We start from the raw sequence: 72,089 nt of genomic DNA, 5'->3' as shown, positions 1-72,089 counted from the left end.
GTGAGTGAAGGAAGAAGGTATGTAATGCAGCCAGGAAGAACCAACACAACGGATGAGGTAAGGGAAGGATCTCCGCCAACGCCACCACCTCCACCAAGAAAGTGATTTAAGAACAAGGTAAGAGAACAATTGAAATGCATGACGAAACATGGAGGAAGCGGAAGAAGAAAAGGACGAATAATATACCTAAAGGAAAATCAAAAGGAAGAAGAGAAAAAGGAAATATAATTGATAAGATTGGGAGGAACAGCAAGAATAAGACAAGGAAAAACAAGAATAAGAGAAAAAGAAGAGCATGGAAAAAATAAAAATAAAATAAATGGCGGGGAGGATGAAGATGGAGGAGGAGGAGGAAGAGGAGAAAGGCAAAATCAAAGGAGGAAGGAAAGGAACGAAGGAGCAAGGAAGATAAATATTACTAACGTTGAAATGGATGGAGGGAGAGGAAAGCAGGAAATTAGTGTGTGTGTGTGTGTGTGTGTGTGTGTGTGTGTGTGTGTGTGTGTGTGTGTGTGTGTGTGTGTGTAGAGAGCGAGTGGAACGCAAAAGTTAAAAATGTGGATGAATGGAGGGCAGACAGGTATTCAGAGAGCCATGGGCCTGATGAAACAGGATACAGGTAATGAGCATGAAGAAGGTTAATGAACTGGGACGATGAGGAGGAGGAGGACGAGGAGGAGGAGGAGGACGAGGAGGAGAGAGAGGAGGAAGAGCACCGAATCTGTAGGACCAACAAGCCTCAAATCCCTGCCTCTTCCTCATCGAATTCCCCCATCCTCGTCATCATCATCCCCCCTCCTCCTCCTTCTCCCCTTACCACCCTCCATATGGGTTCGTCGTCAATGGGTAGGGTCGCAGGGATCCGCCATACAGGCAGCTCGAGGCCTCCCTGATTAACTATAAAAAACATCTAAGGTGGAAGACGGAGGGAGGGAGTTCAATGATGAGAGGGGAGATGAGGGGAGGATGCCGCTTTCTTTGGAAGAGGCACCGCGGGGAGGTCTCGTTTGATACAGAGGAAGACGAGAGGAGAAGGAAAGGAGTATAGAGGTATAGAGGGTAAGGAAGATGACTTACCCTACACAAACACACACTATGATGGAGAAGAAAAGAGAAGGAGCGTGGGGTAAGGAAGCCGAGGTGACGTACCCCTCCTTGCCTCAATCCTCCTCACATTAGGCGAGGTAGAGGATGTAAGGTAAGGGGAGGAAGGTAGGGCCGAGGTGACAATTATCCCCTCCATCCCCTCATTTCCTCCACAAGTAAACTGCTTATAGATTTTCAATACTTGGATGATACAGAAACGTGACGAGGTTCAGTGGGCCAAGACAACCTTCCCCCAGCCCCCGTACACCCCCAACACCCACACCTGTCTCCTCTCTCCAGCCACTCTACTTTTTATCACTCCTCCGAACCCAAACAAACCTCTCAGGACCAAGAAATCCTTAAGAAGAGCTCCGCAGAATGAGAGAGAGGGGGACGGACAGCGGGGAGGGGTGAGAGGGAGGGAGACGCCAAGCAAACACTGCAGCATTCCTTAGCGGCCAGCGGCAACGGGCCGCACAAAAGCAACTCCCGCATGAATAATTACGAGCTCATCCCTTAACAACACACGGCATGGACACGGTGATTACGGAAGCCATTCAAACACGACGGAACCAAAAGAAGTGAAGCAAAAGAAGTTAAAGAACGACCATGGTGCGCTCGCTATATTCCACAACTCCTCCTCCTCCTCTTCCTCCATCATTCTTCCTTCTCCCTAGTTCTTCTCTTCCTCTCCCCCTCCTCAGTCTCTACTTCGCCGAGGCAACGCCCCACTCCATCCCACTCTACGCCACTCCGCTCGTCTGTGCACGCCGGTGGCCGCTTCCCTCCCCATCCTAGGTTTTCAGAAGAGGCAAATCCAATAAATCAACGGTTCGCCCGACATCAACATCCTCTCAATTAACGGTCGGCCAGGTGGTGGAGGTACAGGTGGTGCTGGAGCCGGGGTATTACAGGTGTGGGAGGGGTGAGCAGAAACAGGTGGTGGTGGTGGTGAGAAAGGGAGTGAGGAAGAGTTAAAAGGAGTACTAAAAGAAAGAAAAGAAGGAAAGCATGCAACAGAGAGAGAGAGAGAGAGAGAGAGAGAGAGAGAGAGAGAGAGAGAGAGAGAGAGAGAGAGACCCCCTGATTATTGTTATTACGACTGCGTACAAAGACGGGACAATTTAGTGAATGTTTTAAGCCATGATGTATACGAGTCACAAACTAGAGAATTTATCAACGTGCTGCACTGACGGGGCCGCACTGTCGAAGCACGCTATTTCTCTCTCTCTCTCTCTCTCTCTCTCTCTCTCTCAATGCCGATAACAAGAAAATACCACGCACGGTAGGCACGCCTCAAAGAGATTTACCGAGAACGAAAAGAAAAGAAAAAATCCCTCCCATCATGGCATTCTTTATCGCGTTATTTTCTTAAAGTTTTCCCTTTGAGGCCGCCCCGACACAACCAAGTACTGTGCCACTCGCCTCGCTCGGGTATTGTGTAAGACGGTTATCAAATTGGACGCCCCGAGGCTGAACGACGCTCAATCGGCGCGTGCTGAATGGAGTGGCAAGATAAAAACGGCAGTGCTCGGCGTCGCAAGTTGAATCTGACATGACGGTGCTTCGGCCGAGTTTCCCCTGAAAAGACTAGCGCCAGATTTTTTAAACTTCGAATTAGTATATAATGGTTGTGGCTAGTTCTTAGAAGTTAGAAGTGCTGGCTTTTCACGAAGTCGACATATCACAAACTCAGTCGTAGTGATACAAAAACCTCAACAAAGCCAAATAACTACGCCTTGAAAAACGGGTCGAAAAGGACAAATCAGCCACAACATTGTAAAGACTAATACAACTTTCAAAAATCTGTCGTGGCTTCTGACTACCCGAAAATATAATAGAACCTACGAAAAGACACCCGACCCAAGGCAGTGTGAATTTAGAGATCATTGGAAAGTCAACTAATCGCCAGTACCAGAGGGAATGAACTCGGAAAGGCGTCAGGGTCCCAGCACGCCCCCTGTTGGTAAACGAGGAACGGTCGGTTGATTGGTTGGTCGGTCGGCGGTCCTCGGTCTCGGTCGCTCACAGTGGAGGTCGAGCACGCCACAGAAGCACAAGACGCCCCCGCAACACCGTAGCATTACGTCGCTAGCGGTAGTGGCGTGTCGTGCTGCGGGTAATTCTGTCACGGCAAAAGCGGCAACTCGACGCACCGCCGGCCTGGGTGATTACCGTCGGCAGCCATGACGACCGCGGCCCCGATGGTGGTGGTGGTGGAACAGGAAGAGGCGGAGAGGGAGGGTGAGAAGTGGAAAGGGACTGACTCAGGTTCCGAAAGGAGATGGAAGGAGAAATGGGAAAGGTACCGTGTTTCTGGGATGGATGGAAACAGAAAAGAGGGAGGGGGTAGAAGTGGGAAAGATGTACTGAGCTTCCACAGATGGAAAGGCAAGGGACGGGAGGGAGAGTAGGGGAAGAGCGAGGCGGGTGAGGGAGCATAAAGACTAATTCCCATGGCGCCCCTTTCTGAGGAACGTCACCTGAACGTCAGCCCTCCCTCCCTTCCACCCCTGCCTCCCTCCCTCCCTGAGCCCCTACAGCTACCCCCAATACAATTACTCGCCCCTCCCACCGCCTCTCCTATTCATCCTCTCCCTCCTCTCCTCCTTCCATGTCCCTCTCTCCTCAGAGACTGTTTGTATCCCGCCTTGGTCTTTTCTCTCTCTCTCTCTCTCTCTCTCTCTCTCTCTCTCTCTCCTGTCCCTATCAACGGCTTCCTTGTCCTCGCTAAGACAAACAGCATGTCCCCTCCAGTACTCTTGTCCCTAGCGTGGCGCCCAGCCTTCGAAGCCTAACGAACAACGAAGCAGGGAGCAAAAATATATACGGAGAACAAAATATCAATAACCGGCACCACCACAACCACCATTCGTCCGAGGAGGAGGAATGAGTCAGGAGGATGTGGGTTCTTCCTTCCCCCCCTCCCTCCCCCTCCACCCCTCACACACTCCGACCCTCCTCCATGCCCCCCGGTGTATATTCCCCTAAGGGCTCTCTACTCTCCCTCACTCCCTCCTTCCTTCCTTCCCTCGCCCATCACACCAACCTCCCCCCCACCCCACCCCCTTCCACCTCATTCCCCGGCAGCCAACCATGACTCGCTCGAAGTCTCCCTCACCTCCAGCACTCCATAGCGACGGTAATGCGCCACGCCGCTTTAAGAAGCACCATACACCAAGGCTGCCCAGGCCACGCACCCACCACTACCCCTGTCAATGTTGCAGCTGTTTGCTAAGGTTCACTATAGCGGGACACAGTGCGGCCGGAAACATATGGCAGGGCTAAGAACACACACACACGAGACAGCACAGTACTCATGACATTCCCGCCTCTCCTTGGCTGGAGGTGACGCCACGCCACTCAGGTGTTGCAAAACGCTGGAATGAACACGTGGCGCCTCCAAGCCTCCTGAGAGCACCAAGCAATCCGTCAGCCAGCTGATGCAAGCAAGGCACACGCTGATCAACAGGTGCCCCAGCCTTCATCCCAGGGCCATGAGTACCCCAGGAAAGCACATGTAGTGGGTGATGCTGCTACATGAATTGCTTTCTTTCATTAGGGTTGTTAGTGGTGTAGGTGATCACTGGGGTGCGGGGTGGCGGTGGTGGTGGTGGCGGGACACACATGCGCGGAGGAAGCATACCTGCGCACGCTTCACACAGAGCACACTACTTCACTACACAGCACTGATCCACTTACTCGAGTCTCGGTGACGTCACTGATGTAGGTAAATCCACACGCGTGATTTTGTAGGAAAAATAGGATGGTGATGTTGACGTGAGGGTTGGCCGGTGGTGTGTGTGAGTGTGCGGCGCGGGCGAGAGAGACGCGGCGAGTGTGCGACGCACACACACCTCGCGGCCTCGCCGCTCCTCGCGGCCTCCCCTCCTCCTCCCTCCTCCCCTCCCGCCCCGTCCTCCGCCACCAACCACCATCACCACTCCACCACCGCCACCACCACCAAACTGTACACACACACGCCCCCTGACCCTACAGTAGTACACCGATGACCTAAGTCTTCGTTGTGATGGCACGGGAAAATAAAGAACACACGGTTGGCAAGACTCCTTCCTTCCATCCTCACCGCCCTCCCGTCCGTTCCTTCCCGCGTCTTTGTCACGCCACCACCACCACCGACACCACCACTTGCGGCCTCGTCCCCGCCACGTTTCTCTGAACAAATGTTTGCCCCGCACAGCCAGTAGTTGCTTTGGTAAACTCACACACAAGCTGCCTTGCACGTGAGGTTTCTCCAGTCTAAACTCCCAACATTCACCCGGCCACGGAGAGGGAGAAGGAAAGCGACCACACACATTCCCCCCACCCCCCACCCCACCCCGGCTGTCCTGGACCGTCAAGGGCCCGCAGAGTTCACTCACTCAGGACAAGAATTCGCGAACGGTTTGATCAATTCTTAAATAGTTTAGTGAAGCATAGACTTGTAATGACTCTACCATAGACACGGGAGGACACAAGTGCAGGGCACTCACACTCACTCTGCCTGTGACATGCCATGGTCCCCCCTATAGGCCCTGATTTTAATCCCCAGTCGAGGGCGAGTCGACTATGGAGGCTCCGGTGGGCTGGAGTGTTTTACCGCCACGATTTATCCCGAATATTCAATGTGGCGTTGTGAGCGACATCTGACCGCTCTTAGGTGCCCAAATTCCCCGCCCAAACACTTCAACGCCCGTCAAGAGCAGCATTTCACGAGCCGAAAGACTAAGCACACGGCCGGCTGCTTCCCCTCATAAATCTACGGCAAGACTACCACTCCATCTACACCACCAGTACCCCCAAACGCCACCAACACCGCCGCCTCCTTCCCAAACAAACAACGCCCAACCAACCACAGCCAAGACCGACAGAAGGAAACAGAATAAGGCAGTGGTCGGGACAACTTTGATGCGCTGGCCTCGTGGTTCAAAAGTTCTCAACATACTGCCATTAAAACTTCCCAGGGGGTTGGTGGGTGGGTTGTCACCTGTCGGGAAGAAGCGCGAGGGCCCAGGTGTGTGCGTCCCATATGGGAGCAAGAGGTCGATAGTGATGAGGCGGAGGGCAGGGGGGTAAGGAGGACTGGCCGGCGTGTCACGTGACCTCCGGTAGGAAGAGGAGGGAGGGGAGGACTAGGGCGCTGAGAGGAGTAGGAGGGCCACCAGGGATGCGGGAGAGGAACGGGGGTTCAGGAGGGGCGCGGGAGGGGGGAAACTGCCTCCTCAGTGCTTGGGGGGAACACGGGACAGCGCCGCGCCAAGCCAAGCAACACAACCTCACTAACATGGAGCATACGTCTGGGGGAGCGTAGCTTCACTCATCGTCACCAACGCCTGATTATTTAAACGTCGTATTAGACTTCAACAATAATGTGGCTGATGTAATTTTTTGTCCGTTTTACAAGGCGTGGTTCGTTGGTGTCAATGATTTTTTTTCGTATCACTTTTTACGACGGAAGGGTTGGTACTGTGTCGAAACTGAGAACCCAACACTTCTTACTCCGTCCCGAGAGTGGAATTACAACAGCCTAACAAAGCACGTAACTTCGTAAATACTAATGCGACATTTCAAAAATCTAGGGGAAGTACGTTATGCCTCACCTGGTTGGTCTTTCCTGGACAAGTGATCATTATTATAGTTTGATAAAACCTTTCTATGCATTCAATTCACAAAATAAAAAGCAAAACTAAATCAATAAGACAATAGCATAAGAAACCCACAATCAAAATCATCTCTATCATAAACGCACTGCCCGCAGACAAAAACACCTCCCGGCAGTGTTTTCATCAGCAGCGCCTCGCGTCATCACAACAACAGGGCCAACACAACCCTCGGGACATGACTCGGGGCCTCCACAACCCTCCCTCCTAATAAGACGTCCTGCATCGTTCAGTTGACTTCAGCGAATTACAATACGGAAAAACGGTTATCCTTGCTCACAATACCTGACAACCCATAAAAGCTAGGAATGCGAGCCCCCGCCTCCGGCTACGTTCCATGCCCTGACCTCATATGAAGGGCAAGAGGTCACTGTATCTGGCTGACTCCCCCCACCCAAACCCCAGCGGCCTAGACCTTGGCCCAAGGCACGCTCACGCTCTGGCCGTCGGGAATGTAGGCGACCTCACGATCTACTTATGTTCATCGGTGGCTGTTATGACTGCCAGCCACGACCACCACGGCCACCATGTCCCTTACTGCCTGGCTCTAGGGTTTGGCACTGCCTGATCTGGGATGTTTCGGGTTCAAGAAATGATCAAATACTTTATGTTGTGGTGCCAGGCTCTTGGGTTTGGCATTGCCTGATTTTGGATATTTCAGGTTCTAGAAACAAAGTTATAATCCATCTACTGACTATATTATTCCTATTGTTTTAAAATACTGAAAACAAAATTGATTAATCTAACCAAACAATCTCATCTACCATAGCCCGCCCTGACTTTATAAACTAAGTCTTATAATCCATCTACTGACTATATTATTCCTATTGTTTTAGAATATTGAAAACAAAATTGATTAATCTAACCAAACAATCTCATCTACCATAGCCCGCCCTGACTTTATAAACTAAGTCTAAATTTAACCTAGACTCGCTTCGCGTAACCCCAAAGCCTCAATAATCCATTTTCACTTATCACTGGGATAATTCCAGCACAAGAAACGAACGGGTACTTTATCTGTTGATTATTATTATTATCATTTTAGAAGGACTTGCTTTGTGCAGTTACTAGTTTAATGATGAAGCCACGAAAGCAGGAACTCGTTCTGACCTGGGCTAACCTAAAACATGAAACCCATTTCACCCATCAATGTGGCCTTGTTTAAAGCTAATCTTACACTCATCTCTGAATGATGAAACACAGAATGAAAATCAGGGAAGAGCAACTCTGGAACCAATTTGACCCATCGCTGTGACCTTGTTTAAATCTCACAATGATCTCTCAAAGACGAAAGACAATGAATATCAGCAAATAATAAAATACAACGAAGGAAGAAGAGTATCATTTCACGTGCGACTCTTCCTGCCCGGGGCGAGTCAACATTGCGTCACGCAGACCAATGGCGCAACACAATATCATATTCCAACTTCGGAAGAGGAACGTGGCAATGGGGTTTATTAACTTGCCGTCAAAAGGCCCCGGCAGGGCAGCACAGGACATGGCAACATCCCTACCACTGTCGATTCCCTTCAGGAGAGATATGTGACAATGGAGTTTCTTAATTTGCCGTCAAAAGTTCCCGGTCGGACAGCACAGTACATGGCAACATCCCTACCCCGCCGACGCCAACTTCAGGAGAGAAATTACAATGATGTTAGGTAAATTGCCGTCGCAAGTTCCCGGACAGGATAGCACAGGACAAGGCAGTAGCATCCCCATCCTCATCATCGCCGCCACCGCTACCCCCATGACGACACCCTCCTGCGGCGTCACGCACAACGCCTAACAAGGTCGCCAAATGACGCCCCGCCATGACAAAGGTGAGGACACACCCATCCCCTGACTCACGCTGACGCATATGCCGCTGCCAGGATAATAACCGTGCGTGGAAGACGAACTTACTCGACGTGTTTGAGTGTGTGAAGTATCAATTGTTACGTACCGAGGGAGACAGAGCGCGAAAAAACAAGACCCTTTGTGTGTACGAAAAGAAAAAAATAAGGGGAGTTCATTCTTGCCTGAACTAAACTATGGAGTAATAAAAACTAAGCACTATACTCCCCTCCCTCATCCCCCCTACCCCGCCACACCCACACACACAAGAAGCAAATTTAAGTGAGGGGGAGGGAGAGGTGAGGCGAAGTGGCGTGCCTGTGTGTGTGCGTGGCGGAGCGGGGCACTGCAGGAGAGGTCAATATCGGGGCCGTGCGTGTACAAGGGCCCCGCTCCAGGCCTCCTTGCCCCCGCCGCGGCACGCACGCCCGCCGTCTTGGCACAGACTTTGTCATTTCCGATAACGTCCCAACACTCCACCTTTTCTCAAGTCCCTCCGCTAACTGCCACTACCTCGAACCTTTCCTGCCACCAACTTTCCACGCCCGCATTGAAAAAAAAGAATGGTGAGGGAGGGAAACGGAGGCGAGGGCAAGATTGTATGCCTGTACCCGCTCCACACACACACACACACACACACACACACACACACACCGCTGCCGCCGCCCGCCCAATGCAGACGTTAACAACCACCGCCACTAGCGAGCCTTGGGCGAGAAAGTGTGCCGGAACAAAAAGTGGATAATAATTCAAATTATACCAACGGCGAAAACTGGGGGCGCCGTGCGTGGGAAGGGGGGAGGAAATGCCAGGTGCGCGGGCTGTTGGGGAGGGGAGCGGAGAGAGATGGCGGCGCGGGGCAGGGAGGGGAGCACTTCCTGGCGAGAGGAGGAAGAGGAGGAGTGGGTGAACGTCAATCCTTCACCTCACCTTTTCTTAGCCATTCGCCTCACCTGGGAGACGCAAAGGTGTGTACGGTAAAGGTAAAGTTGGGGGCATACGCTAAAGCTGCGCGTGGCCTCAGTGCTTATCTCCGTCGCACTGGTGTGTGCTGACGAAATATTTGGCCTGTTACGTAAGGCTAAGTTAAGTGAGCCAGGGGACTACTGCGCCGCTACCTCCCTTCGAGATACTGCTGCGTGAGGCGCCGAGGGTTAGTGCTGCCGCTTCGAGGAACTCAGGAACGAAAAAAAGGAGTGCCTAAGGGAAAGAACCCGAGGCAGCCTGCCTGTCCACTGGGAGGAAGGGGCCGCGCAGGGAGCTGGGATGCACTTATGGCCGCGCAGGGAGCTGGGATGCACTTATATTCTCATACTGTTGAGGATTCTGACTGATCCTGCAAGTGAAAGAACCAATATAGTAACAATGATTTTTTTACAATCTTCCTCCTTATTATATACCTACTAATGAGTATACAATATTGACGGTTGATTATAAAGGGATGTAGTAGATAGAGCAAATTGCACTACGACGGCTTAAAGACCATTCCTGGCATAACTAAGAGGCATAAATGCTGGAGTGGTTCTGTGCATGTTTAGAGTGGCTCAGTTTCCAAGCATGCATGGATGAGTGTGGCGTGCCTGACACATCACGTCGGAGGAATCTGACTGCCCAGCATATTACTCCCTTACCGTTCGTCCCTGCGTGTTAGGCGTGACTATGATCTAGGAGTATAAGCGATGCAAAGATAAAATGGTGTTGAGCCCTTTGAAAATGCACAAGCCCAGCGTTAGATTGTACTAAAACGGTCCGTCCTTGCGTGCTGGGTGTGGCTATTATCTAAGACTTAGTGAGGTTAAGTTGGGGGCTATACGCTACAGCTGCGCGTGGCCTGGGTGCAAAGTAAGTGGTGGAGAGATAAAAGGTGTTGTGAGTCCTTCAAGAATACACAAGCCGGCGTTTGGTTGCATTTGAGACACTTCAAGGCAGCGGGAACAAGGAATAATTAGACGAGGCAAAAACGAAGGCTTCTTTTGGCAGCCGGTTTGTTTGTCTACTGCCGAGAAGGAGGGAGGAGGAAATGGGGGTTAGGGGGTTTCTGTTTTCTTCCCAAGACTTAACCCTGCGTGCCCTCAACCCAGGTGTTTCTTCCGGAGTCATCGCCCCGCGCTATTCATAAGAAGCGAGAGGAAGACGCGCTGGAAAATATCCTCCTCCTCCTCTCCCCTCCTTGTAACCCTCTCTCTCTTCTCTATTCCCACCATCTTACTCTCTCCCTTCCCTCTTCTCATCAGCTTGTAATCCTCTCGTTCCACCTTATAACCCCTTCTCTCTTACCTCACATTTCCTCCTTCTCTCCTCATCCACCTCTATTTCGCACTACCTCTCCTACTGTCCATATAACCACCCTTCTCCCTCACCTCTCTACATCCACCACCTCACACCGCTACCTTATCCTTACCTCCCCTCATAATTACCTCCAACCCCCCCACCCCTTCCACCTTAGTCATACCTGCCTCCTCCCCTCTCTCCGTCAGCCACCGCCACCACCTGAGGCTCTGACGCTGACTGACAAAGGACATCCGTCGGAAACACAATTCTACGGAAATACACCTTCGTTTTTGGTTCACCTGAGTAACTACCTGTGTATCCCTTCAAGAGATTACGTTTGATCTTCCTCTGTATCTATACATAATGGTGGATACGTTTTTCCTTTTAACTCTCTTTCCTGCCGTCAATATTCTACAGGTAAGAAAATAATACGAACACCCCCTCCCCATCCCTTCTGTCCTCCTCATTCAATATACACGAACATGAAGTGGAGGAGGAAAGAAAAATATACACACACCAAAAGATCTGAGAGCGGGAACAGCTGAAGGAAAAAAAAGGGTAACAACGTGATTGGCCAATTTTCACCCCTCATTACTGGCACTAACACCCCTCTCCCCCCTCCCTAAGTACCCCAAAACAACCCCTTCCCGCTTGTTACACGCCCACTCATTCCCTTTCCCCTCCCATCAAACATCTCACCCATTACCTCCCCTTTTTTCTCCATTACCAATCCATATATCATCCTCCCCCTTCTCTCTGCAGCCCACTACCTCCCTTTCCCCTTGCCCATCACACCCAAGCCCCCTTCTAATGACCTACCTTCCCCCTTTCCCTCCCTTAGTACTCCGCCTACCCACCTAACCCTCCCCATTAACACTTCAATCACCCATCACCCACACACACTAACACCATACGTACCCATACCCTTAAGAGACTGCATTTACCGTACCCATTTCCCTCTTACCTTCAGCACCTCTACCTAACCTTTTCCCCCTCCGCCAAGCCCACCAAGCCACCTTCCCCTACACAGACCATTTCATCCACACTATATCCCCTTCCTCCACCGCCACCACCACCAGGGTAGCGGCGGCGGCCCTAATCAACACCTCCGCCCGGGTTATAAATTCGGCGGGATTCATAACGCGCCAAGCTGTGATGGCGGGTTGGATCCTCTCCCTCCACATTACCGCTGCGCTATCCACACCAGCGGCGCGTAATGTGGCTATGTGGATGCACCGGCTACTCACTCACTCACTCACTCACTCACTCCACCTTTTACTCCTCTTTCCTTCCTGTCGGTGAGTGTTTTTTGCCTACCTGTGTCTGAATGTCTGTTGGTCTGTCAGAATTCATTATCTAAGTAGTTAGCAGAGTAATTTAACATTCACCTTTACTTCCTGTTCCCTTTGACTTTGTTTTTGCCTACCTAACCTAAGCTACCCTCCCCTACCCTAAACCTAACCTACCACCTACTTGCCTACTTACCTACGTGATCGTCTGTATGTTAACTAGGCGTCTAAGTAACCAACCTTTCAAATAGATCAATACCGCAAAAAAAGAGTGAGGTATAAGGTACGAAAGCGAGATGCGAAAATGAGAAAGGAGAGAAAGGGTCCCAGAATGAGGTGTTGAGGAAGACGGGGAAAGAGAGTAAGGGAGATGGAGGGGGAGCTCTTCTAAATTGGAAAGGGAAGGAAGTAATAATAAGAGATGTTGAGTTACGATGCTGTGTGATAAAAGGAGGGAGGAAAGGAGGGAACGAAGGAAGGCAATAAGAAGAGAAGCGAGAAGATGGCGGAAAGGATGAAGCAAGGAAGAGAGAGAGAAAGGATTATGAAAGATAGAAGTAACGCACGAACAAAACAAGGAAATGAGGGAAGAAAAGACGACGGATTAAGGAACATAGAAAGGGGAATATGAGAAGATAATGAGGGCGATAAAGATAAGGCACAGAAGAAAGAAGGAAATGGCACAGATAATTAATAATGATAGAAAATAGAGAACCAAGACTAAATAAAAAATGCGAGAGCGATAAGGCGTCAAGCAATCATCATCAGTAGCAGAAGACAAAGCAAGGCAGCAGCAGCAGTATATATGTAGGTGCGTGCGATAAGCAGGAGTCAGGCCGTAAATATCAGTAATCTGCCACATTAGGCAAATGAGCGCATGCATCCTGGCAATTCCAACGACGTCACTCCCACATCCTCCCTTACTCCCTACCTACACCCCGGCACACCTGTTACAGAGAGGGGGAGGGAGAGGAGGAGGGAGGGATGGCTGCAGGAGGAAGGGTGGCGGTAGAGAATGGGACGGGACCAGAACAGAACAGACTACAGAGAGAGACAGCAGGGAGTGGAAACAGGAAAGCATGAATGAATAAATGGTTAGGTGAGTGGATGGAGGAATGCAGGTGTGGATGAAGACGGGAAGAGGAGGAGTGGGCGATGAAAGACTAAAAAAAAAGATGGCACGTGATGAATAAAATGACTGACGCTGAGACTGACAGATGAACGAGGGGAAAGAAATAATAACAGTAGATGGGAGCAGGGGGATGAATCACAATTTATGAGGTAATAAATTTGAGAAGCGGAGCAAAGAAAATAAATAAACGTAGAGAAAACAGAAAATGAAGAAAGGGTGAAAGAAAGAAGAATAACCAAGTAGACAAGAGCAAAAAGGAAGGCCAAAGAAAAGTAAAATAAAAAAACACAATTATTTCCTACAAAATTACGAAAGAGAAAGAATTGTGTGACAACCTAACGAGCCGTCAAGTCAAGTAAGTAATAACCAAGAAATAATGGGAGCAAGGGTAGTGGTAGTAGTAATATAAGTAGTAGTAACAGCCGTAGTACATAGAAGGGATAAGCGGTACAGTACACCCCTATTACGTGAGAATAGGGAGAGGGCAGAACAATGGTGAGTGGTAATTGGGAGAAGCAGGAGGGAGGGAGAGGAAGGATGGAAGAGATGATGGAATGGAGCAACAGAAAAAAATACAGAGGGAGAGTGAATGAGAATAACAATAAGCGGGCAGGAGCATGAGAACTAAGTGAGGGAGGGGAAAAGGGAGAATAGATAAGAGAACAGCGCAGAGGTGAGGCGTGAGGGGAGAAAGCTTCGTAGTAGGCATGAAAGGAAAACAAACACAAGAATGAAGGCAGAATTGACGTAGAGAAGAAAATAAAGGAAAGAAAAAAAAAGCAAGAGAAAAACCGGATAAAGAAAAAAAGGTGAGGCAAGAAAAGTATGAAGGAAAGAAAAGGAGTGTTGGAGGGGGAGGGGAGAGAATGAGGGAGAAAGAAAAGGAGTGTGTGTTGGAGGGAGGGGGGAGAGGATGAGGGAGAAAGGAGTGTGTTGGAGGGAGGGGGGATAGGTTGAGGGAGAAAGGAGTGTGTTGCAGGGAGGGAAGGGGGGGGGGGGGGATGAGAGAGGAAAACGCATGAGTGAAGGAAACTCCAGCCACAAAATACAGAAAAAAAAATTAATACGAGGAATAAAAAATTGTGAACATGACTGAGTGGAAAATGGAAACAAAGAAGGACGTACACAGAAAAGGACCGGAGACGAGAGGGAAACGGAAGCAGCGAGGTGAGGAGGGGCAGGAAAAAGAAGGCACAGCAGCAGCAGGAGGAGGAGGAGCAGGAGGAGGAAATAGAAACATGGGCGAAGGATGTAGCACGAATGGGAATATGATGAAAAACAAAAGAGGGCGAGGAGGGAAAGGGAAGGGAAGGGAAGAAATGAAGAATAAGAGGAAAGCTATAAAAAAAAGAAGGGGGAGTGAGTCTGGGAAAACTTAACACACACACACACACACACACACACACACACACACACACACACAGGAAAGAAGAGCGCCTAACTTTACTTTCCCTTTCTCTCTCTTCCTTCCAGAGCACTTCACTAATCACCATATTGCTCGCTCTCCCTTTCTCCCTCCCTCTCCTATAGTCTCCCCATTCCATTATGCCTCCCTCCCTCCCTCCTTTCATCCCTCCTCTACATCACAAACTCTATGGGCTCGACATCACATTATTTATCTCTCTCTCTTTCCTTCTCCGCATTCACGCCAGGAGTCCATTCAGACGTCCACTCACATTAAGCATATAATATTCTCTCTCTCTCTCTCTCTCTCTCTCTCTCTCTCTCTCTCTCTCTCTCTCTCTCTCTCTCTCTCTCTCTCTCTCAGGTTCGGAGGAGGAAGAATAGGGAGATAAGGAGACAGAAAGGTAGAGAGGCAAAGGTGATGAGTGTGTGTGTGTGTGTGTGTGTGTGTGTGTGTGTGTGTGTGTGTGTGTGTGTGTTAGAGAGATGGACAGATAATGAGTTAAGAGACAAGTTAGATATGTTTAGGGGTAAGGGTAATTACGATGGATATGAGAGAGAGAGAGAGAGAGAGAGAGAGAGAGAGAGAGAGAGAGAGAGAGCACAGTGACCACGAACACGGACTTAAAGGGGGGGCCATACACACATTAATAAAAATAAATAAATAAAAGTGATACTGGGCAAGCTTTGGAATAGGTGCCCTCAAGGAAGATGGTTCCTTTAGCTCAAGAAATCCCAAGCCCTACCAATAGACTTTTAAACCTATCTGCTCTTGTTTGAAAAAAAGAAGAAAAAAAAAAGAGCAGGGTGGGGGGTGGGGGTCGTCGTCGAAGGCAGGAGGCGAAAAGACTGACGGACGGACGAGCAGACAAGTGGGAGGGAGGCTCAGGACGAGGGAGAAAGAAGGGAGACAGGAGGGAGATTGTAAAAGGAAGAAGGCTGAGGAAGATGAAAAGAGAACGGATGCAAGAGGAAGTGGGAAAGGAGGGAGGCGAGAGGGAGGGGAAAAGGAGGAGGGAGGCTGAGGTCGGAGAAAAGGAAGAGGGTAAGGTAAGGGAGGGATGGGAAAATCCACGAGTGAGCCTCAAAACCCGCCATATAATATACCGGACGTAATGCCGGAGAACCCTAACAAATGGCCCTTTCAAAGCTTCCGTCCTCCAGTGCCACCAAATCCAACCATTCAACGCGAGGGTGGCGGTAGTGGTGGTTGGGGGTTGCAGCCACTCCACAAGGTCGCCCTCACCTGCCCTCCCAAGACAAGACTCCGCCCTTAAAGGTGGAGGTGGCGTAGCACTGTGCTGCCCTCAATAGTGCTTGACTGGCTGGGTGCTGCTGCCTGCCTCCCACCCTCTCTCTCTCTCTCTCTCTCTCTCTCTCTCTCTCTCTCTCTCTCTCTCTCTCTCTCTCTCTCTCTCTCTCTTTTTTTTTTTTTGGGGGGTAAATTCCCAGAAAAGATATTTGTTGTATTCTCTCTCTCTCTCTCTCTCTCTCTCTCCCAGAAAAGATATTTGTTGTATTTTCTCTCTCTCTCTCTCTCTCTCTCTCTCTCTCTCTCTCTCTCGGGGGGCAGCATGATGTGACGACTTTCCCAAGTTAGCCACGTAACAAGCTGAGTGTCTTTGCTCGCCTCCCCACACAGCTGTTCCCTCCACTCCCCCTTCTCCTACTCCTCCCCCTTCCTCTTCTTCTGGGTGGTATATTAAGGCCTTCTACAGTCTCTAAACACTCCCCCCCCCCCTCCCCCTTCCTTCCTTCGCTAAGACATGAAGTTGGTTGGGTCCAGTATTCTACTTTTGAGACGCACACACAAACACACACGCACACAAGCAAACGCCCGCAGTTAATTAAGGGATTCTCAACAGTCATCATATTTTGCGTTACCAGATGCACTCAAAAATTATCAAGATAGCCATTTTGTTAGTGAAGGATGAAATGGGGAATCTGTAAAATGCGCACACACACACACACACACACACACACACACACACACACACACACACACACACACACACACACAGGACCGACGCAAGCGCATTTCCTGCCATCTCTTCTTCTCTTTTGTCTGCTCCTCAATATACTCTCTCTCTCTCTCTCTCTCCAATCTCTCATCTCTTCTGCTTGTATTCCTCCAACTCTCGTTCGCCCCCCGGATGACCGCTGCGTGTTTTATGAATTCAAGACTGGGAGAGAGAGAAAGAGGAGAGGGGAGAGAAGAGGGAGGGGAGAAGAGGGGAGACGGGTGAAAACTGAAAACTTGACGTCGGGTTTATTCAGCATTCTCCTTTTTATTTTCGTTTTTCTTTTGGGGGAAGTTGAGAGGTCAAGCTTTTCCTCTCTCTCTCTCTCTCTCTCTCTCTCTCTCTCTCTCTCTCTCTCTCTCTCTCTCTCTCTCTCTCTCTCTCAGCATCCCTACCTGCCCCTAACCTTTCTCTTTCCTATTTTCCTCTTCCTCCTCCTCTACACCAACATATATACGATTACTCAAACATATTCATCACATATACTCAATTTTATCTTCTCCACACTTGATCAGGTTCACTCACATCCCAAGGTACACGTTATCGCATTATCTAAAGCACTAGAATTCGTCTTGTAGAGAATAACATTAAGAATCGTATGGGAAGAGCAGATTTTTTTTTTCTCTCTTTCTAAACCTTAATAACTTTGCCTACCACCAATCGACTACTTACTACACCCACACCCACACCCACACATATACACACACACCCCTGCCAGCCAGCAACCAACCCTGCCAGTCACAGTTATGAAAAAATACAGAAAAATGTTGGAGGGGAGTAAAACGATGTACTACTTCTTCCCTCTCCTGCATCCCACCTATCACTCCACCCTTCTATTCTCTCTATCCTAAAACTACCCTACTTCACCCAACCCCCTCTCACATTTACCCTAGCTTCTTCCCTCTCCCCCATCCCACCCCTCACTCCACCCTTCGATTCTAAAACTACCCTGCTTCACCCCATCCCATCTCACATTTACCCTAGCTTCTTCCCTCTCCTTCATCCCACCTCATACTCCACCCTTCTATCCTTTCTACCCTACCCTACCCAATTCCAGCTAACTTGCCCTGGTTCCTCCCTGTTGTCTTCTTTATCCCTTCCCAACAAACCCAAACTACCCTATTATATCCCTACTTTCCCACATCCTATATTACGTCTACCGTCTTAACTTGCCTGCCTATCCGTCTTTCTCATTGCCTCCCACACACTCCTTATCTAATCCCCTATCACTTTTACCCCAAAATGACCGTTCTCTATCATTCCTTTACCCCAACCCATCACGTCTACCCCAAAAAGACCCTTCTCTATCCTTCCCTTACTCCGTCCCATCACTTCAATCCAAAATTACCCATCTCTATCCTTCCTTTATCCCAACCCATCACGTCTAGCCAAAAATGACCGTTCTGTCCTTCCCTTACCCCGTCCCATCGTTTCAACCCCCAAAATTACCCTTCTCTATTCTCCCCTTACTTCGTCCCATCACTTCAATCCAAAATTACCCTTCTCTATCCTTCCCTTTCCCATCATCCATCCCCAAAAAAAACCGTTAATCTCAATCCTTCTTATATACCCGTATCCCCCTTCTACCCCAAAAATTACCCTTCTCTATCCTTCCCTTATCCTATCCCAACCTATATCACAGCCAGCGTATCTTACCTTACTTTACATTCCTCCCACGATCCCTCCCTACCCGTCTCCCTCACCGACAAAATATATTCGCTTCTCCCATTCCACCCAAGACCGCCGTACCCGCACACCAAAACCCTTTTCCTCCCCCTTAACCAAAAATCTCGCCCCGCATCCTCATCACCCAACAAAAAGAAGAGGGAGAGGAGAGGGAGGAGGGAGGGAGGAAAAAAAACTCCCAAAACTGCACCGGTCCTATTGAGACGGGTCGGGAAAAAGACTTCGCGAGCACTGCCGGGGCGGGGATATATATTTTTTTTTTATCCCTCTTCGGTTCAGGGGTGGGGTGGGGGGGAAAGTGGTGGTGGAGGAGGAGGAGGAGGAGGAGAGGGGAAATACACCACCTGCTTATTTTTTTGGTTTCACATTTTACTCTTCTTGCGGATTCTGAGAGAGAGAGAGAGAGAGAGAGAGAGAGAGAGAGAGAGAGAGAGAGAGAAACAACAATAATGATGATAGCAGTAATAATAGTAATTGCACAAATAATAATAATAATAATAATAATAATAATAATAATAATAATAATAATAATAACAATAATAATCTAACAGGAAACAAAGCGAACGTGAAACTAAAACACAACCAAGAAAAGAGTTGAGAAAAGAAAATGGAGCTGGAAAGAAACGGAAATCTGAAAATGGAGAGGAGCTAAGAATCTTAAAACAGTGCCCGAGGAAGGAAGATAACTCACGGCGGAAGGGGAAAGGGGAAAAAAAATGATGACAGGAAAGACAAAAAAGAAAAAAACAGCGATGAAACAAGGATTATACACCACCACTATAACTTCACCAAAGGAGGAGGAGGAGGAGGAGAGGGAAGGAAGGAGAGAGGGAAGCGAAGACAAGTAGATGGTGGAAAAGAATGGTTTAAAAAAAAAAAAAAAAAAAAAGAAAAAAAAAAAGCAGGAAGATGTTGCACAGAAGTAGGAAGACGATGATAATGAGGATGAGGAAGAGGAAGGAAGAGGAGGAGGAGGAGGAGGAGAGAAGTAGAGCGACAAACACAAAACACACGAGTACTAAACACAAACATACCAACTCAAACCCAGTCTTCTCCCTTTTCCTCCCTCCATTACCCTTTCCTTGCCTCTTCCTCTCTCTCATCCACCTTCCCTCTCCCCCTCGCTCTCGCACGCTGTCCACTCGTCCCGTCCCGTCCCGCCCCGCCATCCCCGGCTCTCAGTCCCATCAAATTAGAATAGCGATGAAAGCGTGCCCACATTACCACGGCTCATGAAAACGCCCTTTACAGCCCCGGCGACATTTTAGCCTAATAGTGAAGGGTAATAGCGGCGGCTCGACCCTGCTCGCCCTGCTCCACGCCGCCATAACATTAAGTGGAGAAAATGCGACCCCCCCTCCACCATCACCACCGCCGCGTGCACTACCAATGACAACACTGAAGACAAAGAGAAAGAGAGGGGGAGGGAGGAGAATGAGGAAGGGAAGACGGGCATATGCAGATGATGATGGTGGTGGTGAGGGAATGAAGGGCACTTTAACAACACCGTAACCAAGACGTACGCACATACACACGCACGTACGCAGGTAGATGGGTAGGAAGGTAGGTAAGGTAGGTTGGTAGATTGGTAAGCGTTATCATCTGAAATTATGGTGGAAAAGGTGTTAGAGGAGGAGGAGGAGGAGGACAAAGATGAAACAGTGTAATAGGACGAGGAGGCGGATGAGGCAGAGAAGATGAGGAGGTGTTATGGAAAGAAGAGGGCACTGGCCAAGAGGAAGAGGAGGGGGAGGAAGAAAGAGAGGACCAAGAGAACAGGGATTATAAAGAGGCGTATAGGAGGATGAGAATGAAGAAGAAAGGAGGGAGGAAGGAGGACAAAGAGAGTAGGAAGGACGGCCAGACAAAGATAATCGAAAGCATAAGACACTAAGGAAAAGAAAGAAGGAAAGAAAGGAAGCAAGATGATCACAGGAGGGATGAAAGAAGGAAAGGAAGGACACTAGAGGGAAATCGAATGCTGAAAGAACTATGAAAAAAAAAAGAGGAAGGGGGACAGACATAGATGTTCCCCTTATACAGGTCTTTACCACCACACACAATCGTCAGGTACACACAGAGGCCGCAAATTCCTTGGAGATGAGAGGACGCGGCGTTACGGCCCGTCACGCTCCACATCGAGTGTCACAATAACGGCAGGTAAACTAACGGTAAGCGGCGGTGGTCAGGTGAACGAGGAGCGGTCAGGTAACGCGCATAGACACACACTACGTACATATATACATACACACTACATCCCATTACTGCGTGAACTTGATGCCTTGTAATTCTTTATAACGTATCTTTGTGCAGCCCGTCGCCCCCTAGCCACCTGGTGTTTTTAATTGGTGCCCTGTAATTACCCGCTCCTCCACCTCTACAAGACAGAAGACACCCATTAACCGAATCTTTTGTGCTGTCATAACCTTACCTGTAACTCCCTCCTTCCCTCTTTATATCTACCGTTACCACAGAAATAAACTTGACTGCTTAAATCTTCCAAATGCAAGAACTCTCCTCTCTTCTCATTTTTGAAGTCTAAAAAATACTTCCTAACCACAATATCGACTAAACACTTCATCCTACCTTCACTACCATCATCATCATCACCACCACCACCAGCTCACTCTCCCTACCGACACTATACCCCATTTTCACTCCATTCTCCAGATTCCCTCTTGGAAAAAAAAAAAAAAAAAAAAAGTAGGCGGGAGGGAACGGACGTCAACCTCACCTGCACTCGAGAGAAATGAGAAAAAGAAGTGGTTGGATCTCGCCGCCTAGGCCCGAGAGAATTTAAGATGAGGAAGAAGAGTCGTTAGCGAGAATAACTTGGCACTTATCCCGCTTTATCGATTGAGGAGGCAGCTAATGACCGCTCGCTGATTCTCCTCACTTTTGCGGGTCGACTCTCGCTCTGATACACAGATATACATAGATAGAGGACCCACTATAAAAAAAAAGTAGAAAAAGGCAGACAGAAAGGATTATGGTGCTATGACCGCTCGCTGATTCTCCTCACTTTTGCTGGCCGACTCTCGCTCTGATACATAGATATACATAGACAGAGGACCCACTAACAAAAACAAAAAAAGGGCAAAGACGGAAAAGATTGAGGTGCTAATGACCGTTCGATGATTTCCCTCACTCTTGCTGGCTGGCCGACTCACTCACTCTCTCAGAAACATAGATATATATAGATAGATACTAACAAAAGCAAGGAAAAAGACAGACACACATATACAGACATAAAGGAATATTCTCACCACATATTACCCGTTGGACCTCAAGAGTAAAAAGGAAGAAAAAAGAGATAACCAAATTAGTAAAGGTGACATTATACCCTGAATGGAAGGGAACGAAAGGAAGGAAGGAAGGAGGGAGGGAAAAGAGGGCAAGGAAAAGAAGAAAAAAAGAGATGAGGGGAATAATGAAGGTAAGCCAAGAAAGAGGGGATTGAGGAGGAAGGAGCTTAGATGAGAGAGAGAGAGAGAGAGAGAGAGAGAGAGAGAGAGAGAGAGAGAGAGAGAGAGAGAGAGAGAGAGACGGGAGGGGGGGGAGATAAAAGGAAGGCGGCGTGATGAGCAGGAAGAGGCGGTGAAGCGCGTGGATGAAGATGAATGCTAGGCTGAGTAAGGCGTGTATAGGGGGGGGCGAGGAGGAGGAGGATGGGGGATGAGAACTTGCAAGGAGAGGAAAACAGGAAAGTGGGGAGAAGGAAGGAGAGGAGGAGGCGGAGGAGAAGGAATAGGGGGAGGAGGAGGAGGAGGAATAGGGGAAGAAGGAGGGGACGACGGTTGGAGGGGAGTAAAGGAAATATATATTATGCAAGGTGAAAAAGAAAAAGGGGAATAAATAATCCTAGCATATATACACATTATTATCAGGATCAACACAGAACACGCGCGCAACGGAAGATAAAAAATTACGTCCACACAAATGAACTCAATGACGCGAGTGAACAAAGGAAAGCGAGATTAAAAACAGTAGAAATAACGGAAAGATAACAGGCACAATGAGAAAATCCTAATAGCACAAATATAATAATGATAAAGAAAATACTCTCAACCCGAGTCATCAAAACACACTGGGAGGATAATAAAACAAAACGAGGAACACAATAAAGAAGGCAAACACATACAAAGAAGGACAAGTGACAGAAAAGTTTAAGGGAAAAAAAAGAGTCTATCCCGCACTGTTCTTTAAGTCTCCCTTTAAATATCAGAAACTGTCTCTCAACCTAACCAAAACACATCACCACAACCACCACCACCAAGTGTTCCTACTGCACCTGTGTCCTTCCTCTCCGTCTCTAGTCCTCCCTTCTCCAAACAGGCTGCTATCTGTCCCTCCTCCTCCTCCTCCCTCTGCAGTCAGCCAGGCAGCCCCGCAATGCATATAGTGTCAGGTGGCAGCTCCGTGCTACTCAATTCTCCCCGAGGTTGGCGCGGCTAAATCAGTCTTACCTTGTTGCATACCGTCACGGGCCGCGGCGTACTGCATAATGTACGGCTCAATCCCCTGCAGCGAGTGTGTGTGTGTGTGTGTGTGTGTGTGTGTGTGTGTGTTAGGTGGGAGAGGTGGTTTTTTTTTAGAATTGTCACATTTAGAAAGCTAAATTTAGAAGGAACGTGTGTGTGTGTGTGTGTGTGTTGTAGTAGTAGTAGAAAAGGGGTTAAAATTTATCTCTCATGTAAAAAGTTAAATCTAGAAAGAACGGTGTGTGTGTGTGTGTGTGTGTGTGTGTGTGTGTGTGTGTGTGTGTGTGTGTGTGTGTGTGTGTGTTGAGGGTACACGCCAAGCCACAGCGACACTCACCTGGAAGAGAGATAAAGACAACGTTAATTATCTGCACAAAGGCAATTTGGGGCAGAATAAGAGAGGAAATTAATACAAAAGGCTCTTCCCTTCCCTTCCCCTTTCCCTCACATTGTCGACCTTTCAGCGCGAATAAACGATTAAGATTTTGATTAACTAGTGTTTTACTGTTCCTTAAATTGCTTTATACATTCTATTTCCCCTTTATTTCCATTGTTTCAGCCCTCTCTCTCTCTCTCTCTCTCTCTCTCTCTCTCTCTCTCTCTCTCTCTCTCTCTCTCTCTCTCTCCCCCTCCGTAATGCTTTTTTTCCATATTACCCTCTCGCCCCTCCTCTCTCCTCTCCGCTCTCTTTCCAATCACCTCTGTTATTCTACTCAGCGAATTCCCAACCTTCACTAAATAATATATTCTTAATCTGTTTGAATCCCTATTGCGAATTATCATCACGTTTCCCTCCTCCTCGTCCTCCTGCCTCGCGCCTGCCTCTCTCTATTTACCGTTTATATTACGTGTGTTGTTGCTTTCCATGTCGTTATTCTCTTCCTTTCCCTATTTGGCACACTTCGCATGATTGATATTTGCAGGTCTCCCTTACTCGTGCAATCGTTATGGTATATAGTTCGCCTTTACCTGCATATCCACCTCACCTTACCTGTTCATTAATTTTCTCTTGCTATATATTCATCCTCACTATTCTTCATGGTTTTTTTTTTTACCTGCCTGAACCACATCTATTTATTCATATTCTTTACCTGTACGTTCACCTCGCTCTTCTGCATCGCCTTTCACCAACTCATGCACATTCTTTACAGCTTCACTTCAATCCTGGCTCATAATCATCTATTCATTCACTTTCTCTTGCCGTATGTTCCCTTCACACACCTGCCACACTCTCACATATTCATTCACTGTAGCATTATTAATTTTACCTGCGTCATCTCACACCTGCGTTCCCTATTCATTCACTAATCTAAGTCACCGTTCCTTACCTGTCACCCATTCAATCAAAACAGTAGACAAATTCCACCACCCTTGCCTTTATATAAACACAGGTGACTATAATTAAGCCATTGTGTAGAGAGATTATAATAAAAATTTACATCTTTAAGTCGCCGTTCCTTACCTGTCACCCATTCAATCACAGCAGTAGACAAATTACACCATCCTTGCCTATATATATATGCACAAGTGACTATAATTAAGCCATTCACCATTGTGTTGAGAGTATAATAAAATCTTCAATCTTTTGATCACCGTATACGCGTTACATTTCCCTTATTAATATACATGTTGCTTCAACCATTTTCTTTACCCTTCATTTGCTTTCATTCATTTCCCAGTCGTCGTCTTTGGCTACCAGTAACATATTTCTCTCTCTCTCTCTCTCTCTCTCTCTCTCTCTCTCTCTCTCTCTCTCTCTCTCTCTCTCTCTCTCTCTCGACTTTTTCTTCTCTCTACCGATACAGAGGGAGAGTTTTCCTTGCTGGTTTACGCCTCATTACCTCCCTCAGATTATGACTCGATGAGAAGGAAAAGTAAGAGGAGGAGGAGGAGGAGGAGGAGGAGGAGGAGGAGAAACAAAGGGAAGACGAGCAGGAAGCAACTTTCTTTCTGTTTACCGAGTCTTCCGTTCCGCTCACACACACACACATACACACACACACACACACACACACACAGAGAGGCGTCTCTTGTCTCTCTCCGTCTCTCCCCTTCACACTCGTGTTCTCACTGTGCCACGATTCTGTTTATCTCCAGAGTTGTGTTGCCTCGAAGAATTATGCCTCCCCGCTTTTTTTATATTTTTATTTCCCCGAGAACGAGTGCGAACGAGACCGAGCGAGAGAGAGAGAGAGAGAGAGAGAGAGAGAGAGAGAGAGAGAGAGAGAGAGAGAGAGAGAGAGAGAGAGAGAATGGCTGGCTGGCTTTGCAGGAATATTATTTACACAGATTAAAAGTGGGTCGCAGGGAGACATAAATATAGCATAAAAGAAGCGGGAGAACGAACGAGAGAGAGAGAGAGAGAGAGAGAGAGAGGGGGGGGGGGTGCATACATAAAGCTGAGTATACAAGAAGTGGCGGGTGGTGAATGCTATGCTGCTAACCAATCACCGAGCCAATAAAACAAGTAAGCAAAAATAGAGCCACGCACACCACATGCTTAAACGATCCGACGTGTTGGAGATCAGTCACGCCGTCTATGAATTGCCACACTGTTAAATCAATCACACAAACCAATAAAATACACAAACACACAGATGCAAGGAACCCACAAGGAGAAAACGATAGAGGGTGTTGGGAAAGAGTCAAGGCGTCTTTCAGTGGCTTTCTCTCCCTTATCTTATTTCTGCTCCTCTCTTATGTTCTCATCACTTAACCTTAAAACAGTCTTCGCACCATCGCCTGAATCCCTCTCTCACGCTAACCACCACACCCCCAGGATACGGGTTACCTCTATACACCTTCACTACTTACCCCAAAGGCTATCTCACTAACCTCAATACATCAACACAGCCTTCTTTACACCCTTACTCAAACCACAAAGTCATCATCGGACAATTTTTCACCTGATCCTAAAACCTTCCCCAGCAAGAATCTCAGTAACTACCCCAACTCATCCTTCTTTTTCCCTCCATCCTTCCTTCCTTCCTTCTCTTAATTATTTTTTTCTGCTTTCATCGCTCCCTTTTCCTCACACCCCTTGTCATCACCCCACAATCCTTCACCTCCCCCCCTCTTAAGCCCAAACCCAAAAGCAATCTCAGTGACTACCCCAACCTCATCCTTCTTTTTCCCTCCCTTCCTTCTCTGCATTATTTTTTTATCTCCTTTCATCGCTCCCTTTTCCTCACACCCCTTGTCATCACCCCACAATTCTTCACCTTCCCCCTTAAACCCAACCCCAAAAGCAACCTCAATCAATCTCAGCAAGGTTTCTTCCTTCTCAAGATTATTTTCCTCCTGGCTTGCTCGCTATCCTTCCCACATCCCTTAAGTCCTCACCCCACAATCCTTCACCTTCCCCCCTTAAGCCCAAACCCAAAAGCAATCTCAGACTACCCCAACCTCAGCTCTCTTCCTTCACAACATTATTTTCCTTCTGGCTTGCTCGGTATCCTTCCCACATCCCTTAAGTCCTCACCCCACAATCCTCCACCTTCCCCCCTTAAGCCCAAACCCAAAAGCAATCTCAGACTACCCCAACCTCAGCTCTCTTCCTTCACATTATTTTCCTTCTGGCTTGCTCGCTATCCTTCCCACATCCCTTAAGTCCTCACCCCACAATCCTCCACCTTCCCCCCTTTAAACCCAACCACCACAACAATCTTAGTGACTACCCCAGCCTCTTTCTTCTTCCTTCTTCCGCCTCATTTTCCTCCTGGCTTCCTCGTTCCCCTTCCCACACCCCTTATCTCATCACCCAGCAATCCTTCACCTTCTCCCCCTAAAATCCATCCCAAGTGCCTCTACCAACCTCTTTCTTCTCCCTTCCTTATTTTCCTCCTGGCTTCCTCGCTCATATCCCTTCCCAGCTCCTCCAATTGAACTCTAACAACGCAATATAAGGGAGGCGGCGTAAAAAAATGCATCCCTCTTCCTCATCAGGGGCGGGTAACAGGTGGTGTGTGTGTGTGTGTGTGTGTGTGTGTGTGTGTGTGTGTGTGTGTGTGTGTGTGTGTGTGTGTGTGTGTGTGTGTGTGTGTCGATTTTTTTTTACTTTATTCTCCGTGTATTTGAAGCAGAAGCAAAATTATAGCTTGTTTTGTCTTTAACAATTAGTCATGGCACTGATGAATAGAGAACAAGCTGAAGAACAAGAATACTAATGCAATTCGATTAACAGGACGCTCCGTATTAAAATAAAGACTAGTACTACAATATAAAAAAATAAATAAGTAACAGGTGCTTCGTTCATGACAGCTTCAATTAGTTTTCAAGCAGCAGGAGTGTTTGGTTGCACGGAAACAAACAAGCACGCACGCACGCACGAACACCTTTACAGAGCGGGACCAGCCATTACTAAGGACCAAGCCGTGTATCATCTGGCGTCCCTCCCAAGCCTGGCAGACAGGTGAACGCCAACCAACGTCATTGATCCGGTTGTGTGTAGGGCACAGATGGGTAGGCGGAATGCTTAATAGTATGTATGATACAGATGGTATGCCGAATAGTAGTTGTGGTACATGTACTTGGAAATACAAACACTGAAAACTACTATTCGTCATTCCACATATCACACATACTATTACGCACTCCACCTTCCCATCTGCGTCTTACACGTGGAACAGTGTGGCGAGGACCAGCCAGACGCGAGACTAGGAGACGCTGGTGGTGGTGGTGCTGACGCAGGTGGGAGTGGGGGTGGGGGTGACGTTATTGTTGTTGGTGGTGGTGCAAAGCGTGTGTAGCCAGGCCCATATTTTCAACTATTTCGGGACTCACACACGCACATTTGATAAGGCTTTCCTGGTGTTGGTAGTATTTCCATGGGAAGTTTTGCGTGCCTAGTGATAGTTTAACAATGTTTCTGCACCATGAACTTAAAAAGACAAATATGAAAACTCGACTCCATTTGGAAATAGTTATTGTGCAAGCGAAACCGTCTGAGATTACGGGTCGAGTCTAGGGGGTCTTGGTCTTTCCTTATAGTTACCCGCCGTCATCCAGGTGACTTGTGGTGCCAAACAAAATGCGCGCGCCACCACACGACACACCTGGCGCCGGGCACTTGGGTCAAATTAGGAGTATAAAGCAGGGCACGAGTCATGTAATTAGGCACGAGGGGCAAAGGCTTCCTGAATAATTAAGCCGCTGTCTGACGGAGGGCCGTGGAGGGGCGGGTTGCGGTGGGTACTCAGTAAACACTGCAGTCCTAATTAGCTCGCCGGGCGGCCTGTCTCGCAGCGCTGCACAGCCACACTCACGCCGGAGGGGATGGGGGAATGGGGGAGGTGCAGTGCCGTTGCCCCCCCCCACCACCCCCAGAGGCTCACCTGTACACCTGCTGAACTGAGGACGTGTGTGTTCCGACGTTACCTAATTGAAATAAGTGAGGCGGACACCGAGGGCCATTGTGAGGCAGGTGGGTAATATGAGGGTGGCGGGACGACCGTGGTGTGTGTGTGTGTGTGTGTGTGTGTGTGTGTGTGTGTGTGTGTGTGTGTGTGTGCGCGCTCGCGCCGGCGGGCTGAGGGAGGCACGGGTGTTTGTCCAGGGGCACGCCACAATCAGGCGAGTCATCTTCGTCAACAAACCTCACTCAACCCTGGCTTGCCTTGCCTGCTCGCCTCCACCCACGCCCGCCTCACTCCTGCTTACTCCACCTTCATCACCACTACTACCTGCTGATTCTAACCTAACTATTATCACCTATTTCTGTTGTTTCTGCCCGTAATACAAACTCCACTTGTCTTTGCTGCTATCTCATCCACTTCTTCCATCTCTATTAGCTCCGTCTATCTACTTTTATCACTTTCCACATCCTCCTTCGTCTACTCGTCCACCTGCCCCTTCTACTTCTGCCCTTGCCTCCTTTCATATCTTTGCTACCTTCCACATCCTATTGCAGTTCCCTCACTCACCAACTCTTCCTTCCACCTGCCCCTTCTGTTCCTTCCTTCCTTCGTCTCTTCCCAAATCCCTAACCACGTCTCCCTCCACCACCTGCTCCTTCTTCCTTTGTTCTGGCCCCACAAACGCCACAACTAATACCTTGGTCGATTCCCGAAGCTAAGTGACGCCTGAACCACTATGCCTACCTGTCCTTTTTCATTACTTTTCACAAACAAAGTCACTACCCCATAGCACCAAAGCCTTATTTCTTCTACCATCTAATACCTTGCCTCACCCAAATAAACAAAAAACAATGTACTATGCCATTCACCACCCCTCTGCCTTCCCTACCATCACTTCCCTTACCCAAAGTACCACAGTCCTGCTTCCTTTACCATGCCTATCCTTGCCTCTTGCCTACCAGTCGTTTGAGGTACTGCCGGCTGGAATCCCGTGGTCTTGCTTGATCGAATTATCCATCAATGCTTCGCTTCGTCCTACACAACACAACACAACACGCGTACACCCAAGCGAAGGAAGGGGAAAACACAGCCGGTCTTCCTGAATGCTACAATGCTACAAAGCGGGAAGAGGCCGTAATTTCATCAGGATCTCTTCCCTTACCGACAAGAGGACGTCAGGGGACCTTCAAAAGTACATACGTAGAATTTAGGGTTAAAACAGAAAGGGCGGAAGAGGAAATAAATACAGATGGACGTGGCGCTGCCCTCCAACAAATTACTTAATGTAGAGCGAGACAGGGACGTTAGCTGACGAGGGGGGGAGGAGGAGGAGCCCAGGGCAGCACAATGACTAATGGCGTATAAGAGGGAAGGGCTGGCAGACAATTAACAGCCAACAGCAACTCAGTAAAGACCCCGACAACGAGAGAGAGAGAGAGAGAGAGAGAGAGAGAGAGAGAGAGAGAGAGAGAGAGAGGGGCGGGGGGGGGGGGCGGCAGAACCAGGAGGTCACCCCATAAGAGAAAAAAGTGGGGGTAGCAATGTTGAGGAGGAGGAGGAACGAGACTAAACAAACATGGCCGCCCAGACTACAGAACAAGAAGAGTTTCCTGTCACCGTCCTCACTTTCAGCAGTTTGTCTCAGTCTCCCCTTTGGCCCTCACTTTCGTTTTCTATTGTCCTTCCCTTCCACATAATTCCACATTCACTGACCTTCCTATATCTTTCCCTCTCTCTTTCTCTCATCATGTTATTTGCACTTTCCAACCCATGAACACTTCTCTATCCCCCTCTTACACGTCATTCCTTACCCTCAATCCCCTTCTTCCGTCTCCGTGTTTACCTTCAGGCCGCCAACTAATAACAAACAACCTCCTCCTCCTCCTTAGTGGCAACGCAAAACCCAAATCGAGCGTCATACACTTAATTCTGCAGTGATTACGCCCTTCGTTCCTGCCCCTGCAATCTGTTTTTCTAGCATTTTATCATCCTCACTGGCTCCCCTGCCCTGCCCTGCTGCTCCTACTGGCGTTCTCCATCCCTTGCACTGCTCCTGAATGATCGTCTCCCCCCACCCCTCGTCTCTCTCTCTCTCTCTCTCTCTCTCTCTCTCCAATTTACACAAAAGAAAAACTCAAATTCCAATCCAATTAAATTCATGGATTACAGTTAAACGTCAATTGATTTAAACTTACATGCTATTCTCTTCCAATTCAATTCAATTATTTTTACAACGCCTTAAAACATTTGCTGTTTTTAATACTTGCTAACAAAAGTTAACAAATGAAAAAAAAAATCAGAGCAATAGGAGTAACATATAACCCCACATCAAAATACTTTAGGCAATTTAACATCAATTCACGGCAATTCATTAATTTAATTTTCGATAGTTATATTATCTTCCTTTTTTTTCCGACTCGCCTACTTTCCCAACCTATTCTAATTCCATTCATTATTAACACCAACGTCTGATCCTCCGCCCGAACACTCAGCACAGTCTTTGATCTCTCAGGCTTCGCGTCCATCCCCTTGAGTGCCTCCAGCCAATGCTTAACCAGTGTAAAGTTTTCCTTCTACACCGCCTCGCAGACGCAGACACGCGTTCCAACAGATAGACGAGAGGGAGCAAGAGGAACAGTTAATAAGATAAAAAAGACGGAGAAGTGGGCACTACTGATCGAAACGTGTATTATATTAACATGGCGTTAGGGAGCAAACAGTGAAGTAAAGGCTCAAGGTAATGGTGGTGGTGGTGGTGAAGTGTGGAGTGGGGGAAAGAATATCGGGGATGAGAATGGGAAAATAAAAGAGGGGAAAGGAAAGTGAGTGGGGTAGGGGTTAGGAGGCAGGGTGGTGAGAGGACCTAGTGGTGACGAGAGGGTCTGGCTGGCTGGCTGGCTGGCTGGCGGGGGGGCGCGGTGGTTGTTGACAGAAAACCCTGAATAACAAATACTGACAGACGTGTCGCCGAGGCCAGACATCAGCAGGGACACGGCGCTGTGCCGGGGCAGGGAGGGGGATGGGAACACCTGCCGCCACCACCACCGCCACAGCCGACGCCAAAGTTCGGGGCGTGTGGAGGCCGTGAAGCGCGTCTGACAACCCGGCGTTAATACGGCACTCTGTCGCCTCCCGCCCCTACATCTGCCGCACGGTTTTTTCGGACAGGCTTTTTGTGTGTTACCTCAGCTCAGCGGCAAGTAATTAATGGCTCAGCAAGAGGCAGTGCGGGGTGGGTCACATGAGGAAGATGCCCCCCGCCCCACCCCCTTGCCACTGGCGGCAGAGATGGCACCCACCAATAACCATCATAATGAGTTCTGCAAGACCGCCACGGATATAAAACTGGGCGAGTGACATCCGGAAGCGGGAGCAAGTTCGTATCCTGCTGTGCCATGCTGGAGCCACTCCAATCGGAGGAACGCCGCCAATGGTGTCCGGTGACTGCGCGGAGCTGGCCCGGCACACGTGACGCAGCGAGAGTAATGACGGCCATCATTAGCGCCTACACAACCTGCCGTGGCATTAGACACAAGCATTCTATTAATTGGCGCACATTAGTGGGGCGGCAGGTGTGCAAGCCAGCACGCCGCCGCCACAAGGAGGATTGACCTCTAATGAACAGCTAACAATTACGTCGCGTCCCCCGTGCACCCGGACAGACCAGACCGCCTCCCCCTGGGCCTGGGCAGGTGGCAAGGCGGCGAGGGCTCGGCCACGGGTGAGGACAGGTATATGAAAAGGCAGCGGTGGCGCCATCAGCGTGCGGAGCTGCGAGGCGCGAGTTTCCCCGCGAAGCAGCTTTCCCCTCACTCGGAGGCTCCTTAACCCCCTCTAATGAAGTTAATACCTTGAGCTCCCAGGACCAATTTGTGGCCTCGCTGTTGTTCGTAATGGCCTCCTCGGCAGCTCCGCAGCACTCCCTCCTCACACGCGCTGCCTCCCTTCTCCCTCGCTTCGCGCCACACTTTCAATAATGTCAATAACTTTCTATACATTTTGAAGGAGGCGCCGAGAAAGACGAAATTGCTATAGTTTAATTTTGCCACAATAATGGCAGACACAACCTGCCGCATCCCTCCACCAATATTTTCCTCGGGTGCGCGGATATATTTTCCCCCTCCAAACCATCCAATATTCGGGGACAAAATTACACTCAGTCAATAGATTTTCACCTCCCGCCCGGACAAGTGGCAGCCCCAAAGCTACTTATCGACTGCTCCAAGACTTTCAGGCTCTGGTCGATGAGGAAATTGTATTTTTACCTGGAAACTGAAGACCAAAAACCCTGCGCTTTCAGACAACTTGTACGGCATGAGGCGGGGCGCGCGTGCAAGTGAGCTTGAAGGTATAGGTGACCAGTTCAAGCTATGTCCCTGCAAGTAATCCCTTATCACACACAACGATAATACGCCTTTCTCCGTGCCTCGCGTTATCAAGGCACAGGACAAGCTCAGCGACACGTGATCTCTAATCTAATCGCTTGCCAAGCCTCGAAGCATCCCGCTTCTACTTACGTGTCACAACAGACTGTCACAAAGAAAATAAATACATAGAACGCTCGGTGAATCTCCCTCTCCTCCCCCCTCCCCTTCTGACTTCACGCCCATTAACCTTTCCCGACGCGTCAGAAATAACAAGTTGGGAATCATACCTGGAAGGCACCCACGTAACGGCTGTCTTTCCTTTCTTTTCCGTCCCGAGAACAACAACCTAAGGGCGTGCCGGCGAGGGACGGGGGGAAGAAGGGGGAGGTACAGGTAGATGGGAAGGAGCTTCATTAACAGGAAACAACCACAGTAATAGTTGCAGAAGAGTATCGTATGTCAATTACTTCTTCAGGAGCCAAAAAGAATAAACGAATGTGCCTTTCTCTCTCCCTCCCTCTCCTTTCCTATATCTCAAAAAATAATGGTACAAAAACAAAACGTTTCCCCGCCAAATTGACGTCTGGAGAACACACACACACACACACACACACACACACACACACACACACATCCAGTTGGCACCGAAAAACAGACCAACAGAAGAAGCGAAAGAATGGCGTAGGGTGACAGCTGAGGCGGTTGAGGTGGAAAGAGAGGGGACGGAGAGGAAGGGGGCGAGGGAGAGCTGGCTAGTGGAGGTGTGACGTCGCCAGTGACAAGACAGGCGGGCAGACAGAGAGACAGGGTGATGGAGTGATTGGGGGACGACATATGAAAGATGCTGCTGCTGCTACTTCAGACAGATGGCTCACTTCTCAGAACGGTCAAAAGAGGAAAGAAAGAACGGGGGAACGAAGACGAATGTATGTAGATAGGGGACGTTCCTTGCTTCTTTTTCCTTCTCTTAAAACGCCTTGTCAAGTGTTATTGCGAGACTTATACGTGAAAAATAACTATGACTTCCTGGTGATAGCGTCCTGTAATCTTGTGTTATGGAAGGAGGTACATATATAGAGAGAAACATTACCACACAAAAATACACACATCACCACAACCTCTCCCTTTAAATCTCAAAAGTACCCCATCACACCATCCTCTATATCCCACAACCAACACCACATTACCCCTCCCCCACCTCACTCCCTCCCACCACCCCATCACCACAACCTCTTAAATCTCAAGCAACCACATCACACCATGTCTTACAACTAACCCACACATCACCCCCAACACCCCTGTCGTCTATCTCTCTCCCACCTCATGCACATCACCTCTTCCTTTAAATCTCAAGCTACGACATCACACCATCTCTTACACACCCCATAACCACCCTCGCCTATCTCTCCTCACCCATCACCCCATTTTCCCCCCCTAACTTTCCCTCGCACTCATTCACTCGGGCCCCGCCAAGGAAGGAAGGGATAAAAATAATGCTCCCGTGAAAGACGAGTTCGCGGTATTGATGCGTCAAGGAGAATTAACTGCCGTGATGTAAAAGTTTGGGCGCACGCAAACACTGGCGGTGGCGGAGGCGTGGATATGGGTGGCTGACTGGCTGAAGAGAAGACCTAAACTGTTAGTAAAACACACACACACACACACACACACACACACACACACACACACACACACACACACACACACACACACACTCGCATTCCCTCTCCCTAACACACACAAAGACCCAAACGAAAGCAGCTGCAGCGTGACTTTTCAGGGACGAAGGAATGTTACCTCGACAGGGAATAATAATACCTATTGATGACGCCTCTTCTTCCTCCTCCTCCCGCGGCTCTATAACGAAAATGTGGAGGCTGACGCGACGCACAACGCACCATCGGGAAGCCTTTAGTTACGATGGCATAATGAGGGCTTTTTCGCTATACGGATACGAGGGAAAAAGAAATACTAGGATTCTTCTCATTTTCACACACACACGAGTTCTGTTGGCAGTGACCGCGCAGAAGTGAGTCACCCCTTTCCTTAAAAAAACACACACGCACACAATCACAATCCGTACCTGCTTGGGGGGGCGAGGAGGGAGGGTGCACCTATTCTAAGAAAGTCGAGAAAAGAGAGAGAGAGAGAGAGAGAGAGAGAGAGAGAGAGAGAGAGAGAGAGAGAGATGAAAGGCTCCGTTAACGCTCTGGGGTCCCACGCGACTCACGACAAATGAATGTTACACTTTTTAAACCTTAATGACTGACTGGAACGCGTTTGAAAGCCATGAAAGTCTGCGCCAATACAAACAAAACAAAGCAATAAAAAAAAAAGCTAAAAACTCGCTCAAAACAAACACATATTAAAAAAAAAAAAAAAATCATTAAAACCACTCGTGTATACAAATTTCCACGATTCGCAAAATATAAAATAAACAACGAAGCCTGACCACGGACAAAACAAGCAATGGACACTCAGGTACAGCCACTCACCCACTACCCTTAACAAGTAGGTAAGTTGCATATACTGTAGGCATGCAGCAGCGACTCAAACGCAAGGTCGCAAAGGGTTGTTATTGTTCCGTGAAATGCTACTTGTCGTGAGAAAACAAAAACGGCCTCGCGAAGGTTAGTTTAGTTAAAGCTGGAGTGGAGGCTTGAGAGAGAGAGAGAGAGAGAGAGAGAGAGAGAGAGAGAGAGAGAGAGAGAGAGACTCCTCCAGCCCCCTTCCCTCCCCAGTCAAGGAGTCACACAGCTTATATGTCAACAGTATGTAAATGACAGCAAGCCAATCATCTCGGGGGATCACTAGGCGACGGCGGCCTTGCAAACAACCCCTGCTGCTACCCCTCCCTTAACCTTCCCTCACTACTTCTACATCTACCTACCTCTTGCCTCCTTAATAATAATAATACACTTCTTCCTTCTCCGTTACCCTTCCCTCCTTTTCCTCTTCTTCCTTCTGCATTACCTTTCCCTCCTCCTCCCCCTCCTCCTGCGTATATGTAAGCAAGGAAACTACACCCCAACACTAACGCACTTCCTAACGCCCTTGCAAAAGATAACCAATCTGTAGCGGCTCACCCAACCCCCAGCACTTCCTCTTCCCTCCTTCCTCCTCTTCTTTTCTTATTCTTCTTTCTCTCTCAAGCTCCTCAGCGTTGCATCATATAACACACCTGGTCCTTCTCATTTTCCCTCCTCTCCTCTCTCATCTCTAAACAGACCAATATAGCCAATCCATCACTCTTAGCGCTCTCTCTCTCTCTCTCTCTCTCTCTCTCTCTCTCTCTCATCAATATAGCACAAAAAATCTTCTATGGGATTAAACAGGAAAATCTACCTTCTGCTTTTCTTTCTCTATCTAACACCCACCACCACCATTACCCCCTTCCTCCCTCCCCCTCCCACTCTTCTTCCCACCCCACAAGCAAGCACTCAACTCACTTCCTCCTCTCAGCCAAGTTGCAGATGACCCTCAGCCCGAAGACTTGATGAAACCCCCTTTTCAATACATCCTCCCCCTCCCCCTCTTACCCCAGCGAGGTTAAAAAATTACACGTCGTTATTATTGCTATCAACCAACGTAAAGGTAAGTAGAATGAGTTTCCTTTGGTACTAACTGTAATGGGAAATGGTCTTATTAAAATGATTTACCTCTCTCTCTCTCTCTCTCTCTCTCTCTCTCTCTCTCTCTCTCTCTCTCTCTCTCTCTCTGTCATCCCAAGAAGAGTAATTACCCAGTCTAATATCGCCCATGGACAAAGGCACCTCGCTCTCTGGTCTTCTTCATCCATCACTACGGGCGCCTCTTCACCCATCAGTCTATACCTCCCTTGGAAATGTGCTTGCCTCCCTTTGTGTGTCTGTATGTGTGTCAAAACTGTCCTTACTTAACCCTCTATAGTCTATACCCCCTCTAGTTTGCTTTATTTCCTTAGCTGAGTGACTGTGCTTGTGTTAAACTTCAAGGCTTTCTCTGTTAATCGTGTTCGCGCCTTTGAAATACCGGCTTCTTACTTAACCGTCTGCAGCCAATCTCTCTTCTGGTTTGCTTTGTCTCCTTAGCTGAGTGACTGTGCTTGTGTTAAACTTCAAGGCTTTCTCTGTTAATCGTGTTCGCGCCTTTGAAATACCGGCTTCTTACTTAACCGTCTGCAGCCAATCTCTCTTCTAGTTTTCTGTGTCTCCTTAGTTAAGTGATTGTGCTTGTGTCAGACTTTCTCTTGACTATTACAATCGGTGTTCGAGCCTTAGAAATAGCTTATGTTCCAATCTGTTTGTACGTTCATGCCTAGAAAACCTGATATCTACCCTGCGTGTATCTGTGGGTATCGACGCTAAAGCTTTGTTCCCTCTTCATCCTTCCATCACATCATCGCTCAGGGCTAATATAAGAACGGGAGTAAGGTGAACCGCAACAAAGAGGCAGCGTGGGGGCGATGGATGAATCCCTGTGCAACCCAGCCACCTACATACACTGGCGCCTCGCTCCGTCTCGCCCCTCACCTAGCACCTGCCTCCCCCAAATTTAATTAAACCTCGCTTCCCATAAATCCATTGTTCCGCCGTAATAGAACAATAAAACCCCATCTTCTCCTTTACCCCCTCCCTTCCCTTCTCTCTTCTCATCCCCTCCATCCTTTCTTCCTTCCTTCCTTCCGTCTTAGTCTTGTCTTCTTCCCTCTTCCTCCTGTCTGTCTCACTTATTAACCGACCCACTCATACTCCCACCCATGGAGGTATTAAGGGCTCCCATGCTCCCACCCCTACTGATTCTCTCTCTCTCTCTCTCTCTCTCTCTCTCTCTCTCTCTCTCTCTCTCTCTCTCTCTCTCTCTCTCTCTCTCGGCGCCTTGCATGCTAATACCTGCATTAAACAAGGTCTTCACGGCTTTTGACGCTCGGTATACCTTTCTTTATTTTTATGGCCTTACTATTTTTCTTTTCTTCGTCCTCAGTGCCCCCTCCCCCCCCTCTCTCTCTCTCTCCCCGAATTTCCCTTCCCTTCCCTTCCCTGGCTTTGCGACCATCCTACTTGTTGCTCCACCTTTCCTCCTCTTATTGGCTCCTCCTCCTCCTCCTCCTCCTCCTCCTCTGTTCCAGGCCGCCTTAAAAAGTATATTATATTACTCCGTCTTTTCCTTCCCTTCTCCTATCTCTTGCTTTCTTTCGTTCCTCTATTCTAGTCCACCGCCCACTCCCCCCAACCTGATCCCTTTCCTTCCTCCTCCTCCTTCTGTCCCCTCTTTTCTCCTCTCCCTACACCCTTTGCTAATAGAAACAATAAAGTTGAACAAGGACCATTCCCCACTGGACCCTCACTCCCCTCCCCTCCCTTTCCTCCCCTCACCCTTCACCCAATCCCCGTCCGTGTTCTTGTCCAAACACACACACACATATATATCCTTTTTTTGAGGTGTTTTTACGTGATGCCATTATTGTGTGTGTGTGTGTGTGTGTGTGTGTGTGTGTGTGTGTGTGTGTGTGTGTGTGTGTGTGTGTCGACGCATACAATAATAACCTGAAGAACCAAATACCTTGCTCGAGCTATAATGAGATAATGACGCAATGCGCAGGTAACTATCATCATCGTATTCCAAGCACACCTTCAATTAACAGAACTATGCAGCCCCCCCCCCCCCCAAAAAAAAGGCCACTCTCTAAAAACACGAAAAGCAAGAGGAAGAAAAGACGACACATGAAAAAACAGAACCACTATTTAAACACGAAGAAAATAAAGGAAAAAGTAATAGGAGAGCAAAAATTATATTCGACCCACGTAACGTCCACTCCCGCCAATCAATCCCCATGTCCTACGCCTTGATATTAGGTGACCCAGAGTCGTGTTCTACCCTCGCATGACTCGTCTGTTGGGAGTCGTGTGTCACCGGACCCCTCCCTACCTAACACCATGGGGGAGACGGAGGAGTGGGGAGGTGAGTCAGAGGGAAGGGGAGAGGGTGATGGGGGAGGGAGGGCCAACATGGGAGGGAGGTGGCTAACATGCACTGCTGGGAACTAAGGTGAGGGAGGTGACGTTGTGTGATGTGCGTGCGTGTCAAAAGGGAGGGAAGTGCCTGCTGAGTAACGTGCTGGCCGGTAATGTTAGCCAGAAATAACACGATAAAGTAAGCAAAGGTCAGGATACATATTCACACACACACACACGCACACCACAGCACATTGGTTGTTGTGTGTGTTCAGTGTTTGTGTTAGGTTAGGTTTCAATCGGTTAGTTTAGTCTCTTTAAAATGAATACTAAAAAAGCAACGATATTGGGAAAATAGGACTTGTTAATTGTTTGTATGGGTTGAGTAAGGTTAGGTTAGATTATATTGGATTCGTCGACACATTGAACATAAAAAGATGATTAAATTACAGAAGTTACGTGTTTAAAGTGTGTGTGGACAGCTCAACACCCACTCGCACAGCCATTTCAGAAAGTGTGTCCAATGTTCGTCTTTATACCAAAAAGAGGAGCTACAATGGCAGGAATCCAAGCGCAGCACTCCCGCCCATGTGAATTTAAAAGGAGGCGGCTAACACGTCCCTTCCCCACGAGACACGAGGCAGTGGGTGTTGTTTGACGAGGGACGGAGAAAGAGAGCAAGCAAAACGCCCTGCACGACACACCACCCCTACCACAGAACACACCTTTTCTCCCTCACGTCCCAACCCTACCACACCCACCCATATCTTTCCTCCCTCACGCCCCAACCATGCCACACAAACCCTACCACACATACATATCCATACCCACACCTTTCCTCCCCCACGCCCTCCCCTGCCACACCTCTCCCACATATCACCTGCGTTCCCCTGCCTAGGTAACACGAGCCGCCCATGCTATCAGAGCCCCAAGACTTACATTACCAGGCCGCCTCAGAGCTATGATAAGTTGCCGCCGCCCGCACCCCAGACGGCCCCCTACACTTGGCACGGCCCGGCCCTCCCACCTGCCAGAAAAGGGTATAAAAAGCTCTCCTGGCATCAGATCACCTAAACAGTGTCAAGGTGGGAGATGGCGCTTGTTTTTCACGGGTTTTCGGGGACTTGTGAGTGTCTCCGTGCAGGCCCAGGACGCCGAGGAGCCCCGTGGCGGGTTCAGTCTCGCGTTGTGAGTGCGTCAAGTGGACTGGAATCACAATTAAGCCGCTCGCAATTCAATTTGCTCGATCTAATTCCCTCTCAAGCACCAGCCTCGCCGCGCGAGTCTTGAGTCACTGTAACCTTAGCGAAGAGCCTCCTCCTCTACCTGCCTTCCTTCCACTTCCTCCTCCTCCTCCTGCGCCTCACACTATGCCTGTTTCTTCCTCCTCCACTTAAATTATCTACCCCTTTCTCTTCCTCATCCGCCTCACACTTCTATTCCTTCCTCTTCATTCTCCACCCCACACCAATCCCTTCCTCTTCCTCGGCTTCTGCCTCACACTTCCCCTTCCTCCCAAGCCTCACTTCCCATCCGTCCTCTTCCTCCTCCCCCTCACACTTACTCATTCTCTTTCTCTTCCTCCGCCTCACAATTCTCTCGCACTTCCTCCTCCTCCTCCTCCAGTAAAGCTCCTTCTTTCATTCCTTCTCTCCCTTCCCATTTCCTTCACTCGATCCCCTGGAGGGTAATCTTTCTACCACTTTTTCAGTTCACCTCCCTCCCTCTCTCCCTTCGCCGTCTCTGCACCGCCGAACATCACCACCACCACCACCTCGCCTATCGTCGCCACCTGCAAACCTTCCCCGGCCTAAGTGACGGGTCGCGGAGGTTGGGTGTGATGGTGTGAAGCTTCGAACCCAAAACCCGGTTGACTGGGCTCTCTGCTACACCCACACCTACACTCACACCTCAAGGGAGCCGTATACCTTCCCTGCTCCTCGGCCTCTTCCCTTTCGTAATACGGGCACGGCTATCCATCTCCCGACAGCTGTAGGAGGGCGGGAAAACAACATACGATCCAGCGCCGAGGAAGGGACGGGACCAGGGGCGGAGGGGCGCGGGAGGGGAAGCGAGAAACAAAGAGGACTTGGTAATGGGAGGTGAGGCGAGGCAAAGAGGGAAGGAGGAAGGGAAGGAAGGAAGGAAGGGCGGCGTGTTGTAGAGACGAGGGGAGAGTGAGGGATGGAGGAGGAGGGGAGAAGGGGAGGAGGAGCAAAACCTTTCTGCTGATGGTGAGTTGAGTAGGAAGGAAGATAGTGAGGAAATGGAGGAGGTGGAGGAGGGTGGTGGTGCTGGTGGTGGTGAAGAGGGAAGAGAAGGCGGAGGAGAAAGAGGGAAAAGGAAGAGGGGCCTTGTCAAGGATAAGAGGGCAAGGCGAGGGGAGGAGACATAGGAGGCGTCTAAAATGGAGGACTGAAGAGAGAGAGAGAGAGAGAGAGAGAGAGAGAGAGAGAGAGAGAGAGAGAAATAATATTTCTCGTCAAAAACAGACGTCAAAATTGATGAGTGAAAGGAAGAGTTGTAGCAGGAAGAGGAGGAGGAAGAAGAGGAGGAGGAGGAGAAGAAGAAAGAAGAGGTGACAGGTAGAAGAAAAAGAAAAAGTAAAGTGGGAAGGATAGGAAACTTGAAAAAGAACTTTACTACCTACCTACCTACCAAGAGAGAGAGAGAGAGAGAGAGAGAGAGAGAGAGAGAGAGAGAGAGAGAGAGAAACCGGGAAACGGATGAAAGGAACACTAGGTAGGAGAGAAAAGGAGAGGGAAGGAAGGAAAAGGGTGTCAGAGGGTAGGAGGGAGGGAAGAGGGGGGTAACAAGGGGGGGAGGGAGAAGAGGGGGGAGGGAGGGGGATAGATGGACAATCACCAGCACCGCCAAACAGTCACGTCCTGGCCGGGTCCCCAACAGGTAAACAACCCCAGGTAATCTCACGCCAATTAACCAGCCGTCAAAGACAAAGTCCCCGTAAAACCATCGGCGTCACCTCGCGGCACGATACAATTATTATTTAGCTTCCAGGGTGGGGGGAGAGGGAAGGGGGGAGGCCAGGGCAGGAAGAGAAGCGGAAGTAGTATGACAAGTGATAAAAACGGACAAACAAAGAGTGCCAGGCGTGAAAAATGGAAAAAAAATAGCAAGTAGTTGTTGTAATAGTAGTAGTCATTGTGGTTGGGACAGTAGTAATGGTAATAGCGACAGCAGAATGGTACTAGGGACAGTGGTAGTAATAGTAAGGACTGTAGTAGTAGTAGTAGTAGTAGTAGTAGTAGTAGTGGTGGTGGTGATGGTGGCGAGTGCAGACATTTCATCCACAAAAACAAATAATGCTCATAATTTAACCCAAACAAACCCACAGACAGACAGACAGGCGGGCAAGGCATGTATAATCGCCTTAATCATCCCCCCCCATTGTCATGCCGTCCTCATTTCCATTACCATTCAAATTAATGGGAAAGAGCGGAATGGAGGAGGCTCAACTTCTGGGCGGGTGGGAGAAGGGGGAGGGGAGGAAAAAAAAAAAAAAATGAGGGGAGGGGAAAAGTGACATTCTAACAAATCAAAGGACAGCTCAGGATCGCTACACGGTAATGGATTATTTATAAAAACGGGGGACTTTGACAAATTAAACGTACATGGAGCGACCTCGATATATATTCATCCATGTTAAAAGCTTTGAGGGAGACAGGGAGAGGGAGGAAAGAGATGGGAGTGATAAACAAGGAGAGGAAAAAGTAGAAAGTACGGTATATAGGGAGGTAGACAGCGGCCAATAGATACATTCATAGAGGGAAAAAAATATATAGTGATGAATAGACATAAAGGGAATCAGATCCAGAGCGTGGGAAGAGATGTTAAGTGAAAGAGGGGAGACTGAGTGAGTGAGGGGGAGAGGGGAGATAAAGGGGGAGGCTGCTGTTGTATCCCTCCCCATCACCAACCTTTGTGTCGACCTAATCCATCATTAATTACCGAGCCACGCCCATCGCACACTCTCCCCTCCTCTCCCACGCTCACTGCCCTCATGCATCTTCCGGCTCTCCACCACCCCCACCACCACCAAACACGAAGCATCACCACCACAAAAGGACGTCTCATTAATTCTTCTCAAGCCGGCGGAAACAATTCAGAACTCCGTGACATGTCAATTAAAGAGCGGCATTACGAGTCCGTCACGTTAATACATCAACACTTAATGACCTAAAGAGAAATACAGACCGACTTCACTGCTATTCATTCTACTATCATCATCACCACCTTGACTTTAATGCACACACACACACACACACACACACAAACGCACATGCACTCAGGACACTAACAATATATCGTATCCAAATATACACACAGCTACCAACATTTTTTTTAGCCGGGTTAGAAAGAAGTGATGTTCAAGCTATTTTTTCACACCCTCAGCCTTGGCGTGACTCCAAGGGTGCGGGTAAAAAAAATAGTTAGGACGACTCAAGTGAAGCCTGCCGTGCCAGTAATAATAGGACTTCCCACCCACAGCCGCTTCTTCTAGCCACTACCGTATTAAGACGCTTTCAACGTCCCATTAACTGGCTATCCGCACATGCTGGCTGTAGTGGACATGCCTGCTATTTTTATTTCTTTAGTCTCTGCCTTCCTAGGGCCTAGCCACGCACTTTGTTAAACGCACACAACGCCCAACTGACTCAGCACTAATTAGAGGAATCGATAAACACAGGCATATCTCAATAAAAACAAGAGGTCACGCCATAAACATCCTTGCTCTATCCCACTATCGCATTCAAGTCAGGGTAATTCACTTCACAGTATCAACGTAAGAAATCCAATAAATTTTCCATACGTCTTCATATATGAGTGCCGATAACTCCCATAGCTTTGATTTGCTATACGATTAATCTTGATGTACATAGTGTATCTGCCTCTCTCTCAAGGGCTTGCTGGCCAGTATGGAGCAAGGCACTGGGTAGATTGGGCAGCTCGGCACTCCCTACGTCACACCACTCCCTCATCGCCCTATGACGGCCGTTCCCCGTGATGACAAGCGACGCCCACTCCGTCTTAATAGAATCTCAGGCTTGGTCACCCTCATCTCGCTGCCGCTCCCCCGTTCTCTACACCTCACCGCCCCTCCTCTCCCAGCTCGAGCCAACAGCCATAAAAACCTCCCTGATGAATTAATTGATTTTACCCACTGACCCGTTGGCTTCATGCTTCAATTTGTCTCCTATCCTCTCTCTGGCAACAAGACCCCTTCCTCCCTGCCCCTGCCCCTGCCCTCACGTACAGGCAACAAGCAAGGAAGCGACCCACGGCACTGACAGGGAAGGGAACGGTATGGAAGGGTGGTAAGGGGAAGAAAGGAGGGAGGTAAGGGACGCTGTAATGAAACTGGTGAAAGAGAGGAGATTGCTGTGTGAGGAGGGAAGTGGTGTGAGGATAAAATGCGAAAAGGGAGGGAGAGACGATGAGAAATTGAGATAAACCGATGAGAAGGGGGGGGGGAGGGGGGGGAGGTGCCAGAACAGGATTGGGACGGGACACACCAGCAGCGCCCGGCCTTGCAAAACAGTTCTCTATCATCGGGCGAGACAGGCCAATAACAGCGGTGTAAACATTCCCCTTCCTCCCCCCTCTCCTCCTCCTCACCCATCCTTCCCCCACCACATGCAAACACCCACACACTCATAACACTGACGCTTCCTCTTCTCCTCCTCCTCCTCCTCCCTCCTTCCCTCCATTCTCCTATTCCTCCTCCTTGGTCTTCAGAAGTCACACGACGCCACTTGAGAACGTAATAACAACGAGGGTGGTAGGGCAGGGTAGGGGGAAAGGGGAGGCAGGCAGAACCACCACAACCATCACTATCACCACCACCTCCCAAGCTCAACACTACCTCACAAATTTCCCCGAGTTTATAGAAGTGGTAAACAGCACACTAAATTACACTAACTCTCCGTGTAACCACTAAAACAAACTAATACCTTCACAAACCCTAGAATCCAGTCAGCCACCCAGCCAGCCAGCCAGCCATCAGGAGTCAAGACAAGAATCAACATCAAAGGCCTGAGACATGGAAACGTGCGTGAAGAGGAAGTGTGTGTGGAAGGGGAGACAGAGAGACCGATAACTACAAGTACTACAACACCTCTCCCCATCACCTCCCGGATGCTGTGAGTGATAACAACACGTACATAAGAGGAGGAGGAGGTTAGATAGGGTGGGTGGGTAAATACAAGACGACAGACAAACAGAACCCAACACCAGCCAGGACCCAAACCTCGATCCTCTCCCCTTCACCTCTTTCCCGATGCCGTGAGCGATAACATATAGGCAAGAATGGTGTTGGTGGTGAAAGTTTAAGCAAAGACATTTATCTCCCCATCCGGTCATCTCCGTCACGACCATCTCCAGCCAGTCCCAGCATCCCCTTCCCCTCTCTCAGGCTGACGCTCCGGCCCGTTGAGTGATAGATAAGGAGGACTGGATTGACATTTCGTTTATCACGCAGGCCGACCATAAACCAGAATCTGAATTTTAACGACGAGAGGGGAACCGCGCCGCCTGTGATCTATCATCATTATCGTTCCAAGGAGGAGGGAGTGAGGGGAAGGAGGTGTATGTGTGCGGTGCGACGCCTGGCATAACGCCCCGCCGGGTATGAAAAGCAGGAAGCCACCGATAAGGGCAGCCTGAAGGGGCATACTGCTGACGGGGCAAACACACGCGATGGAGCCAGATTCACACACTCATGTCAATAGTAGCCCGGAAGAATAGGCACCACCATTACCTTCCTAGCCTGACTGACACCGCGAAGTACTACAATGCGAATAAAAATACAGCACCTCCGCTACCTTCCTCTCTAACACCGAGAAATACTACAATACGAATAAAATAAAAAATAAAAAAACACCAATTAAGTTCAGTTGATGGGGTTGTAACGGCTTGTCACTAGCATTTGTCACTCCTGTATCTTTTTTTTTACCGATTTTATACAGCAGTTCTATTTTTAACCTTCCTCTTCTCACTAACACCGCGAAGTACTAACAACATGAATAAAAATGACCACCAAATGACGTAAGAAATCGAAACATCAATAACAGCGACCTTCCTTCCTATCTTGACTTAACAACGCGTGTGGAAAGACCCAAACAGGCACCAAGAGACGCGGCACATCGAAACATCAATAAAAGCTACCAGGGAAGAGCAGAAATAAAACCATTACAAGGGGGCCCACACCACAACAGCCCCCCCCACACACACACACACACGGACAAGGCAAAGAGCTCTGCCGTATGAATAATAAAACACTCAACAAACACGGACCATCACGCGATACCACCAGACTAACAATATCGCTTGGAGGAAGGAGGGAAGTAGAAAAAATGAAAGATCGAAACCCAGTCCTGAAACATCCCCCTCCTCTTCGACCCCCCCCCCCTTCCCCTCCACATGAAAACTCCTCCATTGTGTAGATTTAAATAGAGGTCTTCAGTTTTTAAGGGGATGAGGCGTGAGGGGAAGGGAGGGGTGGTGAGAGGAGATAATGGAGAGACGGGGAGAGGCTGGTATGAAGGGGAGGAGGGAGGTGGTGGGAGGAAGAGTACATGAGAGGAGGAGGGAGAGTACATGGGAGAATGGAAGAGTAGATAAGGAGTTGGGGGAAGAGGAGAAGGAGGGGGAGTATATGTGAGGGAGTACATGAGGTGATAAGAGGGGTCATGAGAGGGAGACGAGGAGGCGGAGGAGGAGACGTAGGTGAAGGGAAGAGACGGAGTATGACAGACGTCGCTGAGGGGACACAGGACAGCAGAGGGCGGGCTGGGGGTAACTGAGGGAGAAGGACAACACAAGGAGTTCGGGAAAGGGGCGGGGGTGGGCGGTTCAGGGGAGAGGGACGGGGAGAAGGGAGACGGCCCACACCACAGCCTCCTCAATTTAGAATCCCATTGAGGCAAGCTATTCCACACGAGCTCCCCCCCCCCACCCCCCACGTCCCTGGCCTCGGGGTGGGATGGAGGGATGGATGGATGTGGCCGGCGGCTGAGTTCGTTGTATTGGCGTGGGGCCGCCCTCTCGGACCCTCATCCATTGTGCTCAAGAACCAACAACAACAGGAGTTCGGTATTTTCTTCCCCGCGAGACCCGGCGTTCCCTTGGCCAAACACACGAACCGGAGACGCAGTGCCGGGGTAAGGGGGAGAAGAGGGGGAGGAGAAGGGAGGAGGTCAGTGAAGGAGAGGGAGGGAGAAAGGGGGAGGGGTTAAGGTGACTTTGTTGTAACTAGCACGCTATTACTAGGGAAGGAAGTGAGGAAGGGGTATTATTCTATGAGTTATGAGAATTGGGTGAAGGGGAGGGGCTGAAAGTGAGGGGAGAGCTCAAGCTTTCTACGAGTCACAAAGAGAAGGGGAAGGGACAAGGAGAGGGAGACAAGGAAGGTGAGGGAAAAAGGTAAAGGGGAGCTACACTATTCCAGGAGGCAAGAAGGGTGGAGGACAAAGGATAAGGGAGGTGGAGCAGGGACAAAGTAATGTGGAGGGTAAAAGGGAAGAGAGGAAGGGGGATTAACACATTTCCAGGAGGTAGATAGCAATGAAAGGAGAGGGAAAGGGAGGCGGAGCAAATACAAGCCGAGGTGGAGCGGCACTCTGGCAGGAGGTATGGAAGGGAAGTGAAAAAGGAGGTGGAGCAAGGACAAGGCAAGGAGGGATGTAGAGGGTGGGAGGAAGGGGAAGGTAGAGCGGCACTTTTCCAGGACGCAGAAGGGCTGACATGTGCATAGCTGAGTGGGACAGGCGCGGGGATGTGACTGACACTTGCAAGGGGCGGACGGTCAAAGGGGAGAGAGAGGAGAGGGAGACGCCGCTATTCTTACTGAGGAGGGGCTGGATGTGAGTGGGCGGAGGGAGAAGAGAGGGAGTACAGGGGGAAGAGAAGTGAGACAGGCAGGAGCCGAGGGGTGATGACATGACATACATAATACACGTCCCTCATCGCCTCTACTTTCCGAGTCATCCGTATCATCCTAGGCGGTCTTGATTGTTATTCTGAACATGATGCTTCCTTACAGGTTGGGAGATAAAACAAACTGTACATACAAAACCTGCCCCATGCCAAGCCAACCCGTCCTTCTATAGCTCAATACAGCAAATGGAGGAGAAAGAAATCACAGTACTTTAAATTGCTATAGACCAACCTACAGATGTTCTCTTCGCAATATGTAAAAAAAAAACGTCCCCTTTTTTTCTTAAATTACCTGAATAACATATATCCTTTCCTTAAGTCATCTATCATTCTCGACCGATTCGCCTTACCACTTAACGCAGCATCCACAATGAAGATAAACTAATGCTACTAAATGAACGCTTGAGATACAATACAGAAAACACTAATAAGACACAACACAAACAGGAAGAGTACAAGACGCCCGCCAATAAGGATGAACAAGGAAAAACAAATCTACCAAGAGGCCCATGTTAAACTTTCCACGTTGCTACACCTGGAAACTTGCACACACACAAAAAGTCTTAAGCAAACAGAAGGAGAAACCAAATAAAAGAGAAGAGGGAAAAAAAATATAAGACAAGAAAAAGAAAGAAAAAGACATGCACGTGAAAGCCAGCCAGGTAAGGGAGAGGAAGAGTGGGAGAGGGAAGAGGAAAAGGTGGATGGCTGAAAAGTTTAAAGCCCACAGATGAGGGCAAATGAGGCAGGGCCATCTCCCCTTCTTCGTCCCCTCTCACGGGAGACAGAAAATGGGGCGGGAGTGAGGGGAGAGATGAGGGGAGAGAGAGGAGAGGGAGAAGGGGAGGAAGATGGAGGTTGCAGAATAGAGAAAATGGAGAGGAAGGAAGTCACTGTGGGTTTTTTTTCTGATATTTTCTTTCTTGCTGTTTTCGTCTTCAAAAATAAACAAAAACAAACACAGCGACGATTTTCGAGTCTGAACCAATAAACACGACGCAGTACTCCTGACAGACGGACGGACGATAAGGAAGAAAAAAAGGAAGACGAAGAAAAAAAAAGGAAGAGAGTAAGACTAAGATACGTCTCTCTCTCTCTCTCTCTCTCTCTCTCTCTCTCTCTCTCTCTCTCTCTCTCTCTCTCTCTCTCTCTCTTTTGGCAGTAGTGAATGGGCGGGCACGTGGTATGCCTATTATGGAGGCGCCGCGGGTGGGGTAAGTCCCGGATGTAGTGACGTCACCAGAACATATAAGCGGGGGTGATGCCATTCTCCGCCCCGCCCCGCCCGGTATGACCCAACACCACCACCACCACCCTGTACTGAGCCAACCTTTCCTGGCTTTAACACACTAGAAAGCAAGGACTGGTTATAACGAGTGACAAAATGAGACCACACTTGTTCATTTGACACTTCGCCCTGCCTGCATCACATGACCCAACACCATCATCACCACACTACTACCACCACCACCACTAACTATCCTGTACTGAGGCACCCTTTCCTTGCCTTAAAACACTACAAAATGAATATGATGCTATAAAACGCAACAAAACAAGAATTGATCCTATAATACACTACCAAACAAGAACTGATGCTTTAAAATGCAGAAAAAGGACTGGATACGTCAGCACATGGGAAACTGACAGGTTAACATTGATCTTTGACACACTAAGAACAAGATTCGATTAACCTATGGAAAAATTATATATTAGAAATGTTCATATCTCACCCAACCTTTGATTCCTTGACACTATATGCAAATCAAGAACTATAAACAACCTGACGTGAGCTAACTTCACTTGCTTCAAATTAAAACACTATTAAACAAGGACTAAAAACAACCATTCGTGTTAAAACTTCATCACCTCTTTCTCCTTCCACGCCCTGACTATATAATAAAACAAGAGGGTTTAAAATTGGTAACTTAAGACAAAAAGGACACGCTAGACACGAATTAATTATACTCCGACGCTTTCCTTACCACAAAGTACAACCATACACCACCACAAGGCCAAGTTAATGGGGCCGGAGGGCAGGGAAGGATCATTAGACGGAGGAGGAGGATGATGATGACGAGGAGGAGGAGGAGTCACCTTCTACTAATGAGGTTCATGATTTGCGTAATGTATGTGTCGGCTTTCGCCCAAAGAAGTCCCTGAATGAGGATTTTCTAGTTTTTCTTCAAGTACTCATTTTATCATTTTTCCACGACTGCAGTCTAACAAAAAAGTCCACGAATAAAGTTTTTTCCCACTTTTCTTCAAGAACTTATTATTTTTAATAAGACTTCAAATTCCCAAGACTGACACGACTAGCAGCCTAACTCACAACTACCACTCCACACACATGACTACGCACGTGCATAAGAATGTGTGTACCGTATGCATATGTACGTATTCTGTGTGCAAGGCAAAACCAGCAACATCACCTAACAACTCCCTCACAAATAGTGCTACACACACATGACTCAGCAAGTGCGTCTGAATGTGCATTGTAGGTGCGTGTGTGCATGTGTGAGTGGGTGTGAGACAGCTCCAGCAACACGGGTGCCGGGCAGGTCAACGCCCGGCACACCATACTTGGAGTGCCGCAGAAAACCCGGCCCCGCACACCTGCCGCTCTGTGCCACCTGACCTTACCGGCGCCGCTCACCTGGGCCAGAGTATACTCCGCCCCTACCTACCCTCACCCCGCCCCCAACCCCTACCGCAAAACGTCTGGGTCCGCTACACTGCTCACTGTCCCCCTCACGTGTCCAGTCCATTCCCTCCCTTCTCCCCTCCCCTTCCCTGTCCTAGAAAGCCGGTCCACTGCACTACACACCGGTTCTTGTCCCTCCCTCCCACGTGTTCTAAAGCCTTCCCGTTCTTCCTTAAAACACTAAGCGGAAGGACCTCAAAGAATGACAAACTAGACGCAAATAATTCAACTCAAGACACCTTCCTAACCTTTTATAACCGCATACAAACAAGTTACCAAAAGGAAAGGGAATAAAAAGTATGGGTCTTTCCGTTCTTACCTTAAAACACAAGACAGAAAAACTGACAGGGTGAAGCTTGACACAAATAATTTACCTTAGAAACATTCCTAACCTTTTAAAACCACATACCAACCACTCACTAAAAGGAATGGAAAACAAAAGTATGGGCCTCCCCGTTCCTACCTTAGAACAGTAAGACCAGGATCGGAAAACACCATCGCTAAGCAAAGATTAAATACAACCACATACAAACCATATATTAATAGGGACAGGGAAAAACTTAGTGGTGATGATGATGATGATGGGTTGAGCTACGTACCCATGGCAATAGCACTCCACATCCCCCCCCCACCCCCCCAGTCATTATCATTACTATTATTATTATCCGGCGGCTTGGTGTCGGGTTCAACATACTAATTACCCGCGAACATGTCATTAAGCCTGCCGTGCCCGCTCTACTTACCACCCCCCTCCCCCTCCCCTTCCCTCTCTGTCTGGCCGAGTTCTTTACGTTTCCGTGCGCGGGTCGTTTCTCCGGCTGCTAATGCCCCCCTCGGCCTGAACGTAAACATGATAATTGCCAGCACAAATTATCCTTGGGGGGTGAGGAAGGGGGTTGAGGGTGAGGGTAAGAGGGGGGCGGGGGGCTGAAGCGTGCGTCTAGCGGCAGGAAGGTGATCAGTCTTGTTGCCTTTATAAGACATTAACCCGCTTACCTACCCGCCGTTCTGCACCCCCCCCCCCCCACTCGCCCCTTTTCTCCTTATTCCAGGATGAAGGAAAAGAAAGGAGGTTAAGCCAAATCACTCTTCATTCACTCCTTCCAAGCGTTTACTTTTTCTCTTACTCCTTCTTTCCTCACTCCCCATCCCTTCCCTTTCTTCAATTACTTCCAAGCGTTTACTTTTTCTCTTACTCCTTTCCTCACTGTCCATGCCTTCCCTTCCTTCACTTATCCTTTTTCCTACCGCTTCCTTCTTGTTTCTATTACTAAGTCACCCTTCGTTCCTTCCTTCTTCAAGCCTATCCTACCTCCCACTTCTTCATCCTCCCGTTTCTATTACTAAATCAACCTTCATTCGTTCCTTCCTTCCTAACGCTTACTCTCCCTTCTCCCCCTCCTTCCCTTCACCTAACCTACCTCCTGTTTCTAATACTAGATCACCCTTCATTCGTTCCTTCCTAACTCTTACTTTCACCTTTCTCCCTCCTTCCTTACCCCATCAACCATTCCCTTCTATCCTACCTCCTATTTCTACTGTCACCCTTCATTCCTACTTTCCTAGCGAGTACTTCCACCAGTCTCTCCTTCCTTTACCCCAGAGCCTTCCTTTCACATATCCTCCCTCCTCCACCTCCTGCTTCTCCTACTAATGCACTACTTAGTATCCTCGCCTTTTCTTATGCCTCATTACTAATCGCCTTCTTCCGTCTCTCTCTCCCTCTCCCACTCTCTCGTAATTCACTCCGTCTTTCCACCAACACCCAGCCTCCTATCACTACCAGGAACGATACTTCCCTACCCTCTCTCCTCCTCGTCGTCGTCGTTTCTCGCGAGGCAATATACACCAAACCTGATTAATTGGCCGGGAGAGTTAACGAGGCGCCCGTAACATGCTACCCGGCAGCACCATTGTTCCCCTCATTTGTCAGTGCTAACACCACCACCGCTACGCAACTACCACCACCACCACCACTACTACCCTCCCCTTCCCCCTCCACCTACTACTCTCCGGCCGGCACCTCATTATTACAAGCAATCTAAGAGCGGGCAGAGTTGGCTGACTGGCTCGTTGGCTAGCTGGCAGGTCTGACACGCGGCGCGGGTCTCGACTGAAGAAGTGAAGGGACTAGCGATAATAAAGTGACTTCGCCTCACCTCACACTCCGGCGGTAAGCTAATGCGCAAATAGAGATACAGCACCCCCCCCCCCCTTCTCTCTCTCTCTAACCCACCCTCACCGACGTGCCAAAGATGGGAAACATGGCACCCGCTCTCTAGTTAAGATAAAAACAAACGTAAACTCTCTCTCTCTCTCTCTCTCTCTCTCTCTCTCTCTAAGGAAGAGCGAACAATGCAAAGCCGTCCATCTAGCGTCGTAAATTCATAGCGAAATGGTCACATGAAAAGGCGGTGAGTGAGGAGGAGGAGGGGGATGCTGGAGGGGGGAGGAGAGGGGCGTGAATGGCGGTCATGTAGGTCATCAGTCAAGGGAAGAGGAGGAGGAGGACGAGGAGGAACTTTTGACGGAGGAGGAGGAGGAGGAGGAAGGCCGATGTCTGCTCGAGCTTCGTTGGCATGACTACGTGATGTAAACAACAGTGTGTGTGTGTGTGTGTGTGTGTGTGTGTGTGTGTGTATTCGTCATAGTACTTCCTGGTTGTAATACTCAAAAGTGGAGACACACACACACACACACACACACACACACACACACACACACACACACACACCATTTGGATTAAGTTGTTATGGCCCTCGGTGCGTCGTCGCTTCCTTCCTCCTCCCTTCTGCTCCCATAAAACAATTAAGAGATCGACAGTTGACAGGCATCGAGGTGACGGGGAGAGCGAGAGAAGAGGAAACGTCGAAGTCTTAATCAAAACAACTCTCTCTCTCTCTCTCTCTCTCTCTCACACACGCCTCCGGTAATATACGACGGCAAAAAACAAGACAAAGGAGGACGCCGCTTAGGCCACCTCGCATTAGCAAGCGACGCCGTATTAGTTGCAACGCCCAGGACAAAGAATGATGCCGGCCAAGTCTTCTTTCTCTCTCTACGAGGCGGGAGAGAGAGGAGGAAGAGAAAGAAGAGGGGAGAAGAGGGAGAGGAAGAGGAAGGGGAGGGGAGGGGAGAAGAGGGAGAAGGTAGGAGAGGGAGGGGAGGAGTTGGTGGAAGTGGGAGGGAAAGAGGGGAGAGGACGTAGGTGGGAGAGGAGAGGGAGAAGACTAGGGTGGGAGGGAGAGTGAGGGAGGTTGGCAAAGCAATCCACCCCTCAGTTTCACCTTTCCCCCTCCTCTCTCTCTCCCCCCACCCTCCCACCTGGCCAGCCAACACTATCGCCAGTTTACAGCGGCACAAAAACTCCACTTTCCCGGGGTCTATCAAAATTGTCGCCATATATCACGCGGGCTTAACCGGGCGTGAGGTAGCAAGGGCCAAACCCGGGCTGGAGCTTCCGCGAGGCCGCCGGGGAAGGAAGGAAAGATGAAGGGGAACACGTAACACCCTTGCCTTACCCTTACCTAATCTAATCTTCCGGGAGAACCATTAGTAAACGTGTATCTAAGTAATAAACGCAGAGTAAAAAAAAATGTTATCCCCAACCTTTCATAATAATTTACAACTTTTGGTACTAAACGAGATCGAGAGAAAAGGAGTTGGTTAATTTTAGGAGACTTGAATGTATGCTTATCAACGTTCCATGAAAACACTTATAAATCTGAACGTGATCAATATAGACTAATAAGACTATCGAGGAGTTACGGTTCTTTCAGGGGATATGAATGTATGCTGTATCTGGCATCACTGAGCATTAATACGCTTATAGCCGAACCAAACCTCCCGCAATAATAATATGCGGTAAACTCTTAGTAGTGAACGTGGATACAAATAACAAATAAATAAATAAATAAATAAGGGGCCAATCTAACTTAGTGGCAATGAACACCCTCACCGCCAAGTTGTAATGAGAACAAGAAAAAGAACAAGAATAATAAGACTCGTGTACATTTAAAGCACTGAAATAAATAAATAAATGGCAAGGGGACATGAAGCTTACTATTATGGCAACACGAACTTCCGACGCAAAAGGATAAACATTACCACATAAACAACGCCGCTTCCTTGAAGGCGAAAACGTATATATGTAATAAATGAAATAATCGTGACGCCTATTCTCTCTCAGCCGAAGCCTCAGAATGTGCCGCATCGTGTCACTAAGAATATTAAGAATACACAATAACACAACTTTCCCTTTAACGCTATATACCACCATTACCATCATCTTCATCACCACCACCACTCTGAAGGGCATCCGGGACAGCATCGCATCGTATAAGAGCGTAAGGAGACGTCAAGGGGTGCAGGGGGGGAGGGGGCAGCCGGGCAATGGGTGACGCCAAGGCCATCAAGATGGCCTTGGTGACGCACGCACAAGGATATGGCAATACATGCATCTACAGACTAAAGGGATGAGGGGGGAGGGAGAACGGGGAAATGACAGTAGGAAAATTTCCAAGGGGACGAGATGATAGACTAAATAATAAAACGAATGAATGCTGCTGGGGAAATTATTTCGAAATAGCAAAAAATAAAGCAAGTGGGAGGAGAAAGGAGATGCCGCAATGGTATCAAATTATGTGTCCACCTACTTAGAGGGTACACAAATATTTTTCTTAATGGGGACGAGAAGATAGAATGTAACTGAAATGGTACTTTTGAAACGGAGAGAGATACAAGACGTAGGAGGAAGAGGAAAGGATGATGTAAGGGCACTAAATAACGCGTCCACCTACTTCCACCTAATTAGGGATGGGGCAGACAGAATGGCAGTACAGGTAAACAAACACTGTCTTTGCCACGCCTACCCTCTACCTCCTTCAGCGCTCCCTACTGAAGAAGGGTCACCTGCACGCGATACATGCAAATAAGGCAGGTAGAGAGTATAGGTAGGCCCCAACGCATTGAAATTTGCACGTTTCACTACACGTAAGCATAGGGGGGAGGAGGAGGAGGAGGCAGAGGTAGCGATGAGAGGGAGGAGGGTGAAGAGGGAACATCACACTAGGAGGAGGGAAAAAGGGAGGCAAGATTCTACCTACACCGACTAAAGAAAGGGGGGAGCCGCCAGGACGAAGGGGTGGCATAGGGAAAGGAGGGCAGGGCTAGACTGGCAATGACACGGAGGACAAAGAGGACAAAGCAGACCCAGTGAGAGCCCCTCCTCGCCCCCTTCCCCTACGCCTCACTCCCTCCTGTTCCTTGCTTTCCTTCCCTCTAGACGCTACAAGACCACATCGTCGCTTGAGTCACCACCACCACCACCACTACCAAAGGGATGCTCATGAAAAGGGGAGAGAGCAAGACGAGAAGATACCTGAGATAAAAGGTGAGGTCGAGGTGATGGCGGTGTGAGAGGGAGGGGAGGTAAGGGCCGCCGCCAGTATGATGGAAGAGACTGTGAACTGTGATGTGGTGGTGATGTAATGCAGGATGACTTTTTTTTTTTTAGATTGATGCCGTGTTTGTTTCTTTATGTGTCTGGCGAGTGATAACGGCACGTGCTCTTCCTTCTCCATTAATTGAGAAACATGAAAAAAACACGAACACCCAAGTATTTACCTTTCTACCCCTATACGTTATCTCATTATAAAATCAGGTCATATTAATTCAGGTTCACATCTGTATTACTAAGAACTGCGCATACTGAGAACCGTGCCGAGTATGGGAGGACGAATAAACCTGAGGCTGATGAGAAGCAGGAAAACCTCGATGGAAAGACCGCTACACTGCTACACGGCGGGAGAAACTATAATGAGGCTGCGAGACAAAAGCGGAGGAATGAAACTGAGAGCTGAAGTCGAAGTGTTTAGAGAGGGAGGCAGGAAGGCAGGAAGGAATCAAGAACGGTAAAGAAAGGAGAGAGGTAGAGCTGAAGGCGATGGAGGGAAGGAACCAAGGAAGGATACGATGGTAAGGTACAAGGAAATGGAGGCTAAAGAGCTGGAGGAGGACTTCAAAATTACCGCCGGTTTGATACAATGGGTAAATTTCATCGCTAGAGAGGAGCACTGTGCCCATCTCAGAACAACAGGCGAGAGGGAAACATGAACACACACACACACACAGCCGTTGCTCTTGACAAGTCTGAAAAGGAACTACTAACATTAATGCAAATGAAGCTAATCTGAGAGAGAGAGAGAGAGAGAGAGAGAGAGAGAGAGAGAGAGAGAGAGAGAGAGAGAGAGAGAGAGAGAGAGAGAGAGAGAGAGAATTAATTGGTGAATATGGAAATACCGTGGAAGCGAAGGAAGGGCTTTGTGCTTTGGAAATACGCCAAGATGTACCAATTCAACACACACATTTCACGTCGGCGAGGCTCTCAACAAGCTACGAATTTAGGAGGATCAACAGCCACCATGGGAAGGGTTTGTCGCGTAGGTTCATGTCTCAGGTGGAAACAGGTGATGAAACAAAACAAACAAACAATAATAATAATGAAAGGCAATAATGAAAAATCTGTCATTTCTAGCAGTGAAGTGGAGGTCCGAGAAATAAGTAAATAAATGCAAGTGTTGACTTATGATTATCGAAACAATATCAGTTGAATAAATTAATGCAAAGCTAAACAAGATAATCTAACCACATAAAACCCATAAATAATGAATGCAAAAGTGAACTACACAGCAAATTAACTTTCGGCTCTGTTTAAATAAAAAAAATAAAAAAATAGTAATGGTAGTGATGGATTCCAACGTGATGGTGGTGGTGTAGCGTGACATTAGGCAAAACTTCTAAAATGGCTCATGCAGCTATGAAGAAACACTAACGGCCGTACCATACATCTCCCCCACCACCTTCCTCTTCCCTTACACGGTGTCCCCTTTCTGTTGGGCACTATAACTTGACCTCGACCCCTTCCCTCGCTAGAGGTTCTTCGAGTTGGGTTGGTAGGCCCTGCAAACACCTCTACATGAAAATCTTAATAATTGAAGCATTTTACATGCATTAGTATCATTATACTTTGGTGATTATACCAAAGAAAATGGTTGACTGAATGGTAAATATATAGGTATAATTGTGTACGTAGCGTGGGTGACAGGGTTGGCATCCCTGCGCGGGCCCCGTGTTTCCACCCCTCCACCCAGGAGTCCACACGTGCCCGCCGCTACCACTTCTCTGAACCTCGTTACATCCCATCAAGCAAGGAGCCGTTAGAAAAGTGATCAAGCCCCATCGGAGCTATAGCAAAAGACTACCTGCCTGAGTTAATCAAGCAGGTGTGTTGACAAGGCAAGGGTTAAAAATCATGATACAACCCTAAAGTCTTTACATTTTAAATCATTTATTTAAAAGCTTTTGCCGATTCATATTAGATCAAATAAGTTTTATTATAATTCCTGGATCGGTTACTACTACATCAATGAAAAAATGCAGGATTGATGCATAAAATATGCCAAGGGGCTGACGAAGATGTGCCTATCTCGACCCCTTGCCAGATCCCAACAATTTCGCCCTCCAACACCTTAAGGTCCCTTCCCCTCCGGAAAATAAACCTTCGAGTATTATGGCAGGAGAAAAGGGCCGAAGAGGTTCAACAGTCGAAGAGATTGCTTTATGGTACGGCCGTAAGTCTTCTATGCAGAGTTTGTCCTGCATCGAAACAGGACCACTAAAAGTATACTATTACTATCCCGGCATAAATACCAACGCCTGAAAGTTCCGCGGCCCATCGCCAAGGAATGGTATGGGGTACGGCGCGGGCAATAATCGGTTCAGCCGGGCACAAGCACGCCGCGTGGGGACAATTTGCCCCGAGGTGCCGCTAACGCCTGCACAGCGAGCGATGTGGCAGAGGTGGGGAGGCAACAGCTTAAAACACTATTTGTCACGTGCATACATGACCATCAGTTACATGCTAACCTGGGGACACTTATCAAAATCATAACTATTATAGCATGCATGACTTAAAAAAAGACATTAATATTAAGAAATAGTTCTTAGTGACTAAGCTGCGTCAAACCTTTGATGCTGCACACACTGGATGCAAATTGTGCAAAGCACGCCTTATGACACTATCTATTCATAACCCCCTAAGTTATGCATGTTGATGGTTTTATTATAAATTTCTAAATACACAAAACCACATTATAACAGCCCTCAATAAAATGGACTGATATCCATATTCCTAAGAAAAATATCAGGTAAGTAGGTCAACATGCCCACAGCATGACAAATATGGAACTCTACACCCGTGCGTGATGAGGTGAGGTGAGGTGAGGTGAGGTGTGTGGTGAGCAGTGTGGTGATGGTCTGAGATGAGAGGAGGAGTTGTATGGTGCTTGCTTAAAGTAGAATAAGACGGAGCAGACTGCTGGAACACTGAGCATGTTGGGAAGGGAAGCAAGAGAAACAGAGTCCAGACAGTCACACACTTGGTCAGGAGGCATCAAGAGTGGCCAAGGGGAGCGAGAGTGATGGTGGACTGTTTACCTTTGTTCCAGGGTTCAGGTAGCCTCTGAAAAACACAAAGAGAAAGGAAAAGTCAGAGGTGGAATGGGCAATAGACTATAAATAATATTGTGCAAGAATCAGCCTGTGTTTTTCTTGTGAAAATAATTAAATCAAAACACCTAAGTTAAATAAAAAAATAAATAAAAAAATAGGGATACAAAAATTGCCAGGCATCATCTTGCATAGAATACTCAAGAGACTAAGGAATAAGATCATATATAAATGAATAAGTAGATTTTAACACAAGGTTTGAGCATTTATTTGTTCTAGTAACAAAGTCAGAACAGGAGAGTACACACAAAGTGCGGCACCAGTAAAGATATACTTAAAATGTTGAGTAGGAACACTTTATCTCTATGTAGAGAAGGTAGAGTTAGCAGCAGAAGCAGAGAACTCTCAGAATAGTGGTTCTGTTTCCATAAAGGGTAAATCACAGGAGGACGAGAGATGTATCAAAGTCATGAAGTAGACGGAATATATATATATCTATGGATATATATCAAGACGTGTGTTTTTTATGATGGTGGAGATGAGCATTCCCAGTGTGAACGTATGCGGGCTCTAGGGTCATGCACGCAGGCCGCACGCAATGCCCGCTGCCCAGGAGTGACCTGTCAGGAGGATGGGGCGGCGGACCATTCCTGTCGTTTATTTCAGGTTGACATCCAAGATGTTAAGAAGGGAGTCGTGAAGCACGACACAGTGAGCAGACAGTGATAGAGCGTACTGACACCAACACGGCTACAGTATAGGGACACTGCCGACACACCCGAGAGGAGAGATGACAAGCAGCCCTAGCGTAGGCATGGCTGTGGTGCCCGAGACAAGGCCCGGCGACACCCGAACAAGCAGTGCACTAGATGGTGGAAAATGTATTTATAAATGTAACAATGTAATGCCAGACCAGACCCAACGTGAGGAGTGGCCAGACAGGTTTCTGCTTCACCTTGCATTGTCTTCGACGACACTGAAGAGAAAAATCGAAGTCCAGTACAAAAATGCATGCAATGATGCTGCTAAGACTGCCAGGGAGTAGGCACAGTGACATCTGGTGCACAAAGATAACATAGTGGTTGTGGTTTACCTTGGACCGCTGATATTAAGCAAGGTATTTCGCCTTTTTCATAATGATGTCATGTTGAACACTTCAATGCAGCAAGAAAATAATTTTGTTAATTTTCAGTCAGTAAAAATCCTTCACAACTTACCACATCAATACCTACTCACAAAACATTGGAACAAACATCAAAGCATTATTGCATACAAAATATAACAAAACCCATCAGCACTGAATCAAGACTTCTTGATCCATTCCAAAATCTGCGATGCAATTCCATTTTCTAAATCACTGAATAAAACACAAGTTTAAATATATACTCCTAACATTATTGATTATGCAAACAGCCAGCTTGAAATGCTGTAAAAAATTTACATCTGGTATCAGTAATATCACACTGCAGGAACTCCCCCAACACACACACACACACACACACACACACGGCAGGAGTCATCCCTGGAGGCTTGGCGAGGACGACGCCTCGACTGGACATCGGGAACGTACCCAAGTAATTTCCATATTTTAATTAAACCATGAATGATTAACAATTTTTAATATAATTTCCAAATACTGAATTTATATTACTAAACCCATTTTTACTTGAGAGTAACAACCTTGTATGATTGAAATTCATCAAACAATCTTTAATTCATCATATATATACCTTTCATGTGTATACTAATGCCATATTGCAAGAATATTCAACTTTTATATATATATATATATATATATATATATATATATATATATATATATATATATATATATATATATATATATATATATATATATATATATATATATATATATATATATATATATATATATATATATATATATATATATATATATATATATATATATATATATATATATATATATATGTAAAGTGGTGGGCACCGCTAACCGAAAAGTTAGTTTTGCTAGCTGGTAATCCACTAACTAAAGTTAGCTTCACTTACGGTGAACCACTAAATTGATAAAGATATTAATGGAAGCTAACACTAACCGCTAACTTTTGTTGGAAATGGAAGATGCATTACCCAAAAACATCAAAAAGTTTCCCTTATAATTGTCCAATTACCCTACTCTAACGTGTAATTTACACAAAAGTGGAAGCCCTGGAATTATTGCGCCATGTGGTTCAACTGGTGCTGTGTCTGCCCACAACGGACAAGAACAAATCTGTATGATTTTTTTAGTAGACTTAAAGTTAGCGGAGGAGGAACTACATTAAGCGGAAGGTAATCGGTCCACTGTTTCCAAACTTAGCGAAAACGCTAATCAGCTAACAAAAAACTTAGCTTCGCTAATTAGCGGAACCGTGCCCACCAGTGTAAATATTATATAGGATATATATATTTCAGTGCTGGGCACTTCCGCTAATTAGTCCGCAAATCCGCAATGGCGGAAGTTCCATTTCATTTGCAGATTTGCATTTGCGACAAAAAGGTCGCTATTTTGCGGATTAGCATTTGCGGTATTACTTTCGCTAACCTCCGATAACACGTCAGTGCTGGGCACTTCTGCTAACTGCAAATCCGCAATAGTGGTAGTTCCAACTCATTTGCGGATTAGCGTTTGCGGTATTACTTCAGCTAACCTCAGCTAACACGTGGAGGAGCCAACCCAGTTCAGCCTGGACAGTCTCAATCTGATTGATATTTCAAATATTAAAATAAAACCTGATTAACTTCAAAACTTTTTTAGTTGTTGCCTTTTCCACTTTTTTACACAAATAATATTTACATAAACCTCTCAGGGGATCTTATTATAAACATCATAATAAGTATTTTGAAGGATAGGGCATATCAATATAAATTTAGTTGTGGCAGTCACACGGATGAACTTTGGTCCTTTCACTAAAAATAAGTTTAAAATAGATGCTCATCAGATTATTACCAATTAATTAGTATGATTACAAATCGTCCATACTGGAAGTAGCAGTAGCGTATGTATGGTCAATGCCTAGCTACAGCATTACGTCACAAATAGAGTGAAAAAGAGATTCAAGAACTATTGATATTATAATTTTTGTTTGCGGTTTGCGTTTGCAGTGTCAAGTTTTGTGGCGAAAGACTGCAAATATTGTGTAGCTATTTGCGATAAACGGATCTTCGATTACAATTTAAATTAAATCTCAAAATTTGCGGAATTGCAACTATGAAAGTTATATATGGAATAAGTTAGCAGATTTGTGATAGCAGAAGTTCAAATTCGTTAGCGATGCCCAGCTCTCTCTCTCTCTCTCTCTCTCTCTCTCTCTCTCTCTCTCTCTCTCTCTCTCTCTCTATACACACACACACTCTCTCTCTCTCTCTCTATATATATATATATAAAATTTCAGGCTGAGACCTGTTCTGAGCCCAGGAAAAATATATGTAAATTCAAATAACTGTCTGATTGAGTTCCATGTTTTCCTTTAATATCCTTATTTCATACACCGAAAAAGTCATTTCAACATCTGAAGAACTATTGAATATACAGATATATCGCATGGAATAAATTAAATCATGGACATTATTGCCCTCCCTCTTTATACACACACACACACACACACACACTCTTTGGACTTCAGACTACTAGTATGCACTTTCATGTGCTACTGTTCAAGAAGCAAATTTCCAGCACTTTCAATTTTACCTTGAAGCCAAATAAATAATTGAACAGGAATTATCTGTAAATTCCGACTACAAATGGCAAAGATCTTTCAATGGTGGTAATAAAGTAGCAGTTTTTCATCCATCTTAAAATAAAGATTCCTATTGCTGTCAATGAGACCAACATTTACTTCTTTCCTCAAAAATATAGACGGTTATTCGTCACCCTGATACAATGTGAACAATTTGTCATTTAGGCATCATCCCAGGGTTTAGCAGATCACTACCATATATATCTTAGCAGAAGGTATGTCAGACAAGTTAAATGAACTGACCCAATTAGTACTCAAAATGGGGGGATCCGGATAATGGATTGAGCTTAGAAAATAAGTCAAATCAAATTAAACTCGTCCAATGTTATCTTAAATTTCTTTTATAATATCTCGGCTCAAAGTTTGAAGGTAGTTCATTTTTTTCTGACAAAAGTAATAAATGGACTAGTGAGGACAACATACCCTAGACAACATTTATCGTCCAGTACGGTGAAGTTTCATCAATCCAAGTAGCAAGGATCAGGCAATCTAATATAGTTTGAATTCATACAAGCATGTAATTATGATCCACACAAAACAGCGTATTCATGATGACAGAAAACACTAATCTAAACAAGTATCAAATCACGAACACCGTTAGCTATAAAAATTATTAAAAAAATTAAACGTGATTTGTGCTCCCCAAGATACCTGAGGAGCAAGAGTCTATTGTTGCAGGTGTGCACAACAACTAATCAATCTGCTCCTTGTGAAGGATGAAATTTACGTCTAAAATGTGCCTCAGGAGCTAAATAATTTAATGTACATCTTTTGCTTCCAATGTGCACCTTTTATCACTTGGGATTACTGTTACTTGCCCTCAGTTTTAAATGCAAGAAAATTTGAGCTTGTCCAATATAATCAAAATATATATTTGTAATGATCATGATTTCTGCAAGTCACTGAATTATATTATTTAATGCCAGAGTATTTGGACATTTATCTTGCCACACACACACACACACACAGTAAATAGATCACTGTACTAAACTATATGTTTCTTTTAACTTAAACAACACTATTTTTTTTATTGATACACCCGAGACAGGAAATCAGCATCCAATTTACCCTATTAGAAAAACTTATTTATCCTCTGCTCTATAAAATGGTTACAAACATACTATCATACAAGCAATTATATATTTTGTGATCAAGAAGTATTGCAATAAGATTGTCAACAGCCATGCACTCTTTTAAACTTGAAAAAAAACTAAAGTGTAGGTTTGTTATTATTGTGACCTTTCACCTTTCCTTTTGTAACCTTGCGTACATAACATGAAATAATCATGTAAATCCAAGCAGTAAATGCATTAATCAGTTTTAGTAAGCCAGATGAATGCCACACAAGTCCTTCTTACAATCTTTAATACATACCCAACGTCGTCGTTTTCACTGAAAAGAGAGAATGGAGCATCAGGATATGATATTTGTCAATCTTAAAAATAATTATGGTAAAATAGTTAGCAGTGCACCATTCAAGCAGAGCAGGAACTCATAATACTTAATGGCTAAATATTCTTACTATATATTCAGTTAAAGGTGCTATATATATATAAAAAAAAATAAATAAATAAAAAAAAAGGTATATCATGAGCATGGCAAATTATTGGTACTGATGCAATTATTATAATGATATATTTCATTCCATTCCATTGTCTTAATGTTTAAAAGCATTTAAGATACTATGTGCAATTTTGGGGACCTGTTCAAAAATCTGTCAACAATTACTGAACTTCTGGACAATATACAACCTAAAAATTCAAAACTTGAACCACGTAAAACAAATTAATGTAATAGCTTATTGTTTTGCAAGCTCATTTGAAGCATTCAACAGCAAATTGTTGACTGCTGACAATGCATGTCACTCAGTGATGCACTTTTGGGCCTTCTCTCACATCTATCATAATGACAACCTGAACACATACCAAATAAGGTCAATTATAGTTTCAATTTGTACCAAAAACACAACCGCTGATGTGTTCAAGTACCATAAGGGATAAAAATAATTATAATGCAATAAAAACTTGTATAATTAATGTGTATACATACATAATAATCTAAGTATTAATGGATTTCATTCTCTCTAATTTCACTTGGTCTTCGTAACTTAATGGGAGCGTCCGGGAAAAAACAATGTTTTCATATCTACAGTAAATATGTATGAATCATTTTTATTTTTATGTTGTGAAGTATTGACAACATGTATATCAATTTTAGACATTCAGCCTCATTATTTTGGCTTTTGTTTTTCCACTTTTTTTGACCAAGGAAATATTAACCCTCTAACACACCGTAAGTTTCCAATAAGTTTCTGTTCCGCTCATCATATATTTCTCAGGGCCGACCGGCCCTTTTTTTGCCGCCGCTATACTCTACATTCCCAGACGTATTTTACCATCACTGATATATCGTACCCCAATAAATTAGGTATCAATGGCTTCATAAAGACTTGTACTAGAACATGCGCAAATAAAAATAGAGGAAAATATACATATCAAAAATACAAACTCATTTCAAGTCTCCGTATAGAGTATTGAATACAATAAATCCTAAGTACCAACTTTTCCCCACTCGCTATCTCGAAATTTTGTGTACCAACTTTTTCAGCCGAATATATGTTTTGAAGCGGAATTTAGTGAGGATTCTTATAGTATCCTCAAAATCCTCATACGCCTATTAGTTCCTGAATTACACCCAAAAAAACTGTATTTTTTCCTCTTCCGTCAGAGTAGGCTAACAACTAAAAATCACTCCACGCTCCTTATAAAGGTTGCCATATGTTACCATTAAGAAACTTATCCCAACAAATGACGCTCCAAATTTGACACACTTCCACCGAAATCTTAATATTTAATCAATTTTTAAAACTTTTATGACGCGTTTCGCGTCATCGTGCGCCACGACCTTTTACCCTTGATGACGCAAAACGCGTCATCGTGCGTGAGAGGGTTAATATAAAATAACAGGTCACATATATAAAAAAAACAGTGACGTACAGTGGAAAAAAAAAGATTCTACTGCCTTTTAGTTTTTGTTTCATTGAAATCAAGCTAAAACTGGCTTCAAAATAGATTTTAGAAGGGGACTAACTTTCATTTTGAGATACGGGCCTTTAAAGTTTATTGATCAATCTCGCACTTGTTATAACACACTGATGCCTTCCCGGTTGGTATTCTTTACTGAATTGCAGTTTTATCTTTGGTTTGAAGGACTTTGTGTGTCTGATGGTGTCCTTTTCTTTGAAATCAAGCCGAAATGCGAAAATTATCTCTGGTTCCTCCAGGGTGACTGATGTATGTGTCAGTTCTGCTGCCTCCAAGGCCATCGCAGGTGCTATTTTCTCTCAAGATACCCTACGAATATTTTTTTGGGCTATTTTCTACGCTGAAACATGACAATGTATGCACCTCTGTATGAATATAGCTTTTTGTTTATTCATCTTTTTTTTTCCTTCATTCCCTGGTTGGTTGGTTTTCTACTTATGTAGGGTTTAGCATCTTACAGAAATCGGAATGAAAGATTTGTTCCGGAAAGTTCTTACTTACTTACTTAAATAATCACCTTTAAATGATCCAGGAGAGTTGTATGTTGCTTCCCTGGTAATCTACGATTATTAAGCTTTTAGCATTTCACAAGCTATGAAACCAACCTTTGCTAACTCATTGGGATATTGGCAACTCACTTCCATAAATGACAAGTGGTTTTTGGCTTGGTGTAGCTTTTAAACTTTAGTCTTTTTGGTGGAAGATGTTAACTCATCTAGCAATAAAAAGCAGCTAAATTTCTTGTATAAGGATGATTGTCAACACAAAGTAATCACACAGGCTATTTCGGCCACGGGGAAGCAGTGACCGAGTGGTCAGTGTGAGTACGTGGTGATCCGGAGGACATGGGTTTGAGTCCCACAGCAAGACACTCACAATTTCCAACCATTGCCGAGTGGTGGCAGACATCATGGCAACCAATAGTAAATATAAATTCCCAAGCCACTAACAGACCGGGGAAGTCCAAGAGACCCCTCAAGAAAGCCTATTGGTGCAATAGGCAGCCCTTTAAACAAGCGAGAATACTCGAGTATCAAGAACCGACACCAGCCAGCACGCGCCATGCTGAATGTTCTGAGGTAAAGCTGTTTGACTAGCCAGTGAGTAATTGACTCTTAAGAAAATGCAAGCATACATATAACTTCTGATAACTGTCTTTTTCAAATGCTATACTGTATGTTATTAATACTACCCATTAAGTTAAGGTGAAGTAGTTAGCACCCCTAGCTATAAATCCATAGTTCTGGGTTCGAATCATGACCTGAGCAGTAGGCATGCAGCCCACTCCACTCATCATCCCTTTCAGACTGATTGATAAATGGGTACCTGGGTAAACTTGGGAAAGGTAATCTGTGGTAACCCAAATGTCACATTACCCGTGTCCCACGGACCACAGTAACAGGTTGTATATTTAGCCTATATGCTTCCTGCCACAGGCTCAAGGTTCAGTGTGATGGAGATGAGTACTGGGGACTCACACACCTATGGCATATGCCCCCCAACATTGCCTTTACCTATAATGAACTAGGTGGACACCTAAATTATATTTTTGGCAATTTTACAAAGCTGTCTGGCAAATGTACATAACTACACATCAACTTGTTTACTGAGCTGATCAACAAATACACAACATCAATCTTACTCATCAAGAGGTGCTTGGTAAATACTAAATAGCCTCACCATATTGTTTACTTATGGTGGCAGACAGTATGCTAAAATGCTAAAAAAAATACTGCCAGATTGATTTACAAGGGTTTTAGCAGCTACTAATTTTAAACTGAATTGGAAGTCTGTTATGAACACATGTAAGGTAGAATTATGCAGTTTTAATTGTGTTCTGAATATAAGCAGTTTTTGTACATCTGAGTGTTCTGCATACTTGCAGACAGGGTGGGAAGACTGCATGATTGACCTTATTCCAAGGAATAAAATGATAATCATAAATCACACTGACAAGAGAAATTCCTTTACACAGTTGTAGATTTTTTTCAATAATGGTTAATTCAAAAGTTTAATAAAACAATTCTACGATTATCATTATGTACCTACTCCTGAGTATCAATGTGGGAATGCTCAAGCTGTTCCACATTAAGTAAATATAGTAAAAAAAAACGCATGATTAAATCAGTACACCAAACTAGCAAGTGGAGAATCAAGGAAAATTAAGATACACTTCTATATACCCAAGGAGGATGACAAGACACCTCTCCATCCAAAATTGATCTCTGATCTCTCTTTTGACCACTAATCGCTATGAGAGCAACAGTTAGCAGGCTTTGTTTTTTACAGCTTCTTGAGTTATTCTGTGCTGTAAAAAAAAAAAGCATGAGGCAATTTTTATTTAATTTGCGATGTACAATCCAAACGTTTTCAGTATTCTTTCTGAATGATATAAAAAGGAAAATAGGAATATATAAATAAGTGCAAACTAATCCATATCAATTGGTCCACCCTTCCTATTTAATCCCATGTAATGAGGCATAATGAGCAGAGAAAATTTATGCTAAAACATTTCACTACAGAACTGGTTACCGTTACTTATAAATAAAGCTAAACCATGCTACATGGAAAAAATCAAATTATAACCTATACCCTTATATGCTCTTAGTTTTCTACGTTAGATTGCATTCTTGGTCATGTTCTTAAAGAATATTGTGGCTAACAACACATCAATACTTATCTATTACTTCCCATGCTCTTTTATTATATATATATATATATATATATATATATATATATATATATAAGAATAGAAATATATATATATATATATATATATATATATATATATATATATATATATATATATATATATATATATATATATATATATATATATATATATATATATATATATATATATATATATATATATATATATATATATATATATATATATATATATATATATATATATATATATATATATATATATATATATATATATATATATATATATATATATATATATATATATATATATATATATATATATATATATATATATATATATATATATATATATATATATATATATATATATATATATATATATATATATATATAGTCTCTCTCTCTCTCTCTCTCTCTCTCTCTCTCTCTCTCTCTCTCTCTCTCTCTCTCTCTCTCCTTGTTTTAGAACATATATATATATATATATATATATATATATATATATATATATATATATATATGGTGCGAGAGAGAGAGAGAGAGAGAGAGAGAGAGAGAGAGAGAGAGACTAACTCATCACCCACATGATAACTGATACAAGCCCATTCCTCACCCACCACCCAGCTGCTTTGTGATACCCGGCTCTTATCACAACTAACTAGCGCTCTACTGTTATCATAAAACATCACTAAGGTTAACTACATCACACACAAAGCTTTCACACTCCACGTGCCGGCGTTACAGTACCAGGCCGCTGAACGTGACCTCAGGCAAGGTGCATGACCCCCTCACAAACGAGTTCCATGCCTTACATCACCCCCCCGCGGGCCCTGGATACCGTCGCCACCGTGCAGGGCCCAGCTTACTCCCCTGCCACATAAAGACCGTCTGGGATGTGGGTGCAGGGATTCGAACGTTCCAGGCACCCCCGCAGGCATAATCGAGTCGCCGTCACCCCCACAAAGCCATGAAGCTAACCCCCCTCCTCCTCCTCTGCTGGGCCCTGCTCCCTGCCGCCCAGCCTCAGAACAATGCCCCTGACTCAGGATCTGAACTTTCGACGCACCCCCTGCAAACCCTCCCAGCCCCCAGGACGCCGACCCCTGGCCCCGTCCCTCTCCAACTCCCCTGCCGCCTAACTTTGATGCCGGGCACTTCCACGCCTCCTGGTAACCCTGCCTCGGAGAACAATACCACTGCGTCCCCTGCAAGCCATCACAGCCCCCATGACGCCGAGCAGCTCAACCCTTGGGCCCCGTCCCTCCCCTACTCCCCTGCCGCACAGCTTTGATGCCGGGCGCTACCACGCCTCCTGGTCACCCTGCCTGCGAGAACAATACCCCTGCCAGGTTTAGTTTAGTGCACCCCCAGGCGGTGCTGACGACCAGAGGCGCCAGAGATTATCATCACCAGCACTTCCGTCCGTCTCATGGTTATCGGCGACTCCAGACAAAGATGACGCGTGGCTCTTCCCTGGTGCTCCCTCCCTCCCTCCCTGCCATGGTGCAACTCAGGGTCTGGCGGCCATGTTCTCAATCCAAGCCACGCTGCCCCATGATTTCCCTGAGTGCATACGCCATGGGCCTTAAATTGGTCGTCTGTTGCTTCTAGAAACGGTTAAATGTCAGCGTGAGGAGTGACGTGGCCCTCCCAACGCCACACGGTCATCCCTAGGTAAGGACTCGGCGGCCATGTTCTCGGCCCAACCAACTTCAAACCCGCATTTCTCCCTCAGCTCTATCTCATACCACTCCTAATACTCCCAAGCTTCCCCAGTAACCCAAAGCTCTCAGGCACAAGATCAAGAAGGCTGAGCAGGCCCGGGTAACGGCAAGGAGGGGAAGGAGATGCGCGGGAGATTGAGATGAGCGGCGCCTTGATCCCTGAGTGCATACGCCTTGAACACTAAATTTTTGGTTTAAGGCCACTGGATACGGTTAATGTCGACGTGAGGAGTGACGTGGCCCTCCCAACGCCACACGGCCATTCCTGGGGACTCGGCGGCCATGTTCTCGGCCCAACCAACTTCAAAACGTGAATTTCTCCCTCAGCTCTTTATTTCACCCCATTCCTAGCAAACCAAATCTTCAATAGTGACCCCAAGATCTTGGAAACACGGACACGGAGGCTCAGGGCGCCCTGGTAACAGGGAGAAGGGGAAAAAGGAGATGCGCGGGAGATGGGAGGTGAGCGGCGCCTTGTTCCCGCGCTCCGCCCCGCAGCTTCACCCTCCTCCACTTTTAGCCGATTTTAACCTCCAGGATGCATTTCTCACGGGATCCTGCTACTCCTATGCCTCCTTGGTGCTCTTAGGCGTGTTTTACTCACCCGTTCATCATTGCTGGTGCTGAGGGAGAGGAGGAAAGCTTGCACAAAACACGGGGAACAGCGCGCGGACTGTGAAAACAACAAGTGGCCAAGACAATATGGCGCGCGGCACGCCTCCTGCAGGGCCCCCTGGCGGCCCGCGGCCCAGGCTCAGGGGCCATCTTGTACACGACACGGCGCGGGGAATATGAACACCGAGGCTCGTCATAACTCTCTAAATGACTAATTCCCCTGCTAAGGTCTCATTTACTGACTGCATCTAAAAGTGATATAACAAAATGAGTGTTGCCTCGGTAACGGTGCCGCTTTAGCGTGCGGTCTACCTGGCCATTTCCGCTTCAGTGTGCAGTCTACCTCAACTACAGGAACTTTATACTGCAGGATGATGAAAAAAGCAAGTTTAATAGTGCTGAATAATGATTTATCATTATATGAAATCATCACCAAAATTCAGAAGATTGTTTTCTCATAAAAAATGCAACTGCTGTTTCCTCCGTCAAAATGACGTCTGTTAACAATCACTTAATAGCATTGCAGATATACCAGCATGAGTTATCCTGATGTTATCGGCCTCAGTGTAGGGAGGATAGAGATGTGGGTGTTCTGTGATAGTCCTTATATATAGATGGGTCATAAGCATGGGGATGCGGTGGCTGAATGGATAGCCGCCGCCGAGTGGCTTAAAACTACCCACATGCTGTCCAGAAGACCACCTATCAACCCGGACTCAAGATTCTAGGATTAAAGATGAGCTCCGGGTGGGCAGCATGGGCCAATGCAAGATGGCGCCACTATAAATACTCGCCTGCGCCAGAACGGGCTGGGCCGACCATCAGGATCCACCGGGAAGAAGCCTACCGGCGCAATAGGCTACGACGTAAAAAAAAAAAAAAAAAAAATCAGGTGACTGACAACATAAGCTGAGGTCTCCGGAGACAGGTCATGTCATTACATACGACTTAGACTTCGGTGACTGTGGTCGAGTCATTACTCAGGTCAGGAGCATTCAGGTAACAATACAACATCAGATGAGGCCTCAGGATACAGGTCAGGTCATTATGTAGCCTAGACTACAGATACGGGGTAGACTACGAATACTACGGTAGACCGCGCGCTAAAGTACTACACCACCTCAGTAACTACAGAGAATCACGACGCGCCTCCATCATTACTACCCCTACGAAAACAAGGTATTATTCCAGATGTATCCATGTCTCACTGGTAAGGACACTTTGGTACTATATGAAGTACTCTGTGCACATACAAAACTATCGTATTGCTTTCCGTCACAAATTACTCCTTTGTGAAATATTTATTTATCATAACATGGTCTGCGGGGAAATATTAAGTGAGTTATTTGTTATGGCATTGTGGCATAGGTCAGGTGAGGTTATAATTAGTTTGGTTAGCTATCTGAGAGGAAGTCATTCTGTGCCATTTTAATGAGCAATTTCAATTTTGGAAATAAATTAGAGTGTAATGACCCGATAACACACACACACACACACACACACACACACACACACACACACACACACACACACACACACACTTGATTATACAAAGAAACAATACGTCGGCGGGAAACCTGACAATCATACAACA

The 72,089-nt window shown here is 46.8% G+C and overlaps 1 long non-coding RNA gene across 1 annotated transcript; it reads right to left on the bottom strand.

Annotated features, from left to right (window-relative positions):
* Positions 1–23,177: 23,177 nt before the first annotated feature.
* On the bottom strand, positions 23,178–70,631 carry LOC127007163 (uncharacterized). The gene is made up of 4 exons (XR_007760090.1): positions 70,485–70,631; positions 63,814–63,831; positions 58,670–58,694; positions 23,178–23,200 (listed from the first exon to the last, which is right to left on the bottom strand). It is a non-coding gene; the product is annotated as an uncharacterized LOC127007163 (long non-coding RNA).
* Between the last annotated feature and the right edge of the window lie 1,458 nt (positions 70,632–72,089).

The sequence above is a fragment of the Eriocheir sinensis genome, chromosome 34 (assembly GCF_024679095.1).
Source record: "Eriocheir sinensis breed Jianghai 21 chromosome 34, ASM2467909v1, whole genome shotgun sequence".
Lineage (NCBI taxonomy): Eukaryota > Metazoa > Arthropoda > Malacostraca > Decapoda > Varunidae > Eriocheir > Eriocheir sinensis.
Note: the sequence above shows the minus strand (reverse complement) of the source record. Positions and strands in the feature narration are given on the sequence as shown.